This window comes from Diceros bicornis, chromosome 25 (genome assembly GCF_020826845.1).
Source record: "Diceros bicornis minor isolate mBicDic1 chromosome 25, mDicBic1.mat.cur, whole genome shotgun sequence".
NCBI lineage: Eukaryota > Metazoa > Chordata > Mammalia > Perissodactyla > Rhinocerotidae > Diceros > Diceros bicornis.
In genome coordinates, this window is record NC_080764.1 from 11,037,202 (window position 1) to 11,107,660 (window position 70,459).

The window sequence follows — 70,459 nt, forward strand, 5'->3', positions numbered from 1 at the left end:
ATCATTTGTTGAGGAATAACTATCTCAGACGTTGTTCTAAGTGCTCGGCATTTAACTGTCGCAGCAGCCCCACAGTCAGTCACTATTACTCTCCATACGTTACACGTGAGGAGCCCAGGAGCCAGTCTTGTTCCCCCGGCAGCACACAGGGTCTCCAAATGGACAACCAACGGGGACTGTGATTTATGGGGTTTCCCGTCAGCCGCCCTTCACGGCAGGACACTGCTATTATCCATTACCAGGATGTCCAGGCTCAGAAGTTCTGGGGTTTGCCCCGTTGTCTTTCTTCCCCCCGGAATGAGATGTGATGTCTGGAGGTGGGCAGCAATCCGTGGCCCTAGTAGACCAGCAGGAGAAGACCACCGAGAGCTGAGCTGCGGGAGCAGGGGCAGCAGGCTAGTGTCCTGACAGCATTGCTGAACAGCTGGGCCAGGCCTGCACTGTGCTACCCTCCCCACGTGGCTTCCTCTGTGAAACAACCCCAACTTTCAACCCCTCCAGGCCGCTTTCCGTCACTGGCAGCCACAGAGCCCTGCCAGCCCGCCTCTATCCCAGCGTCCTGTCATTAGGTTCCTTCCTGCCCCTTGTCCTCCCACCAGCGACCCTCAGCCCGGCTCTGCCCCTCTCCTCTCTCCTCCTTTTCTTCCATCTCTCCAGGCCTCTTTGTCTATCAGTTCTTCCCTTGGGGCTGCGAGCCCTCCCTGGCTTAGTCCCTTCCTCCCCCCATTGGCTGTAGTCTCATTGTCCTGTATTCTGTATCCCTCCAATGTCTCAAACTAGATGATTCCTCTCCCCAGCCCCTGATGGTCACTGGGCGAGGTTGTGACACAGTTTGGGCCTCTGACATGTGAACAGAGGTCTGTGAGGAGAGACCTGGGGAGCCTTGGTTGCCCAGAATGCCTTGTGCCAGACGCCCAGCTGCCAGGGGCTGGACTCAGCGTGTTTCCTGCTGCACATAAAGGAATGGAGTTCACCCTTTGTGCAAGAATGCCCCCCCCCCCAGCTTCCCCTCTAGGGCAGAGGAATTAGGAATGAAGCAAAGGCTGGGGTAACTCCTGGCTACCCATCTAACTGCGAATTTGAATGTTCCTCCCAATATTCAGACTCATCCTTTCTCTTCGCTTATTGCGTGGTCTGTCATTCAAAAACGGTGCTGCTAGCAGTATGACAGGTTGTCAATGAGTATAGGCTCTCGAATTCCAGCTTCCCCTGCTATAAGGTTTAGCTAATTGTTACTCACCCCAGAGGGAAATAGTCCAACCGTCGCCCATCCACCCCACGCAGGTCCACTGCCAAAGAGAAAGGCGTCAACGCATCTGCAGGTGTTTATTTAACTATTTGGACTTCATGATACGTTTAAGAGAAAAATAATGGGCCGAAGAGTCTTAATATTTCATTTTATTGCTTGGGATTTAAAATCAATTAGAATAGTTATTTCTCTGAAAATTAAACGCTGTTCTGATGGTATTGAGTGTAATCTTACTGATGTAGATTTGGAAGTTAAGACAGATTTTAAATGAGAAGTAAATCTACTCAGATTTTCTTTTTTTAAATTGTTTCTTATGAGCTCATTGTCTTTTGCTGGTTTCTTTGTATCAGTCTGGAGATGGCGGCAAATGGTGTGTTCACACTTCTTGAAAGAAAGTGCTTTGTCGCGCAGTTCAACAGACCGCTCCCGCCTTCTTTAGAGACTGATGTCCGTCCTTCAGTGTTCCTGATTCTCGGATGAGAAGGCAGAGTTGAATGAGCAGGGAGAGAGACAGTTGGAAAGATGCAACAGGTCCGGGGCAGTTACAAAGATGGAGGAGGAGGGGGGTGGGAAAGCAGAGGGAGCTTGTGACAAGGGAAGGGAGGGATGGAGCTGGTGACCCAGGAGCGACAAGCTCACCCAGAGGAGACTCTGAGAGAGGGAAAGGCAGATCCAGGGAGAGGAGGGGAGGGAGGAGAGCAGGGGCAAGGCAGGCAGGAAGGAGTCCTCTACTGGAGAATGCCCTGCAGGTCCCGGGACAGCTCGTGACTGGTGTTATCCAGCCCATTCCAGGGCTGAAAGGGTCTTCCCTGGTGGTGCACGAAGGTTTCCCAGCAGTGCTTGAACTCTGAAAGGACAGGGGAGATGAAAGTGAGCTCCAGCTGGGAGGGGGAAGGGCCACAGGCTGCCTGACCCTTAGGGACAGTGTTCCCCATCAATTTCACCACTCTCTTTTCTCTTTCCTCCCCAGGGACTTAGCCCTCCAACTCTTTCTTCCAAGTGGAATCTGAGCCAGCCACTTCTCCTCCCTTCTGGAAGCCCCCAAGTCCTCCCCGCAGTTCCACCCAACCTCCCTCCCCTCCCCAGGACCGCCTCACCTCCCCTGAACTCTCCCTTCCAATGGACTCCACAGTCCTTTCCAGGGTCTGGCATCACCTCTGCAAGCCACAAACAAAGGCTCCTCCACCAGGGATTTTCATCCTGCTCTCCCCTTTCTAGCAACTTCCAACAGGCCTGCCTCTGCCCCTGGCCCCATGCCTGGGGGAACGATGCTGACCCTGGGAGGTCATGATGGCAATTTGGGCCCCAGCCGCCTGCAGTGTGCGTAGTCCCTCCTCATAGCCTGGGAGGCTATAGATGCGGGAAGCAAAGATGCGCAGGCTCACGTGGGAGTTCTCCCTCAGGAACTCAGCCAGATTCTTAGCACAGGGAGCGCAGGGGCTCCAGGAGATGAAAATGGTGACCGTGTAGTGCAGCGCCCGGTCCAGCTCCCAAGAACGGATCAGGTCCAGGAAGTGCGTCTCTGCGTGGGAGATGAGAGGCTAGAGGAGGAAGAAAAGTGTTCTGTCATTGGGGGGACGGGGGGTTGGTGGGACCAGGGTGAGGAGGGGGAGGCACTGGCCTCCAGCAGGAAATCAGAGGGATGGGGGCACACCTCAGCATCGAGATGAATGATGTTTCAACGCAGTATTTATGTGATCAAATCTAAGGCAAAACTCCACGATAAACAGAATATCAGCATTTTACAAAAGATCAGATCAGTAGTGGTGACTTTATTTTACCTCAGCACAGCACTGTAACTGATCAGCCTTTGTTTAAATCATTGATGTTCTCTTTATCACAAAATTTGCATTAATTTTGATGTTTAAACTATTGCATTAAACAGGATTCATCTGGATTCCCGAGTTCCTACTGCTGCAGTTGTGCGCCCGAGGAGGCGCCCTCGCCCTCAGGAGCCTCACCGGGGCCGGCCCCGCGGGGGGAGATGAAGAGCTGGAGGAGGCGAGGGGGGGGGGAGAGGCCAGGTGGGCTCCAAGGTCACGGGCCTGATGCCATGCAAATGGGTGCTTCCTCCTTGGAGGGATTCACCCCGCTCTCCATCTACCGCCCCCCAGCCCCCACCCCCGTGCACCAATACTTCTACAAGCTTCTACTCTGGGCCTCACCCTGTGCTGTGCCCAAGGCTGCTCAGACTCTGGCCAAAAGGGCTCCCTGTGCAGGGAGGAATGGGGGAAGGGGCGCCAAGGGGAGAGGTGTCGGGCTCAGGGGATGCAGGTCATTGTTGGGGATGACATGGGATGACGGAGATTTGCCCAAAGTGCAGAGTGACAGATTTTCAACCAGAAACGGAGAGGAAGTCAGACCAGCTGTGCTAGTGCAGAGACCTTGGGTGGGAGTGTGATGGGCACACGAGGGCCAAGGGGGCGTCCCTGGGCTCGGTGCAGCTGGCCGTGCAGTGGTGGGGACCAGCGCCCCTGCCAGGATCTCCTAAGTGATGGGCAGGGCTCCTGCCAGGCCCCCCCCGGTAGTGACCAGTCGGAGCAGCGAGAGCCAACAGAACTTGTGCTCTCTGGCCAGAGGCTGCCCCAGGCAGGGGCCAGGGAAGAGCCTGACCCCTTGACCAGACGCCTTTCCATCGGTCCAGACCGATCCTCACAGGCACAGCAGTAGGGATTCCTGCAGCCTGGGGTGACCCTAGGCCGGTGGTGCCACTCTGGGACACTGTGACTGGTTTCTGCGGTGTGGCTCAAAGCTGCCAATCACGGCAGAAACGGTCCCTACCCCCCGACTCCAGGTGGAGCCGCAGCAGCTGTGGGAACAAAGGTGAAAGGGCTCTGTGGGACACCCCGTGAGCACCGAGAAGCTTCTCCCCTGAAGGTCCCTGGACTGGGAGCTGCCCCCTGCTGCCGTCAGGCTGGTCAGTCACCGTGTTTTGCAGGAAGCCCTTGTCCTGGTCCAGCGGGACCCTGGAGTCACCATCTGGGAGCTCCACCTCATAGCACAGGCAGGTCTCATGCGGCAATTCTGTATTGTTGAAGTTCGCAGTGAAGGTGTCGCTGTCCATCAGGTATCTGAGGACGAAGGTGGGAGAACCCTAAAGACATGCGGCTCCTCTTGGGACCACCCAGTGCTCTTCCCTCCACTCCACACCCCTTCCCCGTCCACCCCTGCGCCCACAGCCCAGCCAGACCCATAGAGGACGGGCTTCCACTCACTTTGCTGGAGCCACCAGGCCTCCCTCTCTGATCCCTTCTGGGGGCTGCTGGGACTGTCAGCCCCGTCCTTTTGTCAGGGTCTCCCCCAGGAACAGTGCTGGGTCTCAGAGCTTCTGATGAGGGCCTCTCCCTCTGCCCAGAGTAGCCAGGTCACCTCTCCTGGCCTCACCATCCCAGCCCTGTCCCACTCTCCTGCTTGAAGTGGACCCACTGGGCCTTTTCCCTCTTGTCTTCGGGGTTAACTCGAGCCACACGGTGCCCGGGCCCAAACACGTTCCAGAGCGGGACCAGGGGGGGAAAGAGAATGCCTTCTCCAATAGTCATGGGACTTTTTCTAATTGTGAAAATAATGTGTGTCCTTTACAAAACCAAAATCATAAGCTGAAAGTGACCTCCTAGTCCACAGCTCAGAGGCGATTCCAAAGCAGAAATGATAGATTTCGAGGGGATTGGAGGAAGAGGAGGAACGGAGACCAGCAAGGATGAGTCCCCAGAAGCCTGGGCACCTGGGCTGGAGAAGCAGACTGGGCATCAGCTGAGGGGTCATGGCGGGACCTAAGGTGGGGCCCTAAGGCGGACCAGCAGGAGAGAGGCAGGGAAGAGGAGGAGTCCCCAGCGGAGCAGGGAGTCCCCATCAGGGAAGCAGGAGGAGGGGGCTCAGGAGCAGGAGAGCTGGGGGACGGGGGCTACCTGGTCCTGGGCGCTGCGCTGGCCTCCCTGTCTCAGTCCCCTCACTGTCCCTGGCTCTGCGTCCTCTGCTCCGCTGTCTGCTCACAGCCGGCGTCCTCCTCCTGGATACCTTGCAGGCCCAGGAGCCTTATATGCCATCAGAGCACCTGGAAGCTGCTGAGTTGGCGATGCTGGTCCCCACCTCTTCCTGGACTCAGGCCATTCGTGTCACCCACAGAAGTGGCACAGAAGAGGGAACTTCTCTGCCCCAACGTCACACCCTAAGCCCTCGAGGACAAGTTTAGGTTTTGATTTCTCTGTTCTGACCGCAGCCCTCCCGGAAGCCTCCTGGACTGACCGTGGGCATTGAGATCTGGGGAGGGAGTGGTCACTGGGCAGCAGGGACTAGCAGGGCAGGAGGTGAGAGGACAGGTGTCCACACCCTGAGGAAGGCCCTGGCACAGGACACAGAGCCCCCAGCGGGCAGGCTCCAGGGCGCCCATCCTGAATCTCCCGCAGCAGTCAGCACAGGGCATGACCTGGTCCAGGCTCCCTGGGGCTGCTGGGTGGAGGGGCCTGCGGGGTACGAGTCGGGAGGGAAGAATCTGGTCTGAGAGGCATGCAGCTGGCCTTCATCCCTGGTCCCACGAAGGGAAGGGGATCAACACGTGCCGAGCTCTCCTTAGGAGCCAGCCAGGCAACGGAGCGTTCGCCCCCTTCCCCGTCCACAGAGGAGAAAAAGACAGCTCCCAGAGGGCATGGCCCAGCCAGGACCACACAGGGAGCGCTGGATGCAGGATGTCCACTCACCTCAGAAAAGGCGCTGCCTGTGCTCCTTTCCCTCCACCTCCAGGCCCTGAGGAGAGGGGGGGAGTTTGTATTCCAGCCCCAGCGTGACTCTGAGCCCTGGCTGGCCGTGCTTGTCCCCGAGGGGCTGCCCCTCTGTCCCACCGACTCCCCCATCCTGGCTCCTCTGAGACCACCCTGTCCTGGCCCCGTGCTCCTTCCAGGGGAGGTGCCCGTCCAGGGAGAGCTGGGCCGCGCCCCCTAGTCCTGCCCTGGCTGCCCACCCTGAGACCCAGGCTGCTCAGCCCCAGGCTGGCCTCACATCCTCAGGGTGGAAACCTCAGCTCTGTGTCCCCTCCTTCTCCGGTGGGCACCCTTCTTCATGGACAGATGGGAGGGTGCCTCCCGTCCCTCTGTCTTCTAGAACTTGGTCCCCTCTAAACCTGACATCGTTCCCCTGGGTGGGGGCTCACCCCCCACTTTGTGCCAGCGCTTTCTGGGGAGTGTTGTGTGTCCTGCCCAGTGCCCACACTTCCCAGATCATCATCTCCATACATAGCACACCCTGCACACCTGGTAGTTTCCAGCCCTCCTGACCTGGAGACGACATCTCTACAAGGACCGGGGTTGTAGAGACCAGGCATGGGGTCCCTGACAATTTCCCCAACACAGTCCCCCTGGTCTTGCCTTCCCGGAGGAAGATGTCGCCCTGTTCTAGGCCAAGCTCTCCTCCCACACCCCAAAGTCTCCTCTAGTCACTCATCCCTCACAGTGTTTCTGAGCGCCCCCCACCAGGCTTCAGTAAGAGGGTCCTCTGTGCACAAAGCCCCCTCCCTGGGGGACCCCGGGAGGGCAGAACCCCACGCCTGCTCCCCCCTTTCCTAGGTGGCTCCTGCAGCCAGAGCCCCAGCATCCCGCTGGGCTCAGCCTGCATCACTTGCCCCGTGGAGCACACGCACCCCTGAAGCAGCGCCACGAAGGCTCCCCCAGAGCATCCTGTGGGGACACCGAGGCTCCATTGCAGGGAGAGCACTTTGCTCCCGTATTCCTGGGAGGATGTCTTCCCACCAGTCTACTCCTCAGCTGGCAGCTCTCAGGCCTCCTCTTCTGGAATGTTCCAAGCACCTCCTCTTGCTCCCCACTCCCCACACCTCAGCCTGCCCAGATCATCCCTGGACTTTCTGCTCCCTGCTGACAGCCAGCTGCCCTCTCTAACGCAGACTCCCGTGTCATGGGCAAAGCTCTGAGAGTGGTGGCCTGGGGAGATGTGGGCCCTGGGGGGCTGGGGCCCTGGGGAGATGGGGGCCAGGTCTGCATGGACCCTCCCCTGACAGCACTGGGTGTGGGTCCCTTCTCCCAATGTAAGACCACCTGTTTTCTACCCGAGTTGCCCCCTTTGCTCAGAGTGACTGCACTTTGTCGATTTCGGGTCACTTAGTGTTAGGCATGGAGGCGGGGCTGCTTTTCCATTTTCCAGAAATCGAAACCAGGGAGCTGATCTGATGATGAGCTTCTTCTCACAAACCCCTTGCAAAGTGTCGACACCCTCTGTTTTCGGGCAGTGCCAGGAGAGGCGTCTGGGTGTGTCTGGAAACCCCAAGGAGGTTCTTTTTTGTTATGTCATTCTGTGTGTGTGTGTGTGTGTGTGTGTGTGTGTGTGTGTGTGTGTGTGTGTGTGTGTGTTGTGGGTCAAGGCACCTACAGCTGCGTGCCAGGCCCGATCTCTGTGAGGTTTGCAGCTCCTGAGGTCCCGCAGGACATCCTGAGGTGGGACTGCTGGCTGTAATCAAGCAATTAAGCCCAGGCCACAAAGCCAGGAAGCAGTGCAGAAGACCTGGGGGCAGACGCACAGCTGAAGCCACAGCTCTGACCCCTCCGTGCCCCGGCGCTGTGGTCTGTCTCAGCTCCCCGCACCCCCTGCTCCAGGCTGCACTCCCCTCCCCTCTGTGGTGGGCTCCGCCTCCTGGTGGCTGCTCATCTCCCCTGGCCCCTTTCCCTGGCATAGCCCTGGACACTCCGTCCCTTCCCTGGCTCCTTCCCCAGGAACTGACCCTGTCCTGGGTCTCAGCCTGACTGCTTTGCTGAGGGTCCATCTCCCAGTGCACCCCAACTCCCCTGGACCCAGCTGCACACAGTATGAGCCAGAATGTGCTGGAAGAATGGTGGATAATTTGTGGATTGAGTGATTTGTTGAATGAGAGATTTCCCCTCTTTTTTATTATGATTGACACATGCATTGTGATTTAACTGTCACAACAGTCCCCACGGTCCATCACTGTCGTTTTCTCCGAGTTTCAGAGGAAGAGCCTGAGGCCTGGACATGAAGTATGATCCAAGGTCCCTGAGCCAGCAGAGGCTGGGCCCAGACTAGGGGCCACATCTTTCTGGCTCTAATGCATCCCCATAAAGACTTTTCACAGGAAAGACTAATGCAGCTGCTCGACACTGGGGAGGCAGGAGGAGTGGGAGGAGGGACCAGGGGAAGCAGGGTGCGCCCAGGAGATGGGGTCAAGCGGTTGGGACAGGGCCACAGGTGAGGAGCACCAGCAGAGAGGTGAGGGGTATGGTGGAGCAGGACCGGACCCCAGAGAGAAGGGCCTGGAGAGGGCCGGGGGGGACACCCAGAGGGAGGGGCAAGTGGGCAGGAGGGCCACAGAGGGAGAGGAGGACAAATTGGGCCTCGAAATGAAACCAGCAATAGAAACTCCAAATTAGTGGGCTTCTCGTCAGCCACCCCCACAGTAGCTAACCATGAGTATCCATCAGAAGCTTGAACAGACTCTAAGATCTAAGGTTTGCCCTGTCCTCTTTCTTACCCCCTGGAATGAGATACGATGTCTGGAGATGGGCAGCCATCCGGGGCCCTGAGGAGACCAGCAGAAGAAGACAAGCACTGAGAGCTGAGCTGGGGCAACAGGGGCGGCGGGGCGCGTCCCGACAGCATCACTGACTTTATAAAATGAAAATTTTGTGCAGCAGAAGATGCCACAAGTAAAAGAAAAACAAGGAGCTTGAGAGCTCATATTTGCCCAGCACAGGGTGAATGCCCAGCACACTTTAGCTATTATGATTAGCTGCTACCCTCTCCTTCTGGGAGCCCAGGATGGAAGCCAGATCCCTGCTTCCCAACCCCGACCCCTATATCATCCCCCAAGGTCATTGCAAGTCGTTGAATTTGCACACACACTGAGAACCTACTGTACACACAGCAGAGGGAGCTGAGAGGATGCAGAAATGGATCCAGGGGCTCACAGACCCGAGGCCTCAGTCCCCATCCCCAGGCAGAGGGACCCTCTGAGGACCCACACCCTCACTGGCTCAGAACTCAGTGACAGGTGACAGCCACAGCTTTCTGGAACAACATCAGGTTGTCAGAGCCTGAGAAACAGAAACAGCCTCCGGACGCTCTCCTCAGAGGACTCAGAGATGGGCACAGGAGGGCCCGAGGGGCGGGAGGGGTTCAGACTTGTCTCGGGAGCCAGGGAAACTAGGTATGTCGGATGGATCTACGAGAAGTTTTTCTCTCTCTGAGTATCTGTGTCTCTCCAGAGCAGACGTACATGGGTAAAGTGAATAATATCAATACTATGAATCAACTATCCAGTGTCTATTCTATGCTGAGAGTCCCCTTGCTGGTATGAGGCAGAGTCAGGATGAGAATCCAGGAGAAGAGAAGGAGGGGCACGCACTGGTAGCCAGGGGCTGAGCAGGAGGATTCTGAGCAGGGAGAATGCGTGGTGGAAGAGGACGAGAGACGCCAGCGTGTGCCCCATCACAGCTGACACTCTTTCCTCCTCGGCCGTGGCGAGGCTGGACATTTTGCCTCCATCCCTGGGCTGTGACCCCTGTGGACTACATCAGGTGGCTCACTCCTCGGGATGATCCCGGAACCTCAGAAGCCACGTATACGACAATGAACGGGCCTCGCACACCACTGTGCCTGGGCACACAGGCCCAGCCACTCCCCTCCCCTACGCAAACACACAGCGCACATGTACACACACTCCCACTCGGGGACATGACAAAAAGGAAGCTCCTGGGGGTTCCCGGACACACCCCAGTGCCTGTCTTGGCTCTGTCCCAAATCAGAGGATGTGGACACTTCCTAAGGGGTTTGCGGGAAGATGCTAGTCCTCGGATCTGCTTCTTGGTTTCAATTTCTGGGCTCTGACAGCAGCCCTGCCTCCATTCCTGGAAGCAAGTGACCAAAAATGAACAAAGTGCTATCACTCTGGGCAAACGGGGCAACCTGTGTGGAAAACAGGTGGTCTTACATTGGGAGAAGGGACCCCACACTCAGTCCTGTCAGGGGCGGTTCCACGCAGACCTGTGCCTCATCTCCCCAGCACCCCAAGGCCCACATCTCACAGGCCCCCATCTCTCTAGCACCCCATCTCCCAGGAACCCCCATCCCCCCAGGCTCCTGGTCTCAGAGCTTTGCCCACGACACTGGGGCTTTGAGGTCCTGGAGAGGGGATATGGTGCAGCCTGGGAACACAGCTGAGACCCTGGGCTGGGCACAGGCAGCCTGTTGCCATCCCTGCTCTAGGGAGGCAAGACCGCCTACAGGGGGGTGAAGCTGAGACCTCACACAGAGCAGCCTGGCCTGGACTGCAGACACAGGGTCATCCACTCTGGTCCCACAGGGGTGCCTGCTGAGGGGGCACTGTCCCTCCCCGAGGATCCTTTGGCTCCAGTCTGGGCTCCACCAGGGCACCCTGCCCTGTTCCCAGTTTTCCTGATAGAGGAACAAGGCAAATCCAGGCACAGCCTGCCCCTGCTTAGGGGCGACCCGGCCTATACCACCCTTCCTCCTTCCAGTCCATTCTCAGACCTTCGCGTGCTCAGGTGGAGAACTCCAGCAGGACGCAGAATATTTTCACATTTTTACTCAATGTTCCAGAGGCAGACATTGGGTAGGGGACTGTCATCCCCATGAAAGGACAGGATTTCTTTTCATCTGGACTGAGATGAGCTGCATGCTTTTATCTCATCTCATCAGTGGAGTCGAGCACCAATTTGGGACTCAGGTTCGTCACTAGGCTCTATTGATGCCTTCACAGAACCATGTCCTCTCTCAGCCTCAGGGAGACGGGGAGAGGGAGCATTGGTCACCCGGCCTCTGCTGCCCCCAGGGAGTCAGGGTCCAGAGGGAGTGTGCGGGAGGATGCGGGGGGCTCCTGAAGGACGAAGGACAGAAGTACAGAGAGGCGGGGCCCACACAGGTCTGAGTTGGCCTCTCCTCATCCTCCTGTCTCTTCTTGCTGTGACTCAGACATGTGACTCGAGACAAAACCTTTGGAGAAAGATCGAAACATTGCTACGTACGACGTCCCCTGGAGTCTTCACAGGACATGGATTCTGTTAGCTGCCTATGAAGGCCGCCCACCCGAGAAAGAGGGGACACTGAGCCGAGGTTTCCACCCTGAAGATGTGAGGCCAGCCTGGGGCTGAGCAGCCTGGGTCTTGGTGGGGGCGGCCAGGGCAAGACTCAGCGGGCCGGCCCAGCTCTCCCTGGATGGGCACCACCCCTGGAGGGAGCACGGGGCCAGGACAGAGTGATCTCAGAGGAGCCAGGATGGGGGAGTCGGTGGGACAGAGGGGCAGCCCATCGGGGACAAGCACGGCCAGCCAGGGCTCAGGGTCACGCTGGGGCTGGAATACAAACTCCCCCCATCCTCAGGGCCTGGAGGTGGAGGGAAAGGAGCACAGGCAGTGCCCTTTATGAGGCGAGTGGACATCCTGCATCCAGCGCTCCCTGTGCGGTCCTGGCTGGGCCATGCCCTCTGGGAGCTGTCTTTTTCTCCTCTGTGGACGGGGAAGGGGGCGAACGCTCCGTTGCCTGGCTGGCTCCTAAGGAGAGCTCGGCACGTGTTGATCCCCTTCCCTTCGCGGGACCAGGGATGAAGGCCAGCTGCATGCCTCTCAGACCAGATTCTCCCATCCGCACTCGTACCCCGCAGGCCCCTCCACCCAGCAGCCCCAGGGAGCCTGGACCAGGTCATGCCCTGTGCTGACTGCTGCGGGAGATTCAGGATGGGCGCCCTGGAGCCTGCCCGCTGGGGGCTCTGTGTCCTGTGCCAGGGCCTTCCTCAGAGTGTGGACACCTGTCCTCTCACCTCCTGCCCTGCTGGTCCCTGCTGCCCAGTGACCACTCCCTCCCCAGACCTCATTTGCCCACGGTCAGTCCAGGAGGCTTCCGGGAGGGCTGCGGTCAGAACAGAGAAATCAAAACCTAAACTTGTCCTCGAGGGCTTAGGGTGTGACATTGGGGCAGAGAAGTTCCTTCTTCTGTGCCACCTCCGTGGGTGACACGAATGGCCTGAGTCCAGGAAGAGGTGGGGACCAGCATCGCCAACTCAGCAGCTTCCAGGTGCTCTGATGGCATATAAGGCTCCTGGGCCTGCAAGGTATCCAGGAGGAGGACGCCGGCTGTGAGCAGACAGCGGAGCAGAGGACGCAGAGCCAGGGACAGTGAGGGGACTGAGACAGGGAGGCCAGCGCAGCGCCCAGGACCAGGTAGCCCCCGTCCCCCAGCTCTCCTGCTCCTGAGCCCCCTCCTCCTGCTTCCCTGATGGGGACTCCCTGCTCCGCTGGGGACTCCTCCTCTTCCCTGCCTCTCTCCTGCTGGCCTGCCTTAGGGCCCCACCTTAGGTCCCGCCATGACCCCTCAGCTGATGCCCAATATGCTTCTCCAGCCCAGGTGCCCCAGGCTCCTGGGGACTCATCCTTGCTGGTCCCCATTCCTCCTCTTCCTCCAATCCCCTCGAAGTCTATCATTTCTGCTTTGGAATCGCCTCTGAGCTGTGGACTAGGAGGTCACTTTCAGCTTATGATTTTGGTTTTGCAAAGGACACACATTATTTTCACAATTAGAAAAAGTCCCATGACTATTGGAGAAGGCATTCTCTTTCCCCCCCCGGTCCCGCTCTGGAACGTGTTTGGGCCCGGGCACCGTGTGGCTCGGGTTAACCCTGAAGACAAGAGGGAAAAGGCCCAGTGGGTCCACTTCAAACAGGAGAGTGGGACAGGGCTGGGATGGTGAGGCCAGGAGAGGTGACCCGGCTACTCTGGGCAGAGGGAGAGGCCCTCATCAGAAGCTCTGAGACCCAGCACTGCTCCTGGGGGAGACCCTGACAAAAGGACGGGGCTGACAGTCCCAGCAGCCCCCAGAAGGGATCAGAGAGGGAGGCCTGGTGGCTCCAGCAAAGTGAGTGGAAGCCCGTCCTCTATGGGTCTGGCTGGGCTGTGGGCGCAGGGGTGGACGGGGAAGGGGTGTGGAGTGGAGGGAAGAGCACTGGGTGGTCCCAAGAGGAGCCGCATGTCTTTAGGGTTCTCCCACCTTTGTCCCCAGATAGCTGATGGACAGCAACACCTTCACTGCGAACTTCAACAATACAGAATTGCCGCATGAGACCTGCCTGTGCTATGAGGTGGAGCTCCCAGATGGTGACTCCAGGGTCCCGCTGGACCAGGACAAGGGCTTCCTGCAAAACACGGTGACTGACCAGCCTGACGGCAGCAGGGGGCAGCTCCCAGTCCAGGGACCTTCAGGGGAGAAGCTTCTCGGTGCTCACGGGGTGTCCCACAGAGCCCTCTCACCTTTGTTCCCACAGCTGCTGCGGCTCCACCTGGAGTCGGGGGGTAGGGACCGTTTCTGCCGTGATTGGCAGCTTTGAGCCACACCGCAGAAACCAGTCACAGTGTCCCAGAGTGGCACCACCGGCCTAGGGTCACCCCAGGCTGCAGGAATCCCTACTGCTGTGCCTGTGAGGATCGGTCTGGACCGATGGAAAGGCGTCTGGTCAAGGGGTCAGGCTCTTCCCTGGCCCCTGCCTGGGGCAGCCTCTGGCCAGAGAGCACAAGTTCTGTTGGCTCTCGCTGCTCCGACTGGTCACTACCGGGGGTGCCTGGCAGGAGCCCTGCCCATCACTTAGGAGATCCTGGCAGGGGCGCTGGTCCCCACCACTGTATGGCCAGCTGCACCCAGCCCAGGGACGCCGCCTTGGCCCTCATGTACCCATCACACTCCCGCCCAAGGTCCCTGCACTAGCAGGGTTGGTCTGACTTCTTCTCCGTTTCTGGTTGAAAATGTGTCACTCTGCACTTTGGGTAAATCTCCATCATCCCATGTCATCCCCAACAATGACCTGCATCCCCTGAGCCCGGCACCTCTCCCATGGGCGCCCCTTCCCCCATTTCTCCCTGCACAGGGAGCTCTTTTGGCCAGAGTCTGAGCAGCCTTGGGCACAGCACAGGGTGAGGCCCAGAGTAGAAGCTTGTAGAAGTATTGGTGCACGGGGGTGGGGGCTGGGGGGCGGTAGATGGAGAGCGGGGTGAATCCCTCCAAGGAGGAAGCACCCATTTGCATGGCATCAGGCCCGTGACCTTGGGGCCCACCTCGCCTCCCCCCCCGCCCCTCGCCTCCTCCAGCTCTTCATCTCCCCCCGCGGGGCCGGCCCGGTGAGGCTCCTGAGGGCGAGGGCGCCTCCTCGGGCGCACAACTGCAGCAGTAGGAACTCGGGAATCCAGATGAATCCTATTTAATGCAATAGTTTAAACATCAAAATTAATGCTAATTTCGTGACGAAGGCAACATCAACGATTTAAACAAAGGCTGATCAGTTACAGTGCTGTGCGAGGTAAAATAAAGTCACCACTACTGATCTGATCTTTTGTAAAATGCTGATATTCTGTTTATCGTGGACATTTGCCTCAGATTTGATCACGTAAATACTGCGTTGAAACATCATTCATCTCGATGCTGAGGTGTGCCCCCATCCCTCTGATTTCCTGCTGGAGGCCAGTGCCTCCCCCTCCTCACCCTGGTCCCACCAACCCCCCGTCCCCCCAATGACAGAACACTTTTCTTCCTCCTCTAGCCTCTCATCTCCCACGCAGAGACGCACTTCCTGGACCTGATCCGTTCTTGGGAGCTGGACCGGGCGCTGCACTACACGGTCACCATTTTCATCTCCTGGAGCCCTTGCGCTCCCTGTGCTAAGAATCTGGCTGAGTTCCTGAGGGAGAACTCACACGTGAGCCTGCGCATCTTCGCTTCCCGCATCTATAGCCGCTCAGACTGTGAGAAGGGACTGCGCACACTGCAGGCGGCTGGGGCCCACTCAGACTATAAGAAGGGACTGCGCACACTGCAGGCGGCTGGGGCCCAAATTGCCATCATGACCTCCCAGGGTCAGCATCGTTCTCCCGGGCATGGGGCCAGGGGCAGAGGCAGGCCTGTTGGAAGTTGCTAGAAAGGGGAGGGCAGGATGAAAATCCCTGGTGGAGGAGCCTTTGTTTGCGGCTTGCAGAGGTGATGCCAGACCCTGGAAAGGACTGTGGAGTCCATTGGAAGGGAGAGTTCAGGGAGGCGAGGCGGTCCTGGGGAGGGGAGGGAGGTTGGGTGGAACTGTGAGGAGGACTTGGGGGCTTCCAGAAGGGAGGAGAATTGGCTGGCTCAGATTCCACTTGGAAGAAAGAGTTGGAGGGCTAAGTCCCTGGGGAGGAAAGAGAAAAGAGAGCGGTGAAATTGATGGGGAACACTGTCCCTAAGGGTCAGGCAGCCTGTGGCCCTTCCCCCTCCCAGCTGGAGCTCACTTTCATCTCCCCTGTCCCTTCAGAGTTCAAGCACTGCTGGGAAACCTTCGTGCACCACCAGGGAAGACCCTTTCAGCCCTGGAATGGGCTGGATTACACCAGTGGCAAGCTGTCCCGGGACCTGCAGGGCATTCTCCAGTAGAGGACTCCTTCCTGCCTGCCTTGCCCCTGCTCTCCTCCCTCCCTTCCTCTTCCTGGATCTGCCTTTCCCTCTCTCAGAGTCTCCTCTGGGTGAGCTTGTCCCTCCTGGGTCACCAGCTCCATCCCTGCCTTCCCTTGTCACAAGCTCCCTCTGCTTTCCCACCCCCCTCCTCCTCCATCTTTGTAACTGCCCCGGACCTGTTTCATCTTTCCAACTGTCTCTCTCCCTGCTCATTCAACTCTGCCTTCTCATCCGAGAATCAGGAACACTGAAGGACGGACATCAGTCTCTAAAGAAGGCGGGAGCGGTCTGTTGAACTGCGCGACAAAGCACTTTCTTTCAAGAAGTGTGAACACACCATTTGCCGCCATCTCCAGACTGATACAAAGAAACCAGCAAAAGACAATGAGCTCATAAGAAACAATTTAAAAAAAGAAAATCTGAGTAGATTTACTTCTCATTTAAAATCTGTCTTAACTTCCAAATCTACATCAGTAAGATTACACTCAATACCATCAGAACAGCGTTTAATTTTCAGAGAAATAACTATTCTAATTGATTTTAAATCCCAAGCAATAAAATGAAATATTAAGACTCTTCGGCCCATTATTTTTCTCTTAAACGTATCATGAAGTCCAAATAGTTAAATAAACACCTGCAGATGCGTTGACGCCTTTCTCTTTGGCAGTGGACCTGCATGGCGTAGAGGGGCAATGGTTGGACTAGTTCCCTCTGGGGTGAGTGACAATCAGCTAAACCTTATAGCAGAAGAAGCTGGAATTCGAGAGCCTCGAATGACAATCTGTCATACTGCTAGCAGCACCGTTTGAATGACAGACCGCGCAATAAGCGAAGAGAAAGGATGAGTCTAAATATTGGGAGGAACATTCAAATTCGCAGTTAGATGGGTAGCCAGGAGTTACCCCAGCCTTTGCTTCATTCCTAATTCCTCTGCCCTAGAGGGGAAGCTGGAGGGGGGCATTCTTGCACAAAGGGTGAACTCCATTCCTTTATGTGCAGCAGGAAACACGCTGAGTCCAGCCCCTGGCAGCTGGGCGTCTGGCACAAGGCATTCTGGGCAACCAAGGCTCCCCAGGTCTCTCCTCACAGACCTCTGTTCACGTGTCAGAGGCCCAAACTGTGTCACAACCTCGCCCAGTGACCGTCAGGGGCTGGAGAGAGGAATCATCTAGTTTGAGACATTGGAGGGATACAGAATACAGGACAATGAGACTACAGCCAATGGGGGGAGGAAGGGACTAAGCCAGGGAGGGCTCGCAGCCCCAAGGGAAGAACTGATAGACAAAGAGGCCTGGAGAGATGGAAGAAAAGGAGGAGAGAGGAGAGGGGCGGAGCCGGGCTGAGGGTCGCTGGTGGGAGGACAAGGGGCAGGAAGGAGCCTAAGGACAGGACGCTGGGATAGAGGTGGGCTGGCAGGGCTCTTGGCTGCCAGTGACGGAAAGCGGCCTGGAGGGGTTGAAAGTTGGGGTTGTTTCACAGAGGAAGCCACGTGGGGAGGGTAGCACAGTGCAGGCCTGGCCCAGCTGTTCAGCAATGCTGTCAGGACACTAGCCTGCTGCCCCTGCTCCCGCAGCTCAGCTCTCGGTGGTCTTCTCCTGCTGGTCTACTAGGGCCACGGATTGCTGCCCACCTCCAGACATCACATCTCATTCCGGGGGGAAGAAAGACAACGGGGCAAACCCCAGAACTTCTGAGCCTGGACATCCTGGTAATGGATAATAGCAGTGTCCTGCCGTGAAGGGCGGCTGACGGGAAACCCCATAAATCACAGTCCCCGTTGGTTGTCCATTTGGAGACCCCGTGTGCTGCAGGGGGAACAAGACAGGCTCCTGGGCTCCTCACGTGTAACGTATGGAGAGTAATAGTGACTGACTGTGGGGCTGCTGCGACAGTTAAATGCCGAGCACTTAGAACAACGTCTGAGATAGTTATTCCTCAACAAATGATGATGTCCTAAAAGAGGGGAAGTCTCTCGTTCAATAAGTCACTCAATCCACGAATAAGCCATCAGTCCTCCGGTGTGCTGTGGCTCACACCACGTGCAGCCAGGTGCCGGGGAAGACGTGGTGAACGGGCAGCGTGGGGGCCTCTGCAGAGCTCACAGCTGAGACTCAGGACAGGGCCAGTTCCCGCTCCTGAGCCCCCCTCCTCCTGGCGTTCTTGATGAGGACTCAGCACCCCCCTCCGGGGGCTCCTCCTCTGACCCCTGCGGGCTCCTCCTGTGCTCCTGACCTTGTGTCTGCGCCTGGCCTCTCCCTACGGGCCCAGCCGTGTTCGATGCCCTCATTTCTGCATCTCCTCCCACCTCCCGCTGCAGGTGCGCCAGCCAGTCTGCAAGTGCCCACAGACGACGGAGCCTCGCCCAATGAGGGGGGAGGGACGGAGAGAGGACTCTTTTCCCTTGTCTTCAAATTAACGTCTCCCTTTTCTTGTAAACTCACCACATCACGGGCACTGGCTCAGTCTTTTCCAAACCCAATCTCATCCCAACTTGACCAAACCTCAGGGCAGGGAATTCCTACTTATCACCATTTGGCTGTGAGGCAAAATCCTTTTTCTGTTTTCCCAAGGTCTCACAGGTAAGAAGTGGGAGAGCCCAGCTGCACACCTGGGTCCATGCAAATCCGTAGCCAGCCCTGAGGGATTTTTCTAGGGACAGACTACTGTGAGCTATGTTAGGACGCACAGAGCGGGCAGGGGAAGGCCACAAGTGAAGCCCGGGTTTCCAGCCAAGAGTCTGGAGTTGGCCTGGTCAGACTGGAAAGCATGTTTGTGGGACTTCAAAGCAGAGGGGAGGGACTGAGACAGGACCAGACCCCAGGGGAGATGTCTGGAGGGGGCAAAGGAGGGGCAAGGCTGAGGGCTAGAGGAGGCCTGGAGTGAGGGGGCAGGAGCACTGGTCACCTACGGAGCTGGGAGGAGGAGTGTTTGTCATCCTGGAACCCCTTGAAGTGGTGAGGCTCCTGTCATGGTGTCAGAGGGTCCAGACACAAGCACTTTATCAGAGCACCACCAGTGATCAAGACTGCACACCCAGTTAACTGTGAATTTCAGGCAAACAACAAATAATTTGAAACTTACTGAACCAAAATAGTGTTCACATTTAACTAGTGTCCTATATTTTTATTCACTAAATCTGGCTGCTCTGTTTGTGTGGGAGACACTTACAGGAACTTCCATTCTGGTCCTAGAGTGACACAGGGAGGAGCAGGCCCTGCACCCTCCCTGGGGGTCCTTGGCCTCCAGTCTGTCTCTCTGACCCCAGTCTGAGCTCCCTGGGGGCACCCCGCCCTGTTCCTAGGATGGTTTCTGGCATGCTCCAAGTAGCATTCAGGTTAGCCATGGCAGGCTTCATGCCCAGTCGCAGACTATCAAAAGGGGGAGGTCACTTGAAATTGACACTCAGAGGACTTTTCTTCAAGAGGCACAAGTGTCATTGCAAAAGTGACAATTGCACAAGTGACATTGCAACACTATAAAAGAAAGGGTAATCTCTGCTTGTTTGTGCAGAGACAAATATTTGCATACATTAGATTTAAACTGCTGAAAGTAACGGGTGTTTCACACAGCAGAATATTCGTTGTCAGGCTGAGTCCTCATTTTACAAAGATGGGAGCAAGGGAGACTGTTCATGGTTGACAGAATGAGAATAGAGTTTCAGCTGAAGAGGGGATGCGTTGAGGGTCTGAGAACAGTGCTGTCTCTTCAAAGGCAGGGAGAACGAGGGGAAGATGGAGTGATGTCAATTCTCACCGATCTTAAGTGATGTCAAAAGGTGATGGATCAAGACACAGAAGCACGGTCACATCATGCGACCGTCTGGAAATGACCGTGGAAGTTAAAAGAGAAGCACAGTCACGTGCCACATGACACAGCGACTTTTCGATCGACGACAGGCCACACATATGATGGTGGTCCCATAAGATTAGTACCATAGAGGCTAGGTGCATAGTAGGCGACACCATCTAGGATTGTGTAAGAATGCTCTATGAGGGGCCAGCCCCGTGGCGCAGTGGTTGGGTTCGTGAGTTCCGCTTCAGTGGTCTGGTGTCCGCCAGTTCAGATCCTGGGCACAGACCTACTCATCGTTCATCAAGCCATGCTGAGGTAGAGCCCCACATAGAAGAATTAGAAGGACCGACAACTAGGATATACAGCTAGGTTCTGGATGCTTTGGGGAGAAATAAAGGCAAAAAAAAGAGGAAGATTGGCAACAGATGTTAGCTAAGGGCCAATCCTCCTCAAAAAAAAAAAATACTGCACTATTGGATGATACTTAGGGGCTGGGGCTTCTAAACAAACCTCTATAGACTTGGAAGTAAACATTAAAAAAAGAGAACAGTCTATGATGATCACACAGAGATGACATTGCCTAACGACGCATTTCTCAGGATGCAACCCCCTTGTTGAGTGGTGCATGACTGTACTTACTGTTGGGCAACCAGGAGAGAGCAAGAATGAAAACACAGCTTTGGTTTTGGTTTGCAGTTTTTTGTCATTTTGATTTTGCAATAGGATGTGTCCTTACTACCTTCTAATTCCATTCCCAGTAGGAACAAAACCCCTAGAAAATGCTTTGTAGTAAATTTAACAAGAAATGAACAAAACTAAAGTAACATATAAATTTAATAGAAATCCATACAAAAACACAATGATTGCTTTGGTCCTTTTTTTTGTTTTTGAACTTGCAGAAATGCGACTTAGGTTCAGATGGGTAAAGAAAGGAGCTAGACAGCGTGTGAGGAGGGGTGTTGCAGCCAAATAAGTCCTGGGCCTCGTGGGCCTGGAAGAACTGGGGGGGCCCAGCAGAGGGGCCCTGGGAGGGGAGCTTGAGTCTGGCCACCGCCCTGTGACAGGGAAGACTGCCCTTCCCCGTGGTCTGGCTGTAACAGGGAACCAGAAAGCCCTAAGGAAGCCTGGCTTAAATAATCTAGCAGCTGGCTTTCTTCTGGGCTGCAGGAGGCTCAGGGGGAGAATTAGCGTGTCTGTAGACCTCATCTTGAGTTGTTGGTGCAAAGGAAGGTGAATTCCACAAGTTGGGTGTGAATTCCACATCGACTTCATTGGTGCTCAGCCTTCGCTTGGATACTGATGGAAAGCGTGTATTGAACCTAATGACAAAAGGGGAACTTCCAGCTCTTAGAGTGTATTTAGCTTCTGTTCATTTGTAGCTGAAATGTTTTCCTTCTGGCTTGTCAGACATCCGGCCCGGCATGCTCTCCTTATGCTGTCTGGACGGACAGCTGTTCGGTACTAGACACGCTGAATATCATTTGAAGAAAACACTTTTTTTTATTTTGGTAAAAGATACATAACATAAAATCTACTTGAATACACTTTTATTTTCATCTCTGAACGATGTCCCTTGAATGTCTCGTTTATTCAATTTAAAGGCTCTCCTCTATTTTTTAACTTCATGTTCAACTTTTTGAATGTGCCTGGACGTTGGTGAGCCCCGGACTCCGGGTGGGGGTCCCGGGCCCCGAGGCTGTGTCTCCTTCGCTCAGCAGGGCTCCGTGCGCTGGACCCAGGTGTGACCTACCCATGTATTCAGATGGCACTGGGTCTGTGAACACACAGGGATGCTGTGGGATTTTTAATCGCCATTTTCATTAGTATAACTAAATATCATTTCACCTATATAATTAAAATTAAATTGACAAATTAAAGAAAAAAAGGTAAGAAAGAAAGGTGTCAGACCAGCCAAGCCCTGAGAAGCATCAGCCAGGTTTGAGCTTTGCACTGCCGTCCTAGGTAATGACCACAGGCCAGCTGGACGCCAGAAGTCCCCTAGGCTGGGCCCTGTGGTCACTCCTGACTTTTTCCTCTTCTCCTCCATGTACCCGCCCTTGGTTTGGCCTTTGGTGCTGTGGGTCCGTGAGTGTGGGCAGCCATAGAACCCGGGAGCAGACGCTGGGTCATCGTGACACGCCCTGTGCAGGGAACTTTAAGGACTCAAACTGATGCAGAAATAAGTAAAAATAAGCAACATCTCCTGAGCACTGACCATCCACCAGGCTGGCCTCCCGGTGCCTGGATGGGAGTGGCTCTTTTCAACCTCCCACCTGGCCCAGCAGTGAGGATCCATCATTCTCGCCTCCACTGTACAGACGAGGAAACTGAGGCTCGTGGGGTCAGAGGTCACAGAGCAGAGCTGGGATCCGAACCAGCAGGGCACCTTGAAGCCTGCGTGCTCAAACCCTGCCTGGGAGGATTGAAGAAAGTCTGAAATCGGTCCCCTACATTTTTTTTTAAGTATAAAGAATTACACGATTTTTATAAGCAATATCTTTATCTCAGATCCCGTGTTAAAGAAAAAAAAAGCCCCCATGTAGAGGAAAAGGAAGTTATACAGTCTCCTATCAGGAAGCTATTACTCTTCAGAAAGGAAATCAATTTGTCCTTTAACTTCACAGACAGAACTTTCCAATACTGACAATGTAAATTACTCCCACCTCAAATGATAAATGCACCAGTAAAATGCCTTTTTTAAAGTTTAATTAAACATTCAATATAGAAAATATTTTTTTAATTTACAGATTTAAATAGGATACTATGTGAACACGAAGTGCCCACTCCGCCCCTTAGAAAATAGACACAAGACAGCCCACCACTGCCCTGCCCCCACCTCCCTCAAATCAATCTCGCTTGACTACCAGCTCAGGGGTAAGCCTAGGAACATTCTTGTGATTCTTCTGCCTGATTGTTTTTCTTTTTTTGTTTGTTTTTCTTTTTTTTTTTAATTTTTTAAAGATTTATTTATTCCCCTCCCCCCCCAAAGCCCCAGTAGATAGTTGTATGTCATAGCTGCACATCCTTCTAGTTGCTGTATGTGGGACACGGCCTCAGCATGGCCAGAGAAGCGGTGCATCGGTACGCGCCCGGGATCCGAACCCGGGCCGCCGGTAGCAGAGAGCACGCACTAAACCACTAAGCCACGGCGCCGGCCCCGACCTGCCTGATTGTTTTTCTGCTCAATATTTTTACATCAAAGATGATAGAGTGTAGCATGGGCTCTGGGCACAGATTTCCCTGGTTAAACTCCCAGCAACTCCTCCAACTACCTGTGTGACTTCAGCTGAGTGACTAACTCTCTCTCTGCCTCAAATGAAGGATGAAATGGATGAACACAGGCACAGCCCTGGAAACAGGGCCAGCCTCTAGCCCACAGGTCATAAACTGCCCTGCACTTGAAAACATACTGTGCCCACAAGTTGGAGTCCCCCATAGCATGTCATAAACATTTCCCCAAGTCTTAAAAATATGCCATAAATGAATGCATGATATTCAAATGTTGAAACGAATGCATCCATATTCAAAAGGAGGCATGCTATTCTATGTGTGAATATTCCCTGACGTTCCAACAAATCCCCTAATGAAACACATTTAGGTAGTTTCCATATTTCCCATATTATCAGTAAAGCTGCAACACTGAGTTTTACAAGTGCTCTGGCCTGTTGGACAGATGATCCTGGAAAATTTCCTAAGGATTGGCCCCTGAAGCTTTTGGTACCCTTCGACAGACTTCCCTATGAAAGTCCTCTCGGAGTTCCTCTCCCAGCTGGAGGGCTGGAGAGGTGCCTGTGAGCCCCCTCCACTCCCGGCTCCTCTGTGTCTGGGGGCTCCCTGGTCAGGGGAAGAAGAGGAACCAACCCACAGCCTGCGAGGAATTCAGCCCCAAACCACAACCTGGTCGCTATTCTGGAACAAAATCCCTGGTGTCGCTGTGATCAGATTACTCTGGGTGAAGGCTCTACCTTCCACGCTGGGGCTCAGCGGAGTCACCCCTTAGAGGGTCCCATGTTGGCCACCTGCTGCTCCCTAAGGGAGGAGGGGTCCAGGGTGGGACCTGTGGGGACGGAGGTGCCTGTGGGACGGGCAAGGCGAGAAGCCCACTGGCCACGGGGACAGAGAGTCAGTGGCCTGGGACAGGGAGGGCTGAGGGGCAGTCATCACACGGAGGAGGGCCTGAGGGAGGGAGCCAGCAGCCCCTGGGTCTTGAGGTGACCGTGTCCCCAAGTCCAGCAGAGAAAAGGATGAGATGTGGCCACGTGGGCCAGCCTAAATTCAGGGCAGAGCGTCCTGGGGGCCACCAGCAAAGGGAACAAAAGCTTCTCTGCTGGTCCCAGGTGGTTGTGGGCTCAGAGACGAACAAGGGCCTGCAAGGACCCCAGGAGAGGGCGCTGAGCCTTCCCTTTCTCCTCCAGCTCTGGCCTCCAGGTGCCCGATGCTTCCCGGGGGCTTCAACTGCCACTCAATGGCCAGAGGACGGCCCAAGCCTCATAGATGCTACCGTCCGGAGCCACTGGCCAGCGCCACCCTGACTTGCTGGACATTGATGTCCTTCAGAGCAGGTGTCAGCCAGGGACAGGCATAGACATACCCGATGTGCAGGAAAAAAGGTAAAACTCTAGGGATTTTCTCATTCGTACACCTTTCTTCCCATCAAGTCTAGACCAAAGACGCTGGCGGCATAGAGTTGGGTAGAGGCAACAGAGATGGAAACCCTAGTCTTGGGGTGCCCCTCAGAGCACCCCCACACTGTCACAGGACTCCAGCACCAGCCCACGAGGTAGCCAGAGCCATTCCCTCCCACGCCTAGAGCAAAGCTGCCACCCCAGCCACGCGCAACACACGTCCTCCCAGCCTGCACCCACCTGCCTGCGCCCTCCCGCCTCTCTGTCCTACCCCCTCCCTGGGCACGGCCCCCGACTCAACTGCAGTTCTCAGGGTGACGCCCGCACGCAGCTGTTGGGGCAAAAGTCCCAGCTGCTGGGGCCACAGGCAGATATAGGAGGGGGTCTGTGGGAGGGAGAGGGTGTGGGTCACTATGGGTCCTCGCCTGTCTCCCTAGATTGTGATCTCCTTGAGGGCAGGACCGTGCCTGGCTCACCCTTGCATCCCAGGCTCCTGCCCGAGGTGTGACCTGGCCTCCCCTGCCTCCTCCAGCTCTTCATCTCCTCCCGGGGGCCGGGGCCGGGCTGAGGTGAGGCTCCTGAGGGCGCTTCCTCGGGCACAAAACTGCAGGAGCCCCAGGAACTCAGTAATCAAGATGAATCCTATTCTAATGCAATAGTTTAAACATCAAAATTAAGGCAAATTCCGTGATGAAGGGAACATCAACACTGTAAAGGAGGACTGATCAGTTACAGGCTGCCAGGACCAAAGTCCACAGGGACCTGGAGTTCCAGCTATAAATCCGTCGCTGGGAGAAGGAATTCTGGTCCAGAGCCAACTGTCAGAGCCCTACATTGGAAAGTGGTCACTGAAGCACTGTTTCACCCAATGTGATAAAACAAACCACCCTCTCGTCCCCAGGATTATGTAAAGGAGAACACCGCAATGAAAGGAGACAGGAGTCTGGCCAGGTGGTGGGAGATGAGCCCCTGAAAACTGTACCCAAAATAATGACAAATCTGGATTGGTCAGTCACCCAGCCACGAGTTTTCAGTAAAACCCAGATTTCAGTCTGCTCTGGAGAGGGTTTCCATGTCAGCAGGTCCGTGCTGGGGGCCCCCAGTGGCCTGGCCCACTGTGTGAGGAGAGGCAGGGAGCAGGAAGTTGCAAAGAAGAGAAAGTAGGGGTTCTGTAGAGGGCTGTCTCACGTGAGTGTCGCAAAGCACCTGCCCTTTATAATGAAGACGGGGGCCGAGCACTGTAGACAGGTCCTGGGAGAGGTCCAAGTGTGGGTCTGGCTTCGGGCTCAGGGGGAGCCCTGAGCAAAGCCAGAGAGGCGCCTGGAATTGGAACATGAGTACTGTGAACATTCGAGGGGCACTGTGGTGGAGGGACCTAGCACAGGCTTTCTAGCCTTCTGGATCTTTCTGTCAATACCCACTCTGGCATTCACCGTCTGGGTGACCTTGGGGATATCCTTGCTCCACCTCTTAGTGCTGCTGTTTCCTCACCTCTTCAACGGCAACAAAAGTACTTTCCACCCATAATTGCTTCGATGATTAGATGGCGGAAGTGTGCCCGACCTGACCTGGGAGTGGGGAGCCAGGCCAGTGTTCCTTCCCTGCCCTCCCTAGAGCCGGGGATGAAAGCCAGTGGCCGGATTCCCAGACCAGGGTCTCTTCTCTGCCCTCCACCTCTGTGAAGCAACCCCACTTGGTGCCCCTTCCCCCCCATTTTGTGGGAAGCCCTGGGCTGGGGCCCACAGGGCATGGAGATCAGTCCGGCCTGCTCCTGCCCTCTGGAAGTGCCCAGGAGGGGACACCTGCTGCTCACTCACTAACTGACCTATCCCTTTCCTCCTGGATTTGGTCCCTGCCATCCACGTGGACCTGAGTACTGGGCCTAAGCGCTCCTTGTCAGATGCTAGACCTCTGGTTCTGGGATGATGGAGTGTGGGAATCGAAGCCCTCCCTGAGAGCTCTGGGACCTGCCCCCTCGGGCGGTGCAGAGACATGGCACCAGGTGAGCCCTGGGTGACCGATGGGCACATCCCTTTTCTGACTCTGTGTGCACATGGGGACATGTGACCATATCAGGAAGAGGTGGGCCGGCCCACATGTCAGGGCAGACCCTCTGTCTGCAGATATATGGAGATTCAGAGACCAAGGAGAGCTTCCTGGTGACAGAGAATGCAGATGAAAGTGGAAATGGAGGCAGGAAGATACAGAACCCAGAATCAGAGACGGAGACTGAAGATGACGGAGTCCACCGCAGGCCCAGGGCCCCCGACTCTCGTCGGCAGCCACACCGTGTCCTCTTTTCCCGACTCCCTGGGCTTCCAGGGTAGTGAAGGCGACTCCTCCCCCCGAGGGCGCCTCCTCTCCTCCTGGCCTCTCTCTGGGTCTCCTCCAGCACAGCCCTGGCCCCCCCGCCCTCTCTCTGGGCTCCTTACCCCCAGGAACCGGGGCTGTCCTGGAGCCCAACTGTGATCACTCTGCTGAGGCCCCCAAATCAGCTTCTGCGGCCCAACCCCCCTGGGCTTTGTGAGTCACTCTGGATTCTTTTCTGCCTGTGTTGCCGAACCCTGCTATTCCTGCCTTTGCAAAGGCTCTCAGGCTGTCCGTATTTCTGATCACTTCTAGACAGAAGCATGCTCATCTTCTAACTCCATAAGCAGATATTAGGGCTCGAGGAAACCCTTGGGCTGCTAATCTTTCACAATGTTGACTGAGGTGGAATTGAAACTATGTCGAAATGGATTTAAAAGTTCACAAAATGTACAGAGAGAACATCCTTATTTCAGATCTTATGACCAAGAAGACAGGTACCCTAGACAAGGTTATTCTGCTTAATTCCCGCTTACTGATTAATTCTATTATAACCTCAACCTGTGCAGCGATGTTCAAAATATTATAACTTTGTTATTAAAATGACACGTTCAATGAATATCTGATATTGTAGAAAATGAGCAAAATCTGAGAAGAAGTCTGAGAAGAAAATCATACTCAAGAAGTCATTGAAGAAACTGAAGAGGAAGAAGGAACTGTACACTTCCACATTGTCAGGAGGACTCCATTCCTGGAGAACTAAAATATTTCTCAAAATCTCTAATCATATCTTGCCTTTTAGACACAATTGTTGGCCATTTGGTTTCAGCCTTTAATACATGTTTTAAAACATTGTTTCTGCCATCAATGAAAACACGCCTTCCCAGCCTCCCTGTGGCCTCGTGACCCCAGGTCTGCAATCCACACTGCATTTCATTCACATCTTCTGTGTCTCCTATCACCGTACCTGCACTTTTATAGCCTAATCCACTTATTGTATAAGGTTACAGGGCAAAGGCAATAACATCGGGAAGGAACAGTACACTCCCGCTGTAGAGACAGAGTTGGCATCTCTGCAGACCTCCGGGCAGGCTGCCCACAGGCCAGGGCATGCCACGCCTGTGCCAGCTGGCCCGCCAGAGCCTAACGTGGCTGTGGCAACGGTGCCCAGAGCTGCCAATTACCACATCCCACGGTATGAGTTGGGTGTCTACTCACGTCAGCTGCCATTCTGGGACCTGGGGTACAGCAGTGACACGCTGGCCAGGCCCCTTCTCTCACATAATCGCAGAGACGAATATTGCACAAAGGAGGGGGCTCCACCTGAATACAGCCAAATGTCAGTTTTGTAATCTAAATGAGAAATAAATGACAGAGAAGTATATAGATAGATGATAGAGAGATATAGATAGATAGATGATAGATGATAGATAGATGTTAGATGATTGATAGAGATAGATGATTAATTGATAGATGGATACATAGATGATAGATACATAGATAGATGTTAGATAGATGATAGATAGATGACAAAGGGAACAAATATTAAAGCAAATGGGGAAAATGTCCACAACGGGTGAATTTGGGTAAAGGATATATGAATGCTCTTTATATGCAGCTTTCTGTAAGTTTGAAATAAAATGAAATTCAAATGTTCACTATCTCTACGTGATAATATGGATCATTTCTGTCACAACTTATCTCTGCTTTTCAAGTTGCCTACGATGGGTGAGTGTTGTTTTTGTAATCACAGAAGTTACTAAGAAAGAAGTCTCTAGAAGCCATCATCTCACTGCAGGCCCTCTCAAGGGTGGGACTAGCCACAGGCACAGTCTAATAAGGCCCACAAGCCCTGTGAGGCACCCCTTCAGTCTACAGAGCCCCCTCAGGGAGGGTAAGGGGCTACCCTCTGCAAAGTGCTGCCCTCCGCTCCAGGCGGCGCCTGCCAAGAACCAAGAAGAGACAAGGATTGGGCATATCCAGAAGTTGAAGAACATAAGCCACGTTCACCTAGAGAGAACGCTCTGCCTTTTCCCTTCCTCCTTTGATTTTTTGATCAAGAGTTTCGCTTCCACTTTTAACACCTCAAAGCCCATGGACACAGTGTTACCATCTGGGCTTCTAGCTGCAGCGACTGAGGAGTGACGACAGCCCAGCCTTACTGGACACTGGTCCCTTCAAAACCAGGTGTCAACCAGAGTCCAATTTTGCAAGAATCCAGAAGAGATGGGCCTGGCTTAGCACCGCATTCCATGCTCCATGTCTCTAAATTCTTTAAATTCCATCATGCCAAGATTGCATAGTTTTCCCTTGTCTTAGTCTGTTCGGGCTGCTATAACAAAGTACCCTAGACTGGATCACTTAGAAATAACAGAAATGTATTTCTCACAGTTCTGGAGGCTAGAAGTCTGAGATCAGGGTGCCAGCATGGCTGGGTTCTGGTGAGACCCTCTTCCAGGTTGCAAACGGCTGACTTCTCTATCCTCTCATGGCAGAGAGCAGAGAGAGGAAGCAAGGTGTCTGGTGACTCCCATAAGGGCACTCATCTTCACGATCTCATCTAATCTTAACTACCTCCCAAGGGCTCCACCTGCTAAAACCATCACATAGAGGCAGGGAGGGTTTCAACATATGAATTTTAGGGGGACACAAACATTCAGTCCATAACATCCCTCAAGATCACCAAGACCTTCCAGGACCCTGACACCCAGACAGACTTGAGCTTCGCCCCCTCTCCTCTGGAAGCCCTGGGGATGGGGGTGAGCAGGCAGCGGGTGGGGCTTCAGAACAAGGGGGAAGTTTGCATCACAGGCCCGAGGAAAATGCCAAGAATTCCAGAGGCCCCAGAACCTGCCCAGGTACCTTCTGATTTATTGGCTATTTAGCTGCAGGTAAAAAGGACAGAGGGGGAAGGACTTAGATCACTAATGGACACTCAAAGCTTATTTTCATAAGGCACATGATTCTCAACTGTCCACTTCCTAATACAGAAAGATGGGGGAGGGTAAGGTGGGGCGGGGATTAGCCAAGTGGAGAGGCAGAGGATGGCACTGCAGACAAGGAGCAGAGCGGAGCCAAAATGTGGAAGCAAACAGAAGCAGAGTGAGAGGAGTGTGGCCAGGAAATACAACCTCGGATGCTGCTGGATGCTTAGAGCCAAGAGGGGTGGAAATGGGGCTGAGCTGGCAGGGAAGCCAGGACACAGAATGCCGTTTTTTTTTTTTTAAACTATGGTGAAATATACATAACATGAAATTTACCATTTTTAAGTAGACAATTACGTGGCATTGAGTACATTCACATTGTTGTGCAATCATCATCACCAACCATCTCTAGAACTTCATCTTCCCAAACTGGAACTCTGTACTCACTAAACACTAACTCTCCATTCCCTTTCCGCCCCCCAAAGGCAAAATGTCACCTGTTTACGAAACATGTAGGACAGTTTCTACTTGACACCTGCAAGTCTTAATGTACAATTACAAATTCTTTTCTGTTTTTTCACTTGGAAGGCACAGAGGATTGCAAAAGTAGTAGCTCAATTTAATTCAGCCACCACACAAAAACCGCAAACGACAGTCCCAACACTGCAAATTTTGGAAGATTGAAATAGTAGACACTATCTATCATCTATAGTAGTTTCAACCCTTTAGCCTGAAATTTCGGCTTATTCTCTTAAGAAGAATAAATCCATTTCAGGTCTAATTTTGCTAGACTGGGCTCCAGAAGCATAGTGAACAAGAACCACAGATTCAAAGCATGACAACTGTAGAGCATTCTGTTGCATATACACATAGAAGACTTGGGAATTTTGCAAGTTGCATAGAGTAAAGACAGTTGTTTGTTAAATGGACTTGAAAAAAAATCCGGACACAAACGGCACTGCTTAGTCCAAATGACCAAAGAATATTTTATAACAAATTTTTTTTTTTTAACTTTTTGACTTTTTTTTTTTTTTTTGTGAGGAGATCAGCCCTGAGCTAACATCCGCCAATCCTCCTCTTTTTTTGCTGAGGAAGACGGCCCTGGGCTAACATCTGTGCCTATCCTCCTCCACTTTATATGGGACGCCGCCACAGCATGGCTTACCAAGCAGTGCGTCGGTGCGCGCCCGGGGTCCGGGCCAGCGAACCCCGGGCCGCCGCAGCCGAGCGCGCGCACTTAACCGCTTGCGCCACCGGGCCGGCCCCTATAACAAATTTTAACCTTCGAGAGATGGTTAACATCAATACTATGCATATTTTATATGTCCAATTAATAGTTCAAATGTATATAAAATAGGGGCCTGCCCGGTGGCGCAAGCGGTTAAGTGCGCGTGCTCCGCTGCAGCGGCCCAGAGTTCGCCGGTTCAGATCCGGGCGTGCACCGACGCACTGCTTGGCAAGCCGTGCTGTGGCGGCGTCCCATGCAGAGTGGAGGAAGATGGGCACGGATGTTAGCCCAGGGCCGGTCTTCCTCAGCGAAAAAAGGAGGAGGATTGGCAGATGTTAGCATAGGGCTGATCTCCTCACCAAAAAAAAAAAAAAGTATATAAAATAGGATCAAGCATTACTATCTCTAAGAATACCATGCACAAGATAAACCCTAAGTGTTTGTGTCAGTATTCCAGGTGGAGGCAGTCTTATATACAAAAACAATCTGGTTTCTCCCCTGTGTAGGTATATATCTTAAGGAAATTTAAGAGATTACTGAGATAAAAATCTTGGTGCATTAGAGACTGATAAAAAAAGTTCAGTTTGTGGGATTTAAGATGTTTGCTTTTTTAAAAACATCCAGAATACTCGCCTTCTGTACAAAGGAAAATAGCAGATTTCTGGATGACCATATTTGATCACACGGCGCGATTTAAAATGAAATTATGTCTATGGTTTAAAGATATTTCCCACTTTACTTATTCCTTTAACAGCATTAATTTGTGAACTAAGCTTTATATTTAGTTCAGCTGTATTTATGGGACAAGATTCCAAACATTGTTTCCAAAACAGAGGCACCAATTTTCCTAAGTGTAACAGCACTCAATTTTTAGTAGCAACTATATTTTTAAAAGGTTAACAACTTGTAGAACAAAATGTTTCAACTATTTATGCTACTTTATACTCACTATTTACCGGTTACAATATTTACAGAAAGTTTAATCTACCTACAGGATGATCTTCCTCAATCTCCCAGCCCCCATCTTATTCAAAGGATCTTCCTCCCACCTCTTTTCTAATCTGGTTGAGGGATGTGGAGGAATTTCAGAAAAGGCACCTGTGCATTTTGAATGGGATTCTAACTTTCAAGTAAGTATAAAGGCAAATATAAGACCAAAAAAATCCTTAGTTCAGAGTGCATTACAGTGCCCCCAAAATTAGTTACGTGGGAAACAGTATCTACCAAGAAGCTCTAGAAGATGAGGCATTCCAAGGTCTGTCACAGAGGACCAGCAAGAAACTCGTCTTACTCACAAAAGCCCCTTAGTCAACTGGCCACGCAAACAACACCGACAGCAACTAGTGAAGACATTTTATGATGAAAATTGCGTTTTGTTAACAACCCTCCCTAAAAGTCACCAGCTCTGTAGAGTCACACTTTGTGTCGTTAAATGACTTTTGAGTTATAAGAGGAAATACTCAGAGTAGGTAACCAGGGACAAAATACCAGTTGTGAAAATTGAGTTTTGGAGTAGATGTAACATTTCTGGAGGCCCAAGAATGATCATTTTCACCAGTTCCCACCACAGAAGGAGTTGTGGAATATGTTAACACGGTGAGAGAGAAAACTAGTGGGAAATGTACCCGTGAGTAAGTGGATCTGACTTTTAAAAGCTGCCACTAGAAATAAACCACAGATTGATGTCAAATGGTCAAAAAATTTGAATGCTGTGAAAAAAGTCACAAACAAAAAACATGGGGTGGGGGTGGGGGCACAGTTAAGGCACGTCAAAAAAATTTTTTAATCCACATAGCTTTGGCCTATTAAAATATTTTACGCTATTTTTTTTAAAAAGAGGATTTCAAAGCATCCGGAAAACATGCACGTTGTTTGATTACCCGCTTCTCCCGGGTAATCTCCCACGGCGTCAGCTCCTTTTCTCCTTCTCTTACACTGGGTGTAACCAGGGTCTGTGCAGAGACACAAACAAGTGGTCTGGAGGGACGGGGCCGTGGAGTTTGCATTGCTCGGGGAAAACCCAGCTTTCGCTTTCCAGATTCTCTGCGTGTTCAGACTTACGACAGCGGAGAACTGTGATTGCATCTTCTACGTGGAATCGGTCTCTTCCTTGACATATTCACGGAATCTCCCCAACCTTCGTGTACTTCAGTGACGGTAAGACCTATAAACATATGTCCTGGGCCAGCCTGTGGCTTAGCGGTTAAGTGCGCTAGGGTTGGGATCTCGAGCGCCCACCGACACACTGCTTCTCCGGCCATGCTGAGGCCACGTCCCACATACAGCAACTAGAAGGATGTGCAACTATGACGTGCAACTATGACATACAACTATGTACTGGGGCTTTGGGGGGAAAAAAGGAGGAGGATTGGCAACAGATGTTAGCTCAGAGCGGGTCTTTCTCAGCAAAAATAAGAGGAGGATTAGCATGGATGTTAGCTCTGGGCTGATCTTCCTCACACACACACAAAAAAATAAAATAAAATAAATAAACATATGTCCTGCGCTGCATTTATGGCACAAGATCTCGTTTTCAAAACAATGGCACCAATTTTCCTGAACTGTAACAGCACTCAATTTCTAGTAGCAATCATATTTTTAAAAGGTTAACAACTCGTAGTCTTGGTTCTGCTCAAATCTGCCCCGGAGTTTCCCTGATTTTCCTTTGACACCAGCCTCTCTGTCAACCTGCCTCCTGACAGCACAGCCAGGCTCTGGCTGCGGCCCCATCCTCCCTCCAGCCGCACCGTCGCTGCCCTGGATGCCCTCCCTGCTGGCCCCTCTGCTCGCCGCTGCTCGGGCCGCCGCCCGAGGGGGGCGGTGGAGAGTCGGGGGCGCGGGTGCGGGGTGGGCGTCCGCCGCTCTCCAGCGACGTCCCGCCGCAGCCGTCCCCCGACCCTCAGCGGCCCCCCGCCGTGACACCTTCATTGCCCCCGTGGTTAGAGTGAGGCTCGCGCTGCGCGCGGCAGCGGCGGGTAGTCGGCCGACTGCGCAGCAGCGCAGCGCACCGGGAATCTCTGAATGTTCAATAGATCCTTGTATTTTAATTACCACCGGAGACTTTAGGCCCAATATTATCTTCAGTTTTAAAAAAGATGCTGTTAGGATTATTTTTGTTTGTTGAAAATCCATACCAATAAAGTGGTCTACTGAGAATATTCCTGCTTTTTGGTGTGTGATTGGCAAACAGAAACTAGAATGGCGACTGGAATAATGAAAGCTTGAAAATATACGGGCGTCCTTCTCTGTAAAGAAGAGGGCCTTGGGGTGGGGGTGGGGGACAGGCACGCTCATGGGGTACTGCCGGTACCGATCAGAGTAAGTTTTCAGGAAGCGAATCTGGCAAAGGGATCCATGGTCTGTATTTACATGTGCACCGTCTGTTCCGGTCAGAAGAGGCTGGCTGTGCTGCAGGGACAATCAGTCCTCAAGATCTCAGTGGTTTAAAACAACGAAGCCTTCTTCTTGCTTATGGTAACCGTGCATGGTGGGGGCGGGAGCACTGTATCCCGTAGTCCTCGCCAAGGGTCGCGGGCTGACCGGGAGCCTCCACCCGGAGCATTGCTCAGCAACTTGGCAGGGACAACATACATTACTCTCTGCCTCTTAAAGCTTCTGCCTGGAAGTGATGTGTCGCTTTTGCTCACATTTCATTGGCCCAAGCAAATCACATGATCATCCCTAACCTCAAAGGTGTTGGAAAGCAGAAGGTCACCATACCCCGGAAGGAAAACCGGACGTTTGCAAGCAGCTCTGATAGCCACCACATACATCATCCTATTGCGGTGCTGACCCAACTTCTTTGTGAAGGTCTGAGCCAATAAAGAAGTCAAGTTAATGGAAAGAGTTGTGATCATTAGAAAGAGGCCACTTTTGGGCCGGCCCCGTGGCTTAGCGGTTAAGTGCGCGCGCTCCGCTGCTGGCAGCCGGGGTTCGGATCCCGGGTGCGCACAGTCGCACCGCTTCTCCGGCCGTGCTGAGGCCGCGTCCCACATACAGCAACTAGAAGGATGTTGCAGCTATGACATACAACTATCTACTGGGGCTTTGGGGTGGAAAAAAAAAAAAGAAAGACATTCCTGATTTCATGTGAGGAAGTGGATATAGCTATCCCTGAAGTAAGATCAATTCCTGGATTTTCAAGTGCAGTGGGTCAATAAATTTAAAAAAAGAAAGAGGCCACTTTTGCCATTATTTCTAGGTTATGTTTCTATCTTACCTTCGCTTAAGAGGTCAGAGGGTCACAACCTGGCAGAAGTTGGCACCAGTGTCCCAGATCAGCACCGGTATGAGTCAGCAGAGGCACAGGGTGCGGACTTGCTAGAGTGTTCCTTACACACCTCACCTACCAGCCACTTCCTGGCCAAGGAAAAAGCAAAAAGCTTCTATAGAAGTTGAGAACTGAAGGAAAGAAACGAGGAAGTATTAATGGTCTCACAATCCTGATCTGTTTTTTCAAAGACTCGCCTGCTCTTATTCATCAGTTTCCACCTTCCCCACCCCATTTCTCTCCCTCTCACACACACACTCCTAAAAACGCCATTGTGAAGCTTCAGAATGTCAGAAATAAAAATAAAATCTTAAAAGGTACCAGTTAGAAGAGATGTGTTGCCAAGAAAGGAACAAGAATCGGATTGACACAGGGCTTCTCTTTTGTAAGTTGTTACTGTCTGCTAATTCTGATTTTTGTGGTTCCTATTATGGTGAATATATCTCCAGTTCACAAAAATGGATCAGCAGCTCAAAAGAGGTTCTTCGGAATGTAAAGAGATGACGAAAATGGCAGCAGAAGAACACTGTAAACATAACGAATAGCCCTCCAGTGTAACTATGAAATACCAAAGTGCACATTCTAGGAAAAACGAATTCTTGGGTAATGATTTTACACATGTAACCATAAATGAAAATTGTGAGTATAAGTTCAATGAGAAATATTTGAAATTTTTATTTATTGGACCAGCAGTAAATTAAATTAAAACTTAAAATTAAAACTTTGGTAAATAGTAGTCTGAAGCCATAAAAAAAATGTTTTCCATTATCTTCCCCAAAAAGCAACCAATCCATTTTTTCCAAAACAAACACAAAATAATGCTTTCTAATGTAAGATTGATTATTCTTGTTACTAAGGGTGCAGAGGAGACCAAACCTACAAAGGCATCATTTTAAGTTGTTGCCCTCTTAACAAATGCACATAAAAGTCAGTCTACGATTACCGAGACGCCTGTAAACCAGCTGCAAAAATAATGATAAAGACTATGCTTGGAGAGAGAGCCAAAAGGACTATTGACAAAACTCCCGTGTCAGATATCGGTGTTGAACGTTGCATAACATCAAGAATACACAAAGTAGGAAAGCAATTAGTATATACACATGCTAGCAGATACTTCGCTTTTGAGCAAGCCAAAACTGCTCACACATGAGGTATGAAGCAAGCCCTTGGCACACGTGGGGCTCAAACATGAAGAAAAAGTGCTGCCTGGCTTGTCACTTTGTTTGCTGTGCCAAAGTACGATAAGAGGCTTTTCCCTTATAGATTATTTACTTTGTGAGTCATGTGTTGGAAATGGTGTTTTGGGCTCAGTGCCCGAGTTGAAGCAACCATGGCTGCCTCAGGAAGGGCTCTGGTCTGTGAATAAAAGACGTTACTCCACCCACTGCTTTATTCACAGAAAAGAGTTAATGGTCAACAAAATGCATCTGAACCTTGATTCAGGGTTAAAGGAAGTAATCAAAAAAATACGAATATTATCTAATCCTGGCAGAGTTAAATGCACATCCTTTCAGCAGGCTGTGAGAAAAAACAAGTAGTGTACAGGTCAGTGTGCCTTCAGGCAGGGATGACAGAAACCCAGTTCCAAGTGGATTAAACAATAAATGGAACTATTTAGATCATTTCTGATGTCAGGGCTCTGGCTCCATTCCGCTGCAGGTGCTTTAGCTCTGTCTTCCTCCTTGCGTTGGCTTCTTTTGAGACCAGCTTCCCTTGTGGAAAATGGTCACAGCAGCACGGAGACCCACACGATCACCTCACACCATCCAGATCAACAGAGAATAGCTGTGTCCCGGAATTCCCAGAAAAAGTCCTGAGATTTACACTGATTGGATGGACTTAAGTCACATGTCCACTTCTGGACCAATCAGGGTGTGGCTGGAGGTGGAACGCACTGATTGCTCCGCCCCTGCCCTGATGGCAAAAAGCCAGCAAGATCGTCCCACTGATAGGAAACTATTCTTAACGTTTAATACTCTTTAATCTTGTAATTTTTAGGAAACTATTCTTAACTTTTAAAATACCCTTTAATCGTGTAATTTAAAATCATCGATGAAACTCTGCTTTTTTTGCTACAAATTGGTGATCTGTGGTGTGAAAACTTTGAGGAAATGTGCCTTAAGAGGATGCTTCAAGGATCTAGTATCTAATGCATATCCTCTGCAAATCCTTGTTCTTCTAAGTAGCAAATGCTTCAACAATTACTACAAATTCCTACCCCTAATGAAAATCTCCTCATCTGTTCCCCACATAGGGAATGGGGTCGGTAAACGGCAGGGAGAGAGGTGGAAGCATCAGCCAGACTTGCCGCCCTGTCATTGTTCTGACCCCTGTGCTGACAGGCACCAGACCCAGAGGTCAGGGTTGCCTGCAGGCTCTCCTCACCAAGATAGTGCCTCTCTCTGCCTTGTTCTGTCTGTTTCTGCTTCTCCTTCTTCACTTCCTTCATTTCCATCCCCTCCTCAGTCTGGGTTCTCTGTTTGCACAAGGACTATCATGACTGTCCCCAAACGGCACCCTCAGCCCCAGGTCGCCCGACCTTCCAGGTCCAGCCGCCAAAGCTAATCTTGGAAAACCGCTGCCTCTCAAGGCTAAATCTCCAGAAGAGAGAATCTGATTGTTGCAGCTTGCACGTAGGGTCCAATTAGCAATGGAAGCCTGCAGGGCCCACCTTTGTGGGGGAAGAGGGAAGATCGCAGCAAAGGGGACAATGGCTCGGTAAGTATTTCAAAGCATGTCTACAAATCCTTTGGAAGATATCCTGACACCCAGCTCTAAGTGTGCCTTTCGAAGACAGTTTATAAAGGAAACATGGACTGTGCTGCCCAATTAGTGAAGAGCAGCACTCAAGCGGACCAAGTGGATCAGGATAAGCCACCAGCGGACTAAAAAAAACCTCCATTCCCTGGTGACCTGAGGAGAGAGCCAACCTGACATGGATCCAGAGCTGGCTGCACCTCTGGATCTGATTGAAGTCTGGGTGGCTGCCAAGCTGATTCATCCAGAAGCTGGAGAAAACCACCTGGCTGTAGCTCAGACCAAGCCTCACCCCGCATGACCTGAGCTGTGTTTGTTCCCCTGCCAGATCGATTGTGTCTTTATTGACTCTCCTAATGATTTCTTCTGTGGTTGGAAGTTACTCATCACTTTTTCTGTCTGAAGCTGGAACATGCATGAGACATTGAGACAGGGAAACACCTCGGGCCCTGCTGAAGTTTGAGCCCCATCTCTCTTCCCCTCCCCAACCCTAGACCTAAACTCCTGGCTCAAAACACTGATTGGCAATAGTTGCCATCACAAAATCAGCTTTCTAACCTTTTAAGGTGATCTCCAGACATTAAACAAGATGCTTGTATGGACTAAAAGCCCATTTTTCCCTTATGGAATTTGCGTCTCTCTCCTTGGATTAGAAGAAAGTGGCCAGTGGTGGTGGGAAAAACATGGACTTTGGGGTCAGCAAGACCTGAGTTTGAGCCCTAGACTCAACACATGGGAGCAGTGGGATCTCACTGAGGCTTGCCTCTCTGAGCCTGATTCTTGACTGGGAAATTTGTGATGAATCCCCCATGAGGATTAAACTAAAGAACGTAATATCAAATGACTGACAAGTTGAACCTCAAATGTTGGCCCCTTTGCCCTCCTTCAGGGAAGAGATAAAAGCAAAACTTATTCTGTGTGGCTAGTCCAGGCTCTTTCTCATACACCCAACATCTTATTAATTCAGCCACCACTTTCTGCACAGCTACTGTATACACTGACAAGGTGACGAGGGAATCCAGCATGAACCCTGAACTCCAAGAATTCACCGTCCTCTGTCTCCATCCTCATCTAGAAACTTACCATCAGAGGGAAATGGTGGGGTCATGTGCTTCCCACCTTCCCAGAGGTCTTGGTGACTGTGAAACTTTGTAAATGATGATCACAAGAAAAAGTCTCATTTTCTTCTCTCTGGAAATGTCTCAGCAGCAGGATTCTCCATAGGACTCAGTCTGTTTTTCTCTCTTTCTCACATCCTTGCTTGCTTGATTTCCAGTTCCTGCGAGGGGTTGAACAGAAGTCACCACTGCCCCAGTAGAAAGTGGAATAACAGTGCAATCGAGACCAGCAGCTATGGTTCAGCACCATGAACAGCGCCAGATGCGCACCTCCTGGCCCAGACAGGTGAGTCGTATTAGCCGGTGCCCTTAATGCCATTATACAAGAGCCAGTCTGACGGCACAGCCTCCCTGCCTCTCGTAGGTTTGGCTCCTGCTGCTGGAGTAGCTGGATCTACATGAGAGCTCATGCTGTGAACTGTTACAACCCTCTCCTCGGGGCTGGAAGATGGGTCTGAAAATCAAAAATACTGAGGAACACTTTCCACTTGGACCCATGCGAGGAGAAAGAGACCCAACTGTCAGCTTCCGGGGTGAGCAGATGTAAAGGGACTGGGCATTTGTGAATTTTCCTAAGAGCAACTCCTAAGTCAGGTCACAGTACTTTTCTACTTTAAACCTCCTGCTCAAGTCAGTCAATGACTTTTAGGCACAAGAGTTCATGGAGGAGTGCCCTAGCAAGGGAAGCCCAGCGCCAGCCCAAAGTATGGCTGATCTTTTTCTACTGGCCTGCCTGTAGCATCTGGAAGGGTTGATCTCCTTCTCAAGAGTCCACTTTTAGAGTGATGCCTCTCACAGCAAAACTCCTCGATTGACATTCCTTCTTCCTCCTAACCCCTCACTGAAGGCCTTGAACAACACGAAGTCCGGGCCATTCTGTTCACGCTCTCCCTCTGCCCTCTTTTCCTTCTCTCTCAAGCCTCAGATCTCACCTCCCTGTCTTTGCCTCCAAAATCTGCTTAACCATCCTGGATTCTCAAATTCCGGTCCCTTGGGCTGGCAATGTGAAATCACCTTCGATTCTTCCTGTCCCTCCTTCCCTGTCTAATCTGCTAAGGAAACCTTTATCTTTTCTTTAGAAAAGTCTCTAAATCAATCAGTCATCCAATATTTTCTGAACCAAAATATTTGTAGACTAAAGAATAGGGTTTTAAATTATAGTGCAGACTTCCAGTTGAAGTTGATGAAGTGACCGCATGCATTCAGCCCATTCCCCGCTGGAGACCCCTCCAAATGATGGTAAAGAATAAAAAGGGAATAAACTCACAATTAAAAAGAGAAAGGAAGGGAAGTCAGAGAGCAGAAAATAATCTGAGAGACTAAAAATCAATGGAGAAGAGAAAACTGATGATGCTTAGGTCTGCACAGAGGGAAATCTGACCAAGAAATGAGTTTATCTGCCCCCAAGAACTGCACACAAGATGGAGCATAGGCCCCAAGCTACCCTTTGAAGTCTTGGATCTTTGTGGATTGTCCTCTGCTTGTAAAAAGAAGATCTGGAAGCCTGGGGGCTGCAGCGGCAGTGGGAGGAGTACAAACCTTGTGACCAGGGACTATGGCAACCTCCCGCTGCTCTGCACTCGGGATCCGTCACAGCCCGGTGTGCTGTGTAACAGCAGAACAGGAACCACCTAAGCTATGCTGTGAAATGTGATCACGATCGGGGGTCAGCAACTGAAAAATGCTGACCAGGGATGGCGATCAAGAGGGAGAGAGGGGAAAAAAAGACAGAGAAATGAAAACAATTTTCTCTCAAAATAAGTCTGCAATCCCAAACTCCCAAAACCTACAAGGAAAGTCACTACAGATTAAGCAATCAAATAGAACAATATGACTTTAAAGAAATATATTGGGAATATGCAAAGATCTGAATGCCTGCACCGACTCAAGGCTGGGAGATGCTTACAGAGAGGCTTCCTCTGGGGATTTCTGAGAGGTGGGGATATTGACAGACTCCACCTTGAACCACTGGCAAGTACAGTGTAAGTCTGCTTTGCCTTTCGTGCCTTGCCGCACTCCTGCCCTTGAGAATATTCCAGCAGTCAGACCTGAGTCCCACCAGGCTGACCAAGAAGGTAACTGAGGCACCCCCTGCAGCCAGAGGAAGGAAGATCAACTTGAACAATTAGAACACATGCCTAGTGTGTAGGCTTGAATGTGGGGCCGCTGAGTCACGAGTCGAAAAAGAATTTTCAGACATGAGCCGCTCGTTCGCTCGTGCACCTTTATTTTGTGTTCAGCGTGGAGACAGGACCCATGGGCAGTAGAGAGCTGCATGGGGACAGGACCCATGGGCAGTAAAGAGCTGAATGGAAGTGTCCGTGCGGGGCCATTATATACAAGTGTAGCTATTTTGGCTACTCTAAAGAAATGTCAAAAGAGAAAGCATTAGGTGATCTGGTTAGTCTCAAAGACTAGGGTGTGGGGGAGGATGAATGAGGTATGCCTCAAGGAACGCATAGGCAGGAGATTCAAGTCATTGATCACCTCCCCAGGTAAATCCCTTCACTCCTAGCCAGAGGTGATTGAGTAATGCGAGACTGGGTGGGGTCTAATGAAAATTGTAAAACGAGTCATAAACGAGGTTTCGACCACGTCATTTTTCCCACTGAAACCTCGATCCCCAAAAATCTTTGGGAAATGGGGGAAGGTCCATCTTCTGTATCTACTTCCTGCTGAGTAGGGATGTAGAGCTGTCCCTAAATGGGGATCATGTGACTGGACCTGGGGGCTTCACATGACCGAAATGTGGCCGCTGCAGAGTCGAGTGCAGACAAAGTAGTGACTGTTTCAAGAATCATCTGTTGAGAGGGCCAAGTTAAGGAAGTGAGTCCTTGTTGGCAACTGACAGACAAACAACGGAAAAGACAGCATATCACAATTAACAGAATCAAGAGGACTGCTAATCCAACAAGGAGATCTTTGATAGTCGTCCAGAACCCGCACCTGACCGTGAATTTAGCCAATCATTAAAAGAGAGGGTGGGGTCCGACGTGGACTTGATTTGTTTCCCCATGTCTTGAAGTAAAGTAGTGACATTATTACAGTAATCGGGAGTATATACACAGCACTCAGTTTTAATGATGGCACAAGTGCCGCCCTGAGCAGCAGTTAAAAGGTCTAGAGCCATCCTGTAAAGGTATCTATAATGGCCCGAAGATATCTATATCCACGGCAAGGAAGCATTTGAGTAAAATCAAGTTGCCAATCCTCTCCAGGGTAGGCGCCACGCCTTTGTACTGGCTGAGAAAAGGGAGGTGGCTTTAACCCTCCCTCAGGGTTTATTTGAGCACAAACCGCACAGCCTCGACAAACCTGTTTTATAGTAGAAATTAGTTCCAATCCATCAAAAAACTTGCCCATTAACTGTGTCAGAGAATATTTGCCCAAATGAGTAGCCTGATGAATCCCATTAACTAGCTTCCATTGTACTTCCTTGGGCACAAAGAGCTGTCCTAGTTGGTTTTTAAACCAAGATGTCGGCTCTGAAGTGTCCTGCAAAAATCCTTTTTCCTGTGCTAAATTTATTTCTTTTTCGGATATCTAGCAACAATGTCACCCAGACTAAGGGAGTGGAAAGAAGGGCGAGAAGGTAGTCTTGTTTCGCATCTCGTTTGGCCTTGGCATCAGCAAAATTATTTCCCTGGCTTTCAGCTGAAGGTTTTTTTGATGGCTTCTGTGATGAATAACAGCCACCTCTTCTGGGAGATGTATAGACTCTAACAGTTGTAGTATTTTGTGGCCATGTTTGGTAGAAGAGTTTTGGGAAGTCAGAAGACCCCATTCTCTCCACATAGCTCCATAAGCATGGAGAACAAGAAAGGCATATGTGGAGTCAGTGCAAATGTTAATAACCAGATCTTTGGCCAATTGTAATGCTCTGGTTAGGGCTGTTAATTCTGCCTTTTGGACGGAAGTGCTGGGTGCTAGGGCCTTTGACTCAATGACTTGAGCCAGGTTGACAATGGCATAGCCCACTTTCCAGACACCTTGGTCCATAAAACTAATGCCATCTACAAACCGGGTATCGTCCGCATTTGGTACCAGGGAATCAGTTAAATCGGGCCTGCATAGAACATTTGTTCTATGATTTCAGCGCAATTATGGGATGGTAAATTATCATTGATGGGCTAATCCGGCCCTGACAAGAGAGTTGCAGGATTGGGAGCTTGGCACACTTGTAAGATCACTTCTGGGGTATCCAGGAGGATAGCTGGATATTTAGTGAGGTGTCCCTCTGTCATCCAGTGGTGTCCTTTTGTCTATAAAACTATTTGAACTTGGTGAGGAGTCATCACAGTTAGGGACTGACCGAGAGCCAATTTAGTGGCTTCTTCCACCAGTAAAGCAGTGGCTGCCACAATTCTCAGACAGGCTGGCCATCCCAAGGCCACAGAGTCCAGGGTTTTGGAAAAATAACCAACCACTTGGGTCTCTGAGCACAGTTTTTGGGTGAGTGTTCCAAGAGCCTGTCCTTGCTTCTCAATAACATAGAAAGTGAAAGGCATATTGATGTTTGGTAAGGCCAGAGCTGGTGCCTCAGACAGACGCTGTTGTAACAGTCAAAAGGCTGAATCTTCCCTTTCTGTCCATTCTAGGGCTTCAGTGTCTGGGCCGTGCGTTGCCTCATATAAAGGCTTTGCTAGGGTTCCAAACTGGGGAATCCATAACCAGCAAAAACCTGCCGTGCCTAAAAAGGTTCTTACTATTTCTTTCTCCTAGGGGGTTCCAGATCTAAATTGACCTTTTTTCTGGCCAGAGATAGAGCCCTATGGCCGAGAGTGAGCTCATACCCCAGATATTGAACTCGTTGTACAGAGATTTGGGCCTTAGTGGGAGTGACGCTATAGCCGCATTGGGCCAGGAAATTGAGTGTTAAAATTGTGTTAGCATCAGAAGTTTCTCTGGTAGGACTGCAAATTAAAATGTCATCTACGTATTGTATTATCGCACTGTGTTTAAGATCTAAGTCTCGTAAATCTCGTCCCAATGCCGAGCCAAATAAGTGAGGGCTATCTCGAAACCCCTGAGGCAAAACAGTCCAGGTCAGTTGGACAGGCAGGGCTTCATCGGGGAAATGCCATTCGAAAGCAAAAAGCAGTTGCGAGTCCTCTGCCATGGGAATGCAGAAGAAAGCATGTTTTAAATCCAAAACAGTAAAGCATTGTGCACCATCAGGTGTCTGAGAAAGAACAGTCCAGGGATTAGGTACTATGTGGTGAGTGGGAAAAACAGCCTCATTAACTATTCACAAGTCTTGAACCAAGCGATATTCGCCGTTGGGCGTGTTAACAGGCAAGATAGGAGCGTTATAGGGCGATTGACATCGCGGAGAATCCCATGTTCCAGAAATTTAGAAATCAGGGGCTGAAGTCCTTGTATAGCTTCAGGCCTCAGGGGGTACTGTTTACATGAGGAACACAAGTTGGGTCTTTCAGAGTGATAGAAACAGGAGTGGCAGTGATGGCTCCTCTGGGAAGGGCACAATCTCATACCTTGGGATCCACCTCCTCTAGTCTATGGGTGGGAATATTCGCAGGCATCTGTTGACCTATGGATCCAATAAGGAGTGCCACGAACGAGTTATTTTCTCCCTGGGTCAATATGAATTGACTTCCCAGCTTGGTGTTTAAATCTCAACCCAACAATGGGGTGGGGCAGGTAGGCAAAACAAGAAAGGAATGTGACAACACCTGATCTTGCTATTTACAAGTCAGGGCATAAGCCTGAATGCCACATGTTGAGTCTCCGCCTATCCCCACAGTCTATGGGGTGACTTAGTGTCGGACCAGCATGGCAAATAAGGACGGAGTGAGTGGCTCCCGTAACAATAAGGAAATTGCTGTGCTCACCTTCCTCATCCAGAGTAACCCGGGCTCAGCCTGTTGGATGTCAGTAGGAGCCGGACGGGCCTCTGGGCCCTTCGGGATGAATCCTCTGGATCCCTTCCTCGGGCTGGGAAGTAGGTTCTTGGCCCCTCTCACTCAGAGACGAGGACAATCCCTCTTCCAAGGCCCCTCCTTTTTGCAAAGAGGACGTGGCCCTGGAGGCAGGTCCTTCTTGGGGCATTGCTTACTCCAGTGTCCCAGCTGTTGACATCTAGAACAGGGGGACTTCCATAGACCCCCATCATTAAATTTGGCTTTGGACGCCGAATTAGTCTGTCTCTGTGGCCAATCCACAATTGTGGCCTGTATCTTACCCTGGGCCTTAGCCCTGCGGTCCTCATCTTGTTTGATAGCCAGGTCTCTGTTATGGAAAACCTGGGCGGCCACCTCCGTTAGCCGCTGGGTGGGGGTTTGTGGCCCTAGGGCCGACTTGGTTAATTGACGCCGAAGGTCAGGAGCTGACTGATTGATAAAACCCGTGTTTAAAATAGTGACGCCCTTTGGAGAGGCAGGGTCTAAATTCATGTATTTACGAAAAGCCTCTGCTAGTCTTCCCTGAAACAGGGCAGGGTTCTCATCCACTACTTGTGTAACTTCCTGAAGTTCTTCAAAATTCACAGGTTTAATAAATCCTTTTTTCAATCCCTCTATCAGGCATGTTATCAGATGATTTCTTTTTCCCCCGTTCCTGCTCATTCTGATAATCTCAACCAGGGTCTGTGTCTGGCACTGCTGTGCCCCCTACAGGACATTGATGTCGATCCCTAGCGCGGAGCTCTTCAGGGAACTCCCAAGCCCCAGCCCAAATGCGTCGTTTCTCGTCTGTAGTACAGCATTGAGTAAGGACAATATATATATCTTGCAAGGTTACTCAAACATCATGGTGAGCTGCCGAAAGCCATCAGTGAACTTAGAGGGATTTTCAGAATACTGTCCTAACTGAGACTTTATTTGAGCCATGTCTGACATAGAGAAAGGGACATGGACTCGAATAGTGCACATTTCTCCATTAGTTACTACCCGAAGGGGGAACTGACCAGAATTACAGGATGCCCCACTGCGGGTGCGTCCTGCTGGACTTAAGGGGTCTTGTTGTTTTGAGCCCTCAGAGTAAGGAGGAGGGGTGGATGTTCTTTCTACATCAGGAGGGGCCTCCGGGGTTGTAGGGGAGGCCTTGGAATCAGTCTGACCAGGTAGTCATCTAAGATGTCTGCAGTCTTGTCGGTCTTTGGGGAGTAACCAAACACATTCGACACACAGCCCGAAGGTCAGGGGCCTGGCTTAAAGCCATAAACGCCTGGACATGTGGAATCTCAGACCATTTCCCCAAACGTCGGCAAAAGAGGTCCAGTTGAAAAATGCTGTTAGAATTTATAGTTCCATTTTCAGGCCACTTTTCATTGTCATTTAAGAGACACATATTGGAGCTAGGCGGTGTTGCAATAAAAGATTAGTCTCAAATTTGGTCCAGTTGTCTAAGAGACAACCCAAAGGGGAGTCCTTGGGTATAGAGCCAGAGGCTCCTGTGTCCTAAGGAAACAGAAAAGAAACAATGCAAAAAGAGGCACATTACCGAAAAATCCCCCTGCACCTATGGGCAGCAACCTGCCGCAAGGTTATATAGGGTTCCTTTAGCAAGGGGCAACGGGGCGTCCCCAACGTTTGTCCTCCAGTAAATCTTCCCCATCGTGCCTGGCAGATGGGTGCCTGGTGAATGGCCTCAAGAGAGAGAAACATAGAGGTCAGAGTAGAAACTCTCAGAAAGTTCATAGGGACGTTCTGCCCATGCTTTATAACCGTCTCCCTATGAGGAATTCCCCGAGCTCTTAGCAAGCTTGGTACTTTTCCTCGAGCTGGATTCCCATTGTGGGAATTGTCTCGAGGCCCAAGATAAGGTCATAGGCAGGAGGGAGGGATCCAACTCCGAGTTCTGAAAGCAAAACCTGTCACAGGAGTCTTAAGAATGGCAACTGTCCTAATGACCTTTAAGTGGTCGACCCGTGCCCATTAATTTGTTGAGAATAAGGACAGGTTTTTTTCAGGCAAAGAGCAGAGAAAAGGACAAGGAAAAAGGCACACTTACCGAAGCGGTTGACACAGTTGATCCCCATATGGGCCACCAAAAATGACGTGGGGCCACTGAGTCTCGAGTGGAAAAAGAATTTTCAGACACGAGCTGCTCGTTCCTTCATGCACCTTTATTTTGTGTTCAGCCTGGAGGCAGGACCCATGGGCAGTAGAGAGCTGCATGGAAGTGTCTGTGCGGGGCCATGACATACGAGTTTAGCTATTTTGACTACTCTAAAGAAACGTCAAAAGAGAAAGTATTAGGCAACCTGGTTAGTCTCAAAGATTAGGGCATGGGGGAGGATGAGTGAGGTGTGCCTCAAGGAACACGTAGGCAGGAGATTCAAGTCACTGATCACCTCCCGAGGTAAATTCCTTCGCTCCTAGCCAGAGGCGATTGAGTAATGCAAGATTGGGTGGGGGTCTCATGAAAATTGTAAAACGAGTCATAAACAAGGTTTCAACCACATCAGGCTGAATAGTGGACCACCTCCCAAAGATGTCCACCTCCTAATCTCAGAACCTGTGAATATGTTACCTTATATAGTGAAAGGGACTTTGCAGATGTGATTAAGCTAAGGATTTTAAAAAGGGGAGATCATCCTGGGTTATCCAGGTGGGCCCAGTGTAATCATAAGGGTCCTTATAAGAGGGAGGCAAGGGGGTCAGAGTCAGAAAAAGGAGATGTGACAACAGCACCAGAGATCAGAGTGATGAAGATGGAGGCAGGGGCCATGAGCCAAGGAATGCAGGTGGCCTTGAGAAGCTGGAAAAGGCAAAGAAGTGGATTCTCCCCTTAGAGCCCCCAGAAGGAAGCAGCGCTGCTGACACCTTGATTTTAGCCCAGTGAAACTTATTTTGGACTTCTGACCTCCAGAACTGTAAGATAATAAATTCATGTTGTTTTAATCCACTAAATTTGTGGTAATTTGTTACAGTACCAGAGGGGAACTAATATACCTAGTGAAATAGAACTGCTTAATTTAAAAAATGAGATCCAAAATCCAAATGCAGTGGGTGCACGCATGTGCATGCATACACACACACACACACACACACACACACACACACACATGACTTCTCAGAGCATAAAACATGATTTTCAACTGAAAAATTCAGCAGGTAAATTAAAGATTATTGAGACCCAATTAGTGACCATGAAGAAGACATGTGGGAAATATCTCAAAAACATGAAGAAAAAAGATCACCAAAAAAATATGTAATTTATGAGGGAAAAGAGACTTAGTGAACAAAACCAGGAGATCTAATGGACAAACAATATCTGTTCCAGATGGAGACAAAACGCAAACAGATGGGGAAGAAGTCATAATTAAATACTAGAAGGAAGTTTTCCTGAGCTGAGGAAAATATGTCTATTAACTGATTAAAAGGATCCCTGTGTTCTATCTGGATTCATGAGAAAGTCACATGTGAGGGCACATCCTGGTCAAAGGCATGATCTTAGAGAATAAAGACAAAATCTTCCAAGCTTCCAGGCAGAAACAACTTGAAAGGATAGAGTTCTATCTTACAGGATGCGGTTTATGCTTTGAGTTAGAAACCAATATACGGTGCTTTCTCTCCCATCACCAGAATCACCAGGAGTTAAGGGATAGAAACAGCGGTGTGTCCTCTCACCATTACACCCAATAACCTGCTTGCAGAATTTTTACTTCCCAATCCTACATCTGTGAGCTCTGCAGGTTTGGAGGTCTTGGTTCCCAAGAGAGGAACTCTTTCACCAGAGGACACGACTACAGTTCCATCGAATTGGAAGTTGGGACTGTTCTCGGCCATTTGGGGTCTTCCTGCCACTAAACCAAGAGGAGAAGAGAGAGGTTACTCTACTGCTTGGGGTGACTGATCTTGATTACGAGGAGAAATTGGCCTGCTGCTACACAGTGGAGGCAGGGAGGAATGTATCTGAAGCCCAGAGGATGTTCTGGGCTGCCCCTTAGTACTTCCACGTCCAATCATAAAAATTAATGGAGGGCCGGCCTCGTGGCTTAGAGGTTAAGTGTGCGCGCTCCACTACTGGCGGCCCGGGTTCGGATCCGGGAGCGCACCGATGCACCGCTTCTCCGGCCATGCTGAGGCCATGTCCCACATACAGCAACTAGAAGGATGTGCAACTATGACATACAACTGTCTGCTGGGGCTTTGGGGGAAAAATAAGGAGGAGGATTGGCAATAGATGTTAGCTCAGAGCCAGTCTTCCTCAGCAAAGAGAGGAGGATTAGCATGGATGTTAGCTCAGGGCTGATCTTCCTCACTAAAAAAAAAAAAAAAAAAATTAATGGAAAACTACAGCAATCAAAAAGGTAGGACCACTAAGAATTCAGAACGTCAGGAATGAAGATTTAGGTTACTCTATCAAGCAAATAACTCTAACCAGTTAAGAGCAAAGGATATGTAGAATAACGAGTGAAAGAAGGAATTATAAATGTCGACTATAGCCTCATGACCTGTTAAGAAACCAAGACTGTGTCAACTATGAATATTTTCTTCCTTGCTTGCTATAGGGTATGTGTATGTGTTTGTACATATTAACTATTTTTTTCTTCTCCTTCCCCCTTCCCATTATTATCTTATATAAGTTTTGTTGGAGGTTAGCTTTGCAATTTCGTATTTAGGTAGCAGAATATTCAGGGGGGACTGTGACTGGATTTGAGGAGTTATGAACATTACCCAGAGATGGATACATGCTTATTGGGACTTCGAATCTTCTCATTTGGGGGAGAGACTGAGAATGTCTTTATTTGCATGAAGAATAGTTGCCTCATATCAAATGGAAACATAGAGTTGTTTTCTTGTAGTGTGAAAGTCAAAAGTATGTATAATGGTGACTATGAATTCTGAGAAGCCAGCAGGTGGACTGCGCCAAGCTATTGTCTCTCAGCTCTCAACCCACCCTTCTATACTCTGCTGTGTGATGCTGGAGCTGGGACTCCCCACCATATTTCACCTTGGCCAGCTGGTGCCATGTTAGTCTCTGCCAGTAGGAGGTGCTGGGGGAACAATAAGAGGCCAGGGGAGGAAGAAAGGGCTGGCTACCAATCTGCTTGCTATTGGATTCCTTGCTTTTCCTGTGCGAGTCACCTAGCAGTTCATCCCGCAACAGCAGCTGAATCTTTCCAGCATTTGTAGAACCAGCCTCCTCACAGCCCACGTGCACACCCCAGAGACACCAGCGCTAGCACTGTGCTCTCTCCTCCGAAGTCTGGTTTTCAACCCCTCCTCCAAGCTGAGGGACACCTGCACCAGCCTGACCTCATTAGAGGTCTGAGTTTCACCTTTGTGAGGCCCCTCCTCTAAGTCACTAAATTTTAATAATTCCGACTTTTTCCCTTTGTTTCCCTAACCCTAGGAGTGGCAGCTGCATCCTAAAGTTGCTACCTCCGTATCTCAGAATTATCCTTTTACCCTTTCAGTTACCTAGTTAATGCCTTTATGCCTAGATAACAATTCCTTCTATTAAACTCTCTCTACTCAGGTAACTGGTGTGGTTTTTATTTCCTGAGTAGACCCTGGCTCATACACTACTCATTCAATGTATTTAGTGTTATAGGACTGTTCCTGTTTCCTACATCTCCTTGAGTCACTATTAGTAAGATATATTTTTCTGGGAATTTGTCCAGTATAAAATTTCAAATACATTGATATAAATTTGTTCATAATATCCCATTATCATCTTATGGATGTCTACAACATCTGGAGTTAGGTCCTCCTTTTTTCATTCTTGATATCATATTATTATATTACTTGTACCTTCTCTCTTTCTCTTGATCAATCTCAACAGAAGTTTATCAAGTGCATTAGTATATTTGAAGACCTAATTGCTGTCTTTGTTGATCTGCTCTACTGTGTGTTTACTTTCTCTTTCATTAATTTCTACCCTTTATTATTTCCTTCCTTCTCTTTCTTTAGGTTTGTTTTGCTGCTTATTTTTTTTTTTGGTAAGGAAGATTGGCCCTGAGATAACATCCGTTGCCAATCTTTCTCTTTTTGCTTGAGAAAGATGATCCCTGAGCTAACCCCTGTGCCAATCTTCCTCCACTTTGTATATGGGACGCCACCACAGCATGGCTTGATGAGCGGTGCGTAGGTCTGTGCCCAAGATCTGAACCTGCAAACCCCAGGCTGCCAAGGCTGAATGCACGAACTTAACCGCTACACCACTGGGCTGGCCCCTTTGCTGCATTTTTTTTTAACTTCTTTAAAATGGATGGATAAATCATTAATTTTTAGTTTTTCTTATTTTTCAATGTATGAAATGAAGGCTGTAAATTTTCTTCTAAATATTATTTTAATTGAATGCCTGGGACTGGCCCGGTGGCGTAGTGGTTAAGTTCACGTGCCCTGCCTCAGTGGCCCAGGGTTCACGGGTTTGGATCCCAGGCGTGGACCTACACCACTCATCAAGCCATGCTGTGGTGGCATCCTACGTGTAAAATAGAGGAAGATTGGCAACAGATGTTAGCTCAGGGCCAATCTTCCTCACTAAAAACAGAACCGGCACAAGTTTTAATATGTGATATTTTCAGTATTATCTTTCAGTTTAACATTATAATTTCATCTGTGACTAATGGATTATGTAAAAGTGAGCACCTTATTTTCCAAATATATTAATAATTTAATATACTTTTGTTGTCAATTTATAACATATAATATAATCAAAGAAGGTGATCTGTATAATTTTAATCTTTGATGTTTGTTCAGACTTGCTTTGTAGCATAATATATGGTTAATTTTCAGTAGTGTTCTATGGGATCTTGAAATGAATGTGTATTCTCCAATTCTTGTTAAAAAAAAAAACTTTATAAATTAGCATTCAATCATACCTGTTAACTATATTTCAGATCTGCTACATCCTTACAAGATTTTTTCTGCTTAATCCACCAACGATAGAGAGAAGTATGTTAGACTCTTCCACAGTGGTGGTGGATTTGTCCACTTCTTGTCGTTCTGTCAATTTTTGCTTTAATCATTTTCAAGGCTATGTTATGTGATGCATATAAGTTTAGAACTGATTTATCTTCTTGGTGAACTAAATATTTTATCATTATGTAGGTACCCTCTCTAGCCTTAGTAATGCCTTTTCTTTAAAGAATATTTTATCTGATGTTACTATAATTAAAATAGCTTTATTTTTGCACACTTTTTTCATCTTTTTATTTTCAAGCTTTCTATGCCCTTTTACTTTGAATACATCTCTTAGACAGCTGGAGGGGGGTTAATCCATGTTGAAAATCTCTGTCTTTATCTGGTGAGTTTTAGTCCACTTATTTCTGTGATTATTATTATATTTGGATTTATTTCTACTATCTTATTCTTTTTTCTCTTTGCATTTTCTTTTTGATGCTTCTTTCTTTTTCTTTCTTGGCCTTTTTAAAATACACTGATTGAGTTTCCCTTTGTTTGTTTTTCCTACTCCTATTTTCTATTCCTATTTGCGTTTCCTGTTTCCTGTATTCTCCGGAATTTATACACTCAATTTCTTTTATTTTTAGTTATCTTTGTTATTTTCTTCCTTCTACATATTTTGGGTTAAAGTCACTCTTATTCTTCTAAATTCTTAAAGCGGAAGCTTAGACTATTGATTTTAAACCAGTTTTTTTCCTTTTCCAATATCAGCATTTAAAGCTATAAATTTTCCTCCAAGCATTGCTTTAGCTGCATCCCACAAATATTGATAAAAACTAAAAGGAAAATAGTAAATATATGGAATTAGAATTGGAGATTTTAATATTTCATTCTCAGTAATTGATAGACCAAGTAAACAGAAAAAATCAGTACAGATGTAGTAGTATATTTGAACAATACTATCAACCACTTTAATCTAATTGATATCTATAGAAGACGACATCCCAAAACTGTAAAATATACCTTTTTTTAAAGTGCACATGGAACATTAACCAACTTAGACGTATGTTGGGCACAAATCATGTCTCAATAAACATAAAAGTATTGGAATCATACAGTGTATGTACTCTGATTAAAATGGAATTAAATTAGAAATCAATGACAAAAAATTACCTGGAAGATCTCCAAATTTGGAAATTAAGCAATACATTCTAAATCATTCTTAGGTCAAAGAAGAAGTCACAAAGAAAATTAGAAAATATTTTGAACTGAAAACTGAAAAGTTCATCCAAAGCGCAGCTAATTCCCCTGATCAGTGGAAAACCCACCCACATCTTGATGAGGTGCCTGCCTCTGGGAAAGAAGCTGCCATAGCTCTCCACTGACCTGTGAAGGAACCACTGTTTTCTGTAATTCAGTTCCTCAGGACTTCCTTACACCCACTGCTCTTTGCTAGCCCAGTTTTTTTTAAATGAGGTTTTTATTCTATTTAGGTTTTTATTGTTGTTACTACTGGAATGAAGGTCTTTCTTATTCTTGTTCTTCTAAATCCTAACAAGACATGAAATGCCTCCATTATGTTTCTTGAATCTGTGGATTCATCTCTTTTTAATTAGTTCTGAAAATTTTACTGCTATTATCTCCTCAATTGTACCTCTCTTTTGCACTCTCTATTCTTTCCGTTTGAGACCCTGAATAGACCTTTGTATTTTATTTCCATATCTCTTAACTTCTCTTTCGTATCTTTTTATCTTCTTGTCTTTCTGTGCTTTAATCCAGGAAATTTCTTCAGCTATGACTTTCAGTATATTAATTCTCTGTTCAGTTGTATCTAATATGCTGTTTAACTCATTCATTGAGTGTGATTCCAATATGTTTTTCATTTTAAGTTTCATCTGTTTTTTTTCCACTCTACCTGTTCACTACTGATATCTCTTGTTACTCATTCATTTGTGTGTGTGTGTGATTGTATCCTTTATTTCTTCAAATGTGTTGCAAATAGCTTCACACAGAATCCTAATCTGAGATTATATGTCAGTTTCAATATCTGCAGTCTTGGGCCGGCCCCGTGGCTTAGCGGTTGGGTGCGCACGCTCCGCTGCTGGCGGCCCAGGTTTGATCCCAGGCGCGCACCGACGCACCGCTTCTCCTGCCATGCTGGGGCCACGTCCCACGTACAGCAACTAGAAGGATGTGCAGCTATGACCTACAACTATCTGCTGAGGCTTTGGGGGAAAAAATAAATAAATAAAATTAAAAAAAAAAAACAATACCTGCAGTCTTTAGGGCTCTAAATGTTTTGTTGTTGCTATTTTCCCTGACCCTTGCTCATGCTGCCTTGACTTCTTATATGCTTAGAAATCTCTGATCATGAGTCCTTTGATTAATCTTAATCTACAGAAACCCATAGGTCCAAATTGAAGCTTTCACTTTGGGCAATAGGATTGTACTTTCTATCCTATTTGTGCTTGCCAGAGGCTCCTTATAGCAACAAAGACAGGAGACACCTTCAAAGCTGACATAGAAAGAAACAGATGACCTGCAGAGGAATAATGATGCCTGATTTCCTAAAAGCAAACCAGAAGCCTTGAGCTTCCTACAAAATCATGAAAAGAAAAAAATGTTAACCTACAATTGTATTTCCAGTGAAACGATCTTTCAAGAATGGGGGCAAAATAAGGACACTTTCAGACAAAAACTGGTTTACCACCAGCACACTCTCATTACAGAACTTTTAAAAATGCTTATTACAATGTCTGTAGTTACTCTAAAATACTTCATCATAGACAGTATGATGGAGACCATAGGAGCGGTCATTTGGCATTGTGTTAGGAGGCACATTTCAGAGGCAGGGACCACTTCTGTTGTCCATATCTAGACCAACCATTGTGAAAAGTTGGGGAAACTGTGGGAGGCAGCAAACTAGTCTCTGGATGTTTTGGTTGAGCTTGGAGATCGTGTGAAGGAAAGTAGAGACGGTGGTGTAAAAGATGGTGAAAAAGGGATAAAGAGACAATGGGGTGAAGGATGTTAAGGAGACTATGAGGAGGAGGATAGAGTGAGAGCTAAAGGTATAAAATCTTCTTAGAAGAAAACACAGGTGTATATCTTCATGACCTAGGGTTAAGCAATGGTTTCTTAACTATGACACCAAAAGCACAAGCAACCAAAGAAAAACAGACAAATTGGGCTTCATCTAAATTTAAAACTTTTGTATTTCAAAGGACACTATCAAGAAAGTGAGAAGACAACCCACAGAATGGGAGAAAATATTTGCAAATCATATGTTTGAAGCTATTGTCTTTCAGCTCTAAACCCACCATTTATACTCTGCTGTGTTCAGTATCTAGAATATGTAAAGGGTTCTTACAACTCAAAAGTGAAAAGACAAATAACACAATTAAAAAACGAGCTAAAGACTTGAAAAGACATTTCCCTAGAGAAGATATACGCATGGTCGATAAGCATATGAACAGATGCTCACCATCATTAGTCATTAGGGAAATGCAAATCAAATCACAGCAAGATACCACTTCACATCCACTGAGATGCCAATAATCAAAGACAGACGATAATGAGTGTTGGTGAGGATATGGAGAAATTGAAATTCTTGTACATTGCTGGTAGGAATGTAAAATGGTTCAGCCACTGTGGAAAGCCATTTTGCAGTTCCTCAAAAAGTTAAACATAGAATTATCACTCCAAGGTATAGACCCAAAAGAATTGAAAATAGGTATTCAAACAAATACATGTGCACTCATGTTCACAGCAGCACTATTCACAATAGCCAATAGATGGAAACAACCCAAAAGTCCATCAATGGACGAATGGATAAACAAATTGTAGTATATATATATGATGAGATATTATTTAGCCATAAAAAGGAATGAAGTACAGTACCAATACATGCTACAACATGGATCAACCTGAAAACATTATCGTTAAGAGAAAGAAGCCAGACACAAAAGGTCACATATTATATGATTACATTTATATGAAATATCCAGAACAGGTAAATCCATAAAGACAGATAGCAGATTGGTGGTTGCCAGGGGCTGGGAAGTGGGAGGGAATGGGGAGTAACTTCTTAATGGGTATGGGATCTCCTTTTGGGGTGATGAAAATGTTCTGGAACTAGATAGAGGTGAGGGTTGCATAACATCGTGAATATACTAAATGCCACTGAATTGTTCACTTTAAATGGTTAATTTTATGTTATGTGAATTTTACAGCAATTTAAAAAAGGAAAGGATTTGGCAGGTTTGATATAAAAACAAACTCTAAATTTGAAGCTAAAAGGATGAAAAATATATACTGGGAAAATACCAACTCAAAGAAAGCAGGTGTACATATTTTAATCTTGAGGGTGGGATGAAAGATTTCAGGGCAAAAATAAATAAATAAAATAACTAAAGATAAAAAGAGTCACAACATAATGATATGAGTTTCATCAAGAAGATGTAAAAATTCTAACCTTGATTGCCAATGTAGTTTCAAAATATATGAAGCAAGATTGGATAGGACTACAAATAGAAATAGACAAATCACTGTCAGAGTGGATCATTCTAACACACTTTTTTTTCTCTTGGTGAGGAAGACTGGCCCTGAGCTAACATCTGTTGCCAATCATCCTCTTTTTGCTGAGGAAGATTGGCCCTGAGCTAAGATCTGTGCCCATCTTCCTCCATTTTGTATGTGGGACACCGCCACAGCATGGCTTGATGAGCCGTGCGGTGGTCCATACCTAGGATTTGAACCTGAGAACCCCAGGCTGCCAAAGCAGAGAGGGTGAACTTAACCACTACACCACCAGGCTGGCCCCATTTTAACACACTTTTCTCCATCCAAACATGCGTTCATTCATTCAGCAAACATTTTTTTCATTCATTCAGCAAAAAATTGTGCCTGCTATGTGCCAGGCACAATTCTAAGCAGTGCCTATGTAGGAGAAAATAATCATATCATCTGTAAATAATGTCAACTTTGTCTCTTCTGTTCCAATTTTATACTCTTTATTTATTTTTCCTAGCTCTGCTGTACTTTAATATTGAATAAAAGCAGTGAATGTAGGCTTCCTTGCCTTGTTCCTGATCCTAACATTTCATCGTTTACTAAGGTGTTCCCTTAGATGTTTTTTAAAAAATAAATATCTTTTATTAAGTTAAGCGAGTTTCTTTATATTCTTAGTTTGCTTGAAATTTTTAAGTCATAAGTGGAGGTTGAATTTTATCAAACACTTTTTCTGCGTCAATTGAGATGATCATATGGTTTTTCTCCTTTTATATGTTAATGTGATGAATTACATTATTTGATTTTCTAATGCATTCCTGGGACAAATCCAACTAGGTCATGTTGTATTATCTTTCGTATATACTGTTGGATTTGATCTACTGACATTTTGTTTATGAAAAAGATTGGCCCTGTATTTCCCTTTCCCCAACAGTTTTTGGTTTGGATACCAAGATTAAGCCAACTTCATAAAAAATGAATTAGGGAATGTTGGTATTTTTTCTGATCTCTGAAAGAGTTTGTGTTAGATTGAAATTATTCAGTCCTTAAATGTTTGGTGAATCTCCCTGGTTTTTAAAAAAAATCTGGTCCTGGTGTTTCTTTGATATAAAGATTTTTGATCACTAACTCAATTTTTTAAATGGTTACAACATTGTTCACGTTTTTATTTCCTCTAGAGCCAAATTTTATTACTTGTAAATGTAGAAAATTATGCATTTGATTAGAATTATTGGGAAAAAGTTGCTCATAATATCCTCTTATTATATTTTTAATTTATTCTTCATCTGAAATCCTGTTTCCTTTCAATTCCTGCTATAGTTTATAAGTTCCAGCTCTCTGTTTCCCAATTAGTCTTGCCAGAGGTTTGCCAGTTTTATTAATCTTTTCAAAGAACTGGAATTTGGCTTCATTGTCACATCTATTTTACAGCTGTTTTCTACTTCGTTTATTTCTGCTCTTATCTTTCACAGTTCCTTTTTTCTACTTTCTTTGAGTTTATTCAGCTGTTCTGTTGCTAACTTCTTGTGTTGAATGTGTGGCTTATTGATTTTCAGCTTTTTTTTTGTCTCATATAAGCCTCTCATACATTCTGAGATGTGGAATTTTCATTATTGTTCACTTCTAAGCATGGTCTAAAATCCATTATGCTTTCTTTTTTTATCCATGAATTATTTAAAGAAGGTTTTTAAAATTTCTATATTTTTTTATTATTGATTTCTTCTTGAATTACATGATGGTCAAATAATCTTATTTGTTTTGTTTGTTTGTTTGTTTGTTTGTTTTTAAAGATTTTATTTATTTATTTTTTCCCCCAAAGCCCCAGCAGATAGTTGTATGTCATAGCTGCACATCCCTCCAGTTGCTGTATGTGGGACGCGGCCTCAGCATGGCCGGAGAAGCGGTGCGTCGGTGCACGCCCGGGATCCGAACCCGGGCCACCAGCAGCGGAGCGCGTGCACTTAACCGCTAAGCCACCGGGCCGGCCCTAATCTTATTTGTTCAGTCCAACTTTTGGACATTAACCAAAGATTGACGTTTGGTGAGTATGTGATCCATTTTCATAAATGTCCCAGGTGTGCTTGATAAGAATGTGATGTCTCCAGTTCGTTGGTGGAATGTTCTAGAAATGCTCATTAAGTGAAGCTTGTAATTCTATAATTCCCATCTTCTCTATCACAGATTTTTTTGTTTTGTTTTTTGGCTGCTTGCTCCATCTGAGTTACTGAGTGAGGTATGTTAGACACGGGAAAAGTAGGAAACGAAAAACCAGCTAAACTCACGACAAATCCAGAAGGTAGAATGTTCTCCAGGACAATAGCTTAGTACCCTCAATTCACATTAGGAAAATAGGGACTGTTCTAAATTAAAAGAGATTTACGGATGGAAGCAGGTTGGGCCCTGGATCCTAATTTAGAAAAACCAGCTGTAAAGGATATTTTGGGGATAATTGATTTTGGGCTTGCTAAAGCCTGGGGCCCCTCTTGCCCAGATCCAAGGGCATCCAAGTGTCTTGCCTTTCCAGATGACCAGTGCTTTGGCCGAGCCAGAGGAAGGCTGACATCATCAACAACCTATTCCAATGATAATAAAATCTCCGGTCGCTGTGATAACAAGTCTGTCCCCAGCACCCAGAAGAGCGCCTGGTAAATGGCAGACACTTGAAAACACTGTTTTGAGTGATTTACCAGTGGACTTTAGAAACAAACCGTGTGGCTGATCTCACTGGGAAGGCTCTCTCTAAGGTCTCTGATGATGGTGTAGCCTCTCCCCTCCTCCCACCCCCCTCCATGTCCCACAAAACCCCGAGCAGATTTATCATTAGCCTTCTAGCTCTCTCAGTGATCTGTTTACGGGTCTGTCTCCTCTACTGCACAGCTGGCTCCTCTTGGGCAGGGACTGTGCCCATTTCCCTGGGTCTCCCCAGCATCTAGCCCGGCTTGTTGAACAAACACAGGGGTTAGTGGACCATGGAATCCAGGCCTCTGTCTTGGCACAGCCTCCACGGGCTCTACTTGCAAAATTCTGGTCCCAGCTCTCTTCACCTCCTTCATCTCCTTCTAGAAAGGGACGCTCAAGTCCATCACAGAGGGAGAAACACATTATGTGCAAGCCTAGCCCTGACAGATGGGAAGGAGGGCAGAAGCAGAGGATTCTCGTGTGCAAACTATTACCATGTCTGTCCAAACAGGGCAGTTTTAGGGTTTGGAAATTCCCCAGGGGAGGACAGGCAAAGACCCCACCCTGGCTAGTACCTGAGCTGGCCACCAGTGAGGACAGCTTCATCTGGGGGTGTGAGGCTGTGCTATGCCCCCATGAGGACTCAGCACAAAGAAACTGCTATTCAGGGAAGTTGGGGGGCCCCTGAGTTTGCAGAGAAACAAGAATCTGTGCCTGGACTTGGTGGAATAAACTCAGCAATATACCCTCCACTAACATTTATAATTTATCTCTAAATTTTTCTCACTAGACATATTCTAAGAAGAAAATGGGGCAAGTGCAAGGAGACGTGTGCTTAAGGATCTTCATCACAACTTGTTTGTAACTTCAAAAAAGCTGGAAACAACCTATAGATCCGTCAATTTAGGATTCCATAAATGAATGATGGCTCATCCATACAGTGGGTTACCATGCAGCTTTAAAGGGATAACGGAGTCCTATAGTTATTCATATGGAAAGAGAGAGAGAGAGACATAGACACATGTGTATACATGTGCATAAAGAGGATTCACCAAAGTGTACCAAAGATTATCATTGGGTGGTGGAATTTAGGATGATTTTTGTCTTCTTCTTTACACTTTATGTACTATTTAATTTTTTACCATGAGGATATATTGTTTTTATCATCAGGAAAAGTAAAGTTACTCACATTTTGGGATAAATAAAATTTGCTGTTGGTATTTTTGAAGTGTTTAGAAAGAATCATTTCATAATATATACATATATAAAATCATTATATTGTACATCTAAAACAAATACAATATTATATGTCAATTATGTCTCAATTTAAAAAAATTAGTATGGATAAAATTCTATTCTAAAAATGATAAAACTTCAGTACATTTTTTGCCATTTTTCCCGCACCCCTCCACAGAGGTTTCATTAAAATCAGCTGGAATTTAAATCCAAGCTTTTTTTTTTTTAATTGTGCTGCTTCCATTTTGGAAATTCTTTCTTAAGAATTGGATTACACTGTGATACTTAGCCAGGCGCTGGAGTCAGATCACCTGGGTTCAATCTGGGTCATGTGATTCACTAGCTCTGTGATCTTGGATAGGTCTAAGTGACGGCACTTTGACTCATATTTAAATTGGGGATGATAACGGTACACACCTCACAGGGCCAGCGTGAGGATGAAATGAGTTGGTACAGTTACAGAAAGCACCTAGAACAAGGCCTGGTTTAAGGCAAGCACTCGATAAATGTTTTTATGTTATTTTTTATTAAATTATTATTTTTATAATTATATATTAGTATAAATTATTTTATTATTTTATTTTTATTAAAATTCACAGTCACATCTTCAATTATTTGAACTCACTATACATTTTACCAGTTTATTCTTAAATTGCATGTCTTCTGTTTTGGATCCCCTTCTCTTTTTTCTGGAGTGTGTCCTTTTTTTTTTTTTTTTTTTAATTTTATTTATTTATTTATTCCCCCAAAGCCCCAGTAGATAGCTGCACATACCTCTAGCTGCTGCATGCGGGACGCGGCCCCAGCACGGCTGGAGAAGCGGTGCGTCGGTGCGCGCCCGGGACCCGAACCCAGGCCGCCAGCAGCGGAGAGCTCGCGCTCAACCGCCAAGCCACAGGGCCGGCCCTGGAGTGTATCCTTGACAAGGTTTTTCCTGAAATATTGACTAGGGATAAGCTTTGTAGGTCTTTGCATGTGCAAAATTGTCTTTATTTTGCTATTATCCTAAACAACGTTTTGCAGGAGTCCAGATGGGTTGGAAATTATACTCACCTAGAAGTTTGTAAACATTGTTCCTCTGTTTGGCAATTCATGTTATAAACGAGGCTGGATTTTAGGCATCTTGAAAGACCTGGGATTGACAGCTATTTATTGACATTTTAGAGTGCATGAAAGGTAAGCACTTAAGATAACCAAATCCTAGAAAAGTGAGAAAGGGGGTGTGTGTCCAGTGCATTCCTGTGATGTTATTTTGGTTCATTGTTCAGCAAATATTTCCTCCCCTTTCCCTCCCACTGTGGGCAGCGTACATGTCCCCACCTTGCTGATATTGGGCTTGGCCATGTGATGGGCATTAGCCAATGGGATGTTTGTGGTCACATTGGGAAAAAAGGTATGAAATGTGCTGTGCAGTGGGACTTGCTCACTTGTGCTTCTACCGTGGCCAAAGGAATACTATTCTGTGGCTAGTGCACCGGTCCAAGGAAGATGAGAGACATGTGTTGGACCCAACACACAACTTGAAGCCAATTCCAACCTGGATCAGCCAACTCCTAGCTGACCCTCAATAGCATAAGCAAGTTGTTTTAGCCAATCAACAGATAAATGGATAAATAAGTTGGAGTATACCCATACAAATGGAAAAGAATACTACTCAGCACTAAAAAGGATAAACTATTGGTAAACACAACACGGATGAATCTCAAAATAATTTCGCTGAATGAAAGAGGCCAAACAAAAGAGTTTTCTGTAAAACCCTAGAAAATGCACACTGATCTACAGTGTCACAAGGTAGATCAGGAATTGCCTGGGATCTGGGGAGGTGAGGGTGGGCTGCAGGGAGGGATCACCAAGGAGCCTGAAGACACTTCTGGAGGTGACAGGTATGTTCACCATCCTGATTGTGGTGATGGTTTCACAGGTTCATGCATATGTCACAACTCATTGATTGTACACTTTAAATATATACAGTTAATTATACGTCAATTACATCTCAATAAAGCTTCTTTTAAAAAAGAATAAATGAGTGTTGTTTTAAACCACTGAGTTTTGGGGTGTTTTGTTCTATCACAAAAGCTTACTGATACATCCTAATTTTATGTTTATGTTTTGCTCAAACATTTCCTGCATATCCTTCAGACAGCAAACCCACATGAATGTGTGTGCCTCTGTGTGTGGAGTTGTGACCAGGTAGTCAAAGTCCTGAGAGAGAGCCAGAATTATTTTAATAGTTATGAGAGTCAAGTGGTCCTACCAGGATTTTTTTAATAAATGAAAATCTCAAGTAAGAGCATGGGCTCTGAATCCTGGATCGTCCTTTAGCTGCCCATGTGACCCTGGAAAAATTACCTAATCTCTTTGTACTTCAGTTCCTTTCTCTGTAAAATGGGAAAAATAATAGTATCTACCTCAAGAGTTGTTAGAATTGAATGAATTAATAAATGAAAAGCATGTAGAACTATTCTTGGCACATAGTAGGCCTTCAATAAACGTTAGCTATTAATATCATGAACTTCAAAGGTCTTTAGACATTTTCATATCTTAAGAGGCAAAGATATACAAAATCCAATCAAGAATGTAGAAACTAAGTCGGGGTTACAGCTTCCCATGAACAGAGGAGAGAATTAGGTAACAATATGTTTCAAACCCAAGGATATGGATAGACTCCCAAGGGCTCTGAGAGGACCCCACATGGAAGGTCTTGAGCCGAGCATCTATAAATGGGCCTCTGAATGGCCCATCAGGGTCATGGATGAGAATCCCCACTTTAGCTCTCCGACCACTACGTGACATCAAACGGCTGAGTGGGTATCCTCAAAAACGGCTTCAAATGACGGAATGGTTTCCTTAGTAAACAAGTACTTTTTACCTCCAGGAAGATTTGGATTAGGTACAGAAATGTAAAAAGAACAAAGGCGGAAATGTTAATATTTTTATATTAAGGCGATTTTGCTATTTTATGTCCTATCATGTTTAGGAGAACTTGGTTTATTGGAATAACAGATCGCCTTGTGATTCCAATTTAAAATATGTAACTGAGTAATTGATCTGAACTTAAGATTTTACTCTTTTTATATATAGTACTGGGACAGCTCATTGAACTTCAAAATCACCACATTTATAAGCTAAATGTGCTAGGTTTATAAGAATTGCTTAAGTACTTGAGAAGGTTTGTCAGCCAATTATACTTAGGAAGTTCAGCAAATATATGTGATGGATATGCAATATGAAATATTTAATGGAGTTTAAGTTTGTAAATGAGACCAAAATTAATCAAAGTCTCTTTAAACGTGATTGCTAAAACTTACTAGACCTACAATTAAAATAATAAGTTATTTACGCTGAAATTAAAAGGATTAACTAGATTTTTTCCTTTTATGCATAACTTTAATAAATTGAATATTAATTTTTAAACCTAAGCAAACTCCTGAATAATTGTTTCTGCACACAAAAACCACCTCTAAGGGCATTAAAAAAAATTCACATTAAGTGTATCTCTGTGTATGGGTTTGGGGTTATTTGAGATAGTCTTGTCGACTCTTACTTCTGTTCACCTGGGGCCAAGAATAGGAAACATTCCCAGCAGGCCCCTGGGCTGCCTGCCCGGCCCCCTTAAACTCACATGGGAACTGGGCATGGGTCACGTCTCTGCCTGCTCTACACACTATCACCAGCAACAGGTCACACAGGACCCTGAGGACAGAAGTGCCCCCCGCTTGGATGGAACTAAGGTTGTGTCCCCCAGAGGGATGCTCCATCTCTGTGTGACAGATGGGGGTGCACAGACCTGCCCCAGAGTCTGAGGTTGGGGTGCATCAGGGCTCCTGCTCCCTCCGTGGCTCTGGACATAAAAATCAGGATGCAGTTCTCTTTGGCAAAGTCCCCACCTTTGCCAAAGCACCTCCTCCGGGGGAAGCCCTGTGCCAGACAGCAGGACCACCCAGGTGGAGGAGAGTTCACCTTAAGGAAGGTCCAGTTGGTGGGAGTGGGGGATAAATTACAAATCAGGGTCATGCACACAATACTAGAAATACTCTCTGACAGCCCTGGAGGAACAGTGATGAACTTTGCTGGTGACAAAGGTCAGGTCAGCCTCCCCGAGCAGGGACTGCCACCAGAGTGGTTGCTTCTAAAGTAACTACATCATCAGGCTGACACATTCTTTTGTCCTCCGGCTGTGGCCTACCTGCCCACTGGAGAACTCCACACCCGTGGAAAATCCCTCCCAGCAATGTCTGGGAGGCCCAGGTGTATCCCCCAGCCCTGGGGACCCTCTCCCCTCCCATGGTGCCTGGGCTGCTTAGCTGGGCACAGCACGTTCTTGATGCTTTCTCTGCGGGGCGTGCATTTGGAGGCAGAACTCAATGAATCCATTAAAAGGATTCTTTCTAGTATATGTGCTGCCGAAGCGAGCACTAAAAGGATTCTTTCTAATTTAACCCCTAGAAGTTTATCTTTTAAAACAGTCCCAGAACTGCTATGTTTTTGATCTTTATTATCACTCACCCTAAGGGGCTCCCTCGAGACCCCAGGGAAGGAGCCGTGGAGGAAAAGGCAAAGGTGATGGGACACAGCGAGACATTCTTCTCCAGCAGGGTCGGCTAGCCCCAGGGTGACACTGGTACCCCCTGACAGCAGGGGCAGGGAACCACGGCCGGGATGCGGGGGAGAGCGGGCAGTCAGCAGCGGCGGTCAGCCGGCCCACCACTCCAGGGCAGGGGGCCACACTGCTTGACAGAACTGGCAGAACGGAACCAAAAGGAGCACCCGTCTCTTGGTTCACCTCCTCAGACACTGCCTCCCAGCACCCACCTGTGGGTTTGCCCTAACATTTCCTTGCAGTGGAAAAGGATCTGGAGAAATGAACATTCTCCCCAAACAACTGAAAAGTATTTGGGGGAAAAAAAACAGTTTTCCAGCAAAACAAGAAGAGCAGGAAGAAGACAAGTTTGCACAGAGCTGGCTCCACTCTGCTGGGAGGTGAAAGGGAGCAGCCAGGGACTCTGCGTTTCTTCTCATCTGTTTGGCATTCACTAGAAGAGGGAGGGTTCGTCAGGGCGAGGGGCCCACGGGAGCCAGAATCATCCCTGGATTTTATCTGTAATTGCTCAGGAGCCAGTTCGCCCAACTGTGGCCTTAACCACTGCCCCCTGCCCCACCCCCCCCAGTCCTGCTGACCTTGCTGGTGGCCACCAGCCTCAACAAGCCAGACTGTTACTGAGGAGAGAAACAGATTGTTGTATTTTGGGGTGTCTTTGTACAGAAGCTTAACATTTGCCCAACTTCCCCGGGGGAATGGCTTCCTTCCCCCTGTTCACCTCTCTGTTAGAGGATGTCTAAGCTCAGAGATTCTAGAGACAGCTCTTTCCATTTTTATTTACCATCCCTGGACATACATCAAGGAGGCTGGGCCACAGCACATTTGAGAAGCAGAGACCTCGGGCTCAGGACCTCTAACAGCCCAAGGCTGTGCCTCTGCATCAGGCTCACCGTACCTGGCCCCCTCTTCTCTTCCAGTGAGTTCTGTCCCAGAGCTCCCTGACTGCACTCAGCAAAGCCCATGCTCTCCTCTGTGGCCCGTAAGGCCCTGCCTTCCTTGAAGACCTCAGTTTCCCAACTACTCCACTCTAGCCCTACTGGCTTCTTTCTGTCCCTCAGATATGCCAAGTGTGTCCCTGCCTCAGGGCCTTTGCACTTGCTGCTCCTCCTGTTTGGAAATCTCTTCTCCCAGATCTATACAAGCGCCTCCTGTTCCTCATGCAGGTCTCATCTCAGATGTGGCTCCTCCAAAGGCCTGCCCTGACCACCCTAGCTGAGTGCCCCATCCACACATCTTGTTCCTCTCTACCACGCAGCCCTACTCAATCTCTTTATAACACATATCTGGCCTGAAGATCATCTTGTCTTGTCTGTTTGTTGTCTGTCTGCTGCCCTCATTAGAACCTAAGCCTCCTGAGGGCAGGGGTCTGTCTTTTCTCTGCCGGATCCCCAGCGCCTAGAATAGTGCTGGGCACATGGTTGGCACCCAGGAAATACTAGTCGGCTGGCTGCCCAGTGTCAGGGAACTGAGGGGTTCAGGGGTCCTGCCCTCAGGGAGCTCACGCTTTACAGGAGGAGATGATGAGTGACCAGACAGAGCTCTCCCGTGTTCATGGAATTCTGCAAACACTCAAATGTGGCAAAGGCTGGCCAGAGGAGCAGGTGTGGCTTCAAGCAGAAGGACACCCCAGAACTGAGGTCTGAAAGATACGCTGGCGCCTCCTAGAGGAACAACAGTGTGAAAAAGCAGGGATGGTTCAGGAAACAGCAGGCAGTTCGGTGAGAGCAAAGAAAGGGGCTGTGTAGGATGAGGGCAGGGAGGGGGACCATCAGGAAGGGCCTTTTCGCCATGAGAAAGAGCTTGGACAACGATGTCCTTCTAGAGACAGCGATGAGCCCTGAGAGGTTTTTTTTCCCCTGTTGATATTTTGGCTCCTTCTAGTGCTGTAGAGTCTTATACAGAGGAATAGCGTGGTCAGAACTGCGTTTCCAAGAGATCTCTCTGCCAAAATTGGAGTTCTCCATGTCCCTTGCCCAATTATGACCGTACTCAGGCATATTTCCAAAAGACTCTACTGCCCTCTTCTAAAAATAGTTAGCCTTTCTTTAGGGGCACATAATTTCGCAGCACGACATTTCAGAAGGAACTATACATGTTTCAAATCTGTGGGACTCATACTGTCACCTGACTGCACGTCTGCAGTTTTTCTGTCCACGGTTTCATAAGTCAAATTATATCACGTGGCAGATCTCACCAGTGGGCGGGAGGAGATGAAGGGCGTCTAATGGACAGAGAACTTACGTTTTATTCACTCAGCATCTTCCACGTTTCAGTAGAAACCCAGTATCCTCAACAGTGAAGTGGAATAATAGCAGTATCTATCTCAGAGGATTGTTTGGAGGATTAAATTAGTTAATATCATATGTAAAGCACTTGTAAGAGATTTGAAACATGCTGAGTGCTCTGTAACGTGTTTGTTGTTATTTTTGGCCCACACAGTTTCAATTTCTACAATTAATCCAATAAACTGAGTTTTGGCGGAAGAAAAACATGTAAGCATAAACATTGTGTGTGTGTGTGTGTGTGTGTGTCCATCTCTCTTTAGCTGTGAGCCAGCCTGGAGCATATATGTACATACACTTCTGCTCTCACAGACCTACTATGTGCCTGACAGAGTTCCAGGCGCCATACCTACGTTATCTCATTAATCTCACAATCAACCCACAAGATAGGAGCGATGATCCTCGCTTTACAGATAAAGGAAACTAAGGCTCAGAGAGATTGACAGTGAAAAGTCACACAGCTCAAATTAATCTGTTTGGACTTTCATCTGTCCGTGCATCTCGGTTTCTCAGGGCAGGAACCCCATCTTTTCCATCTTTGCATCCCCAGAGCACAACACAGGGAGGGCAGGGGCTGCCCAGTGAGTGTCTTCTGGGTCTGAATCCCTGTATATCTGACATGTCAAAATTACTCTTGAAAATTCGTTAATGGTCCACTCACGTTTCCAACTAGTATTTATTGAACACCTACTGTGTGCAGGGCCCTGAGCTAGCAGTGGAGATAAAGTGGGCACCAGATAGACAAAACCCCTGTCCCTGGGGAGCCTGGAATCTAGTAGGGGGTCAGGCATTAACTAAATGGGTAACATGAAACAAATGGTTATATAATGTGAGGTCGTGTTAAGGGCGAGACAGAAAGGATAAGACGGCTGAGGGAGGAGAGAGTGACCGGAAGAAGTGGGGGCTGCTTTAGATAAGGAGGCCAGAGGACACCTTTCTGAAGAGGTGAGATTTGAGCAGAGATTGAAAGAAGTGAGGAAACAAGCTACATGACCATCAGGAGAAACGGTCCATCAGGAGCATCAGGACCATCAGGAGCATTCCAGGCAGAGGGAACAGCAAGTGCCAAGGGCCTGGGGTGGGCATGAGCTTGGAGCTTGCAGAGACCATAAAGTGCCATGTACACGGTGCTGTGGCCCAACCCTGTACGGTAATATCTGCTCTCTACCCAGACTCCCTGGGATCCCTCTGTCACGTCCCCACCCTCACCCCACCTGTGCGCTTTCCCTTCCAACAGCCAGGACCTGGGCTCTCCTTCTGAAGACCACCCCTAGGGTACTGAAGACACTTTGCACACTGAGGCAGAAAGCAGGAAGTGCCTGGGGATTGACATCTGCCCTCCTCACACCTCCCCTGCAGCCTTTAACCAGTGCCTGGCGGGTGGGGACAAATATGGACAAGTAACTTATGCTCCAGAGCTCCCCTGCAGGATCGGGCTGGGCCACCCACACAGGACTGCACCTGAGATGACACCTCTGCTCTCTGCTTGACTTCTCCCCGTTCCCGTCCTGCTTCGCCCACCCCCTTAGCATTGTCCCGGGGAGCACGTCCTTACCAAGTCACCGGACTGCCGAAGACAAACACATAATGTTGCAGTACATAGTAGTAAATACATCTGCAGAATATCAGTCTGCATTGTTTCAATGACGGGGACAAATGTACAGACTTTGAAATGCCCATAGGATGCTACCTTTGCTGTATTATAATGCACACTCCAGACCCCCAGGACCCCAAACTGGGGACAGAGCGAAGGCCTGTGGCCTGTGGTTCTGAGCTCAAGGCACTGCTTTTTGGCATCAGGAAGGGGACTGTCCACTCTGGAAAGTGAACTTGTACAGCTCTGCTTTTCCATTTCTAACGTTACTCGAAGCCTCAGGAGAGTCTGAGTGTGTCAACCACTCGGGGCTGACATCTGGGCCTGTGACAAAGCTACTTCCCCTACGTCCCTTAGCCCTTCCCTGCCCCAAGTGCAGGCAAATCTTTTTCAGCAAAGGCCTCACCCCTGACCCCGTGCACAGCCCAGGTTTCCACGCATTCGTTTCTTCCTTCGTCCAGCAGACATTTATTAAGCGCCCGCACGAGCCAGCTGGTGGAAGGCCCTAAGGCAGCTGCCCAGAACCCTGCAGATGCCCAGATGAGGGAGCATCTGGCACCGAGGACCCCGTCAGCTTTGGGCATGAGCTGTGTCCCAACCGGGGACCCACTTGTGGTAAATTATTACGATAATGCCCCTGAGTCCCCTTTTCAATGTGACATTGCCACTCCTCCCATCCAGGAGTGGACTCTATGTCCCCATCCCTGAATCTGGAATGGCCTTATATGTTGGTTTTCTATTGCTCTGTAACAAATTATCACAAACTTAGTGGCCTAAACAACGCTCACGTCTCATTTCAGTTTCTATAGGTCAGCAGGCTGGGAATAGCTTAGCTAGGTCCTCCGCTTGGGGTCTCCGGCTGCAGCCAGCCAGGGCCGAGTTCTCATCCGAAAGCCTGATCCTCCTCCAGGCTCACTGGCTGTTGACAGAATCCACGCCCTCACGACTGCAGAATTGAGGTCCTCAGGGCCTAGAGGTCACCCACTGTCCCCGCCATGTGGCCCTCTCCACATCACGGCAGTTTGCTTCTTCAAGGCCAAGAGGAGAGCATTTCTGCTGTGTCAGACCTCTCCCCTCAGCAAAGGCCCAGACTCTCTTTTAAAGGGCTCACCCGAGCGGCGGGCCCCGTGGCCGCGTAGTTAAAGTTCTGCACGTTCTGCTTCGGTGGCCTGGGTTCGTGGGTTCTGATCCCGGACACAAACATACTCCACTCTCCAGCCATGCTGTGGAGGCATCCCCCATAGAAAAACAGAGGAAGATTGGCACAGATGTTAGCTCAGGGCTACTCTTCCTCAAGCAAAAAAAAATAGAGGAAAATTGGCAACGGATGTTAGCTCAGGGCAAATCTTCCTCATCCAAAAACAAACAAATAAATAAATAATAAAAATAAAGGGCTCACCCGATTAGCTCAGGCCAGGATAACTCCCTGGGATATGGTGATATAATAAGAAATGTGTAGTTGGTCTTTCTCCCTGGTTCTCGGCACAGAGCTCCTAAAACCTTTCATTTCCTGAGTGAGAAGGGAGAGAGAAGCATCGTTTGTTATTCACAAGCCCCTTTCAACCATACCTGAGTTTATGCTAATGAGGTGACTCTCAGTAGGCCCCTAGGTAGCTTTGGGATGAGGCTGGTCCCCAGAAAGACCAAGTGATTAGAGGGTTGGAACTTTCAGCCCCAACCACCGGCCTCTGGGAAGGGGAGGCCAGGCTGTGCATGAAGCTCCAGAAACATTGAACAAGATGTGATGAGCTCACGAGTTGGTGAGCGCATTGAGGTGCTGGGCAGGTGGCTTGCCCGGAGACGGCATGTTAGTCTGCACCCCCCTCTGCATGCCCTGCCCTCTGCATCGCTTCCGACTGGCTGTTCCTGAGTTGTATCCTTTATAATGAACTGGCAAATATAAGTAAAGTGTTTCCCTGAGTCTTGTGAGCTGTTCTAGCAAATTATCGAAACTGAGGCGGGGTCGTGGGAACCCATGATTTATAACCAGTCCACCAGAAGTGCCAGAAGCCTGGACTTGCTGTTGGAGTCTGAAGTG

General features: G+C 48.5%; 2 protein-coding genes and 2 long non-coding RNA genes across 5 annotated transcripts; 1 reads left to right on the forward strand and 3 right to left on the reverse strand.

Annotated features, from left to right (window-relative positions):
- Positions 1 to 1,383: 1,383 nt before the first annotated feature.
- Positions 1,384 to 5,351, reverse strand: LOC131421423 (DNA dC->dU-editing enzyme APOBEC-3A-like). The gene is made up of 5 exons (XM_058567993.1): positions 5,155 to 5,351; positions 3,997 to 4,320; positions 3,211 to 3,241; positions 2,526 to 2,790; positions 1,384 to 2,096 (listed from the first exon to the last, which is right to left on the reverse strand). Exons 2-5 carry the CDS (start codon positions 4,311 to 4,313, stop codon positions 1,978 to 1,980), a joined length of 732 nt encoding a protein of 243 aa, XP_058423976.1. The 5' UTR covers positions 4,314 to 4,320; positions 5,155 to 5,351; the 3' UTR covers positions 1,384 to 1,977.
- Positions 5,352 to 12,201: 6,850 nt separating this feature from the next.
- Positions 12,202 to 15,661, forward strand: LOC131421424 (DNA dC->dU-editing enzyme APOBEC-3A-like). The gene is made up of 6 exons (XM_058567994.1): positions 12,202 to 12,438; positions 13,274 to 13,595; positions 14,353 to 14,382; positions 14,802 to 15,003; positions 15,049 to 15,114; positions 15,543 to 15,661. Exons 2-6 carry the CDS (start codon positions 13,281 to 13,283, stop codon positions 15,659 to 15,661), a joined length of 732 nt encoding a protein of 243 aa, XP_058423977.1. The 5' UTR covers positions 12,202 to 12,438; positions 13,274 to 13,280.
- A 19,083-nt stretch (positions 15,662 to 34,744) lies between these two features.
- LOC131421620 (uncharacterized) lies at positions 34,745 to 46,932 on the reverse strand. Of its 2 annotated transcripts, none has more exons than XR_009223916.1 (3): positions 44,556 to 46,932; positions 38,669 to 38,864; positions 34,745 to 34,917 (listed from the first exon to the last, which is right to left on the reverse strand). It is a non-coding gene; the product is annotated as an uncharacterized LOC131421620 (long non-coding RNA). The 2 variants fall into 2 exon arrangements; XR_009223917.1 differs by having other exon boundaries at positions 46,675 to 46,931.
- Positions 46,933 to 69,149: 22,217 nt separating this feature from the next.
- Positions 69,150 to 69,874, reverse strand: LOC131421915 (uncharacterized). Its single transcript, XR_009223979.1, has 2 exons — positions 69,821 to 69,874; positions 69,150 to 69,633 (listed from the first exon to the last, which is right to left on the reverse strand). It is a non-coding gene; the product is annotated as an uncharacterized LOC131421915 (long non-coding RNA).
- Between the last annotated feature and the right edge of the window lie 585 nt (positions 69,875 to 70,459).

Bases quoted from the DNA above. Each gene is read 5' to 3' on its own strand.
- LOC131421423 (XM_058567993.1), bottom strand. From the start codon at position 4,313: ATGGACAGCGACACCTTCACTGCGAACTTCAACAATACAGAATTGCCG. The intron at 2,791-3,210 runs GTGAGGCTCCTG...TTCCTCCTCTAG, and splicing joins CCCCCGCGGGGCCGGCCCCG to CCTCTCATCTCCCACGCAGA. The intron at 2,097-2,525 runs GTCAGCATCGTT...CTGTCCTTTCAG, and splicing joins TGCCATCATGACCTCCCAGG to AGTTCAAGCACTGCTGGGAA.
- LOC131421424 (XM_058567994.1), top strand. From the start codon at position 13,281: ATGGACAGCAACACCTTCACTGCGAACTTCAACAATACAGAATTGCCG. The intron at 14,383-14,801 runs GTGAGGCTCCTG...TTCCTCCTCTAG, and splicing joins CCCCCCGCGGGGCCGGCCCG to CCTCTCATCTCCCACGCAGA. The intron at 15,115-15,542 runs GTCAGCATCGTT...CTGTCCCTTCAG, and splicing joins TGCCATCATGACCTCCCAGG to AGTTCAAGCACTGCTGGGAA.